This window comes from Scyliorhinus torazame, chromosome 8 (genome assembly GCF_047496885.1).
Source record: "Scyliorhinus torazame isolate Kashiwa2021f chromosome 8, sScyTor2.1, whole genome shotgun sequence".
NCBI classification, from domain to species: Eukaryota; Metazoa; Chordata; class Chondrichthyes; order Carcharhiniformes; family Scyliorhinidae; genus Scyliorhinus; species Scyliorhinus torazame.
Window position 1 is genome coordinate 181,826,638 of NC_092714.1, and position 72,089 is coordinate 181,898,726.

General features: G+C 47.0%; 1 long non-coding RNA gene across 1 annotated transcript; it reads right to left on the reverse strand.

Annotated features, from left to right (window-relative positions):
- Nucleotides 1-10,641: 10,641 nt before the first annotated feature.
- Nucleotides 10,642-16,731, reverse strand: LOC140428801 (uncharacterized). Its single transcript, XR_011948885.1, has 3 exons — nucleotides 16,607-16,731; nucleotides 12,312-12,471; nucleotides 10,642-11,722 (listed from the first exon to the last, which is right to left on the reverse strand). It is a non-coding gene; the product is annotated as an uncharacterized lncRNA (long non-coding RNA).
- Nucleotides 16,732-72,089: the final 55,358 nt, after the last annotated feature.

Sequence of the window (72,089 nt, forward strand, 5' to 3'; positions counted from 1 at the left end):
ACCTGTTGATGGTCTGACTGTAGTCTACGACCATCCTTTGCTTCTCCCCTGTCTTCACTACTTGCGAGGACTATGTCCAAGGTGGTGAAAGTCTAGGTCAAGCCGAGTTGGGGGTTGGCATTATTTGGGGTAACGGACGAGCCGGGAGTGCAGGAGGCGAAAGTGGCCGGTATCCTGGCCTTTGCGTCCCTGGCGGAGGATCTTGTTATTATGGAAGGACGCAAAGCCCCCCAGTGTGGAAGCCTGGATAAATGATATGGCAGAGTTAATTAAGCTGGAGAGGATAAAGTTTGCCTTACGAGGGTCTGTGCAGGGGTTCTTCAGGTGGTGGCAACCGTTCCTAGACTATCTTGCGGAGCGTTAGAAGGAGGTCAGCAGCAGCAGCAACCCTAGGGTGGGGGGGGGATGAAGTTGAAGTGCAATTATCAGAAATGATTTTTGATCAGATGGTTGAAAAAGAACAAGAACAGGTGGAGGATGAGGTGGATATTTTTAGTTCAGGAAAATTGGCAGAGTTTCAACAAAAAGATATAGAAATAATATGGATGGATCAGAAAGCATATACAGGAGAGGAATCTGAGTGTATACCAGAGTGTTATTGCCATAAAAGTCATGTATTGATGAGAAAATTTAGACCGTTACATATGCAGACGGATGAAAAGTGGGCAGAGGTTCATCAAGTAGTATTGCCGGTAGGGTATAGAAAGGAGGTGTTGCGAGTTGCACATGAGGTACCAGTGGGAGGTCATTTGGAAATAAGGAAAACTCAAGCTAAAATCCAGAAACATTTTTATTGGCCTGGACTACATAAAGATGTAATTACATTTTGTCAATCATGTCACACATGTCAAGTGATAGGGAAACATCAAGCGGTGATAAAACCAGCGTCCTTAATACCCATTCCAGCATTTGAGGAACCTTTCACAAGGGTCCTAATTGATTGTGTAGGACCGTTTCCTAAAACGAAAAGTGGGAATCAATATATTTTGACAATAATGGATGTGTGTACTAGATTTCCAGAGGCCATTCCAGTAAATAATATTACAGCTAAAAAGATTGTGGAGGAGTTACCTAAATTCTTTATTAGATATGGACTACCCACAGAAATACAATCGGATCAAGGATAAATTTTACCTCGAGGTTATTCAAAGAAGTTATGGATAGCTTAGGAATGAAACAATTTAAATCAACTGCGTACCATCCAGAATCGCAGTGAGCGTTAGAAAGGTGGCATCAGACATTAAAGACAATGTTGAGGGCTTATTGTCAAGATTATCCAGAGGAATTCCATTCGTACGGTTTGCAATTAGGGATGCACCTAATAAGTCAACCAAATTTAGTCCTTTTGAACTAATTTTGGTCATGAGATAAGAGGACCACTTAAATTGATGAAGGAAAAATTGGTGACTGAGAAATTGGAAATTACTTTATTGGATTTTGTGTCAAATTTTAGGGAACGATTAAATAGAGCAGTTGAATTGGCTAGACAACATTTAAAAATTAGGGTTAGGGTTAAAATGTGATGAAACGGGTAGCGGACAAGAAATCCAAAGTTCGTAGTTTTGCCAGTGGAGTTAAAGTTTTAGTATTGTTACCAGTGGTAGGTGAACCTTTAAAAGCAAGGTTTTGGGGACCGTATCAGATTGAAAGGAAATTAAGTGAGGTGAATTATGTGGTAAAAACACCAGATAGCAGAAAGACTCACTGAGTGTGTCATGTGAATATGCTTGAAGGGAAGGAGAGAAAAAGGAGGAGGTTTTAATGATTCTAACTCAAAGTGACGAACCAAATCCAGATGACTTTGAATTTGACATATCTCAAATTAAATTGGAAAACGAGGATGTTCTTAAAAATTGGGATAAATTGTTGAGTTACCTTCCAGAGGAAAAACGGACAGACCTGAAAGAGTTATTGATATCACATGGACAAGTTTGTAGAGATAAATTGGGATGTACTAAAATGGCTATGCATGATGTAGATGTGGGAAATGCTGTTCCAATCAAACAACATCCAGATAGACTTAACTGTTTAAAATTGGCCCAGGTTAACACAGAGATTGAGAGTATGCTTAAAAATGCCATAATTGGAGTAGATTGCAGCCAATGAAGCTCACCCATAGTGATGGTACCTAAACCAGATGGTACCCAACGGTTGTGTGTGGACAAAGGTTAATGAAGTTACAAGAACGGACTCTTATCCTATCCCACATTGGGAGGATTGCATTGAGAAAGTGGGACAATCAGCTTTTATTTCCAAATTGGATTTTCTTAAAGGTTACTGGCAGGTACCTTTATCCAAAAGGGCGAAGGAGATTTCAGTTTTTGTGACTCCAGATGATATATGCCAATTCAAATTTATGCCATTTGGCATGAAAAACGCTCCAGCCACATTTCAACGGTCAACTAACAAAGTTGTTTCAGGATTACCCAATTGCGCGGTATACATCGACGATCTGGTAATTTTCAGCCAGACATGGAAAGAACATATAAAACATCTGATGGAGTTATTCTATCGATTTCAGGAGGCGGGTTTGGTGATAAACCTAGCCAAAAGTGAATTTGGAAAAGCCTAAGTCACTTTCCTTGAGGAGTTTCCGATACCCTCAAGACGAAGGGAAATCATGCGAATCATGCGATTTCTTGGCATGAGTGGATTTGATCGAACATTTGTGCAAAAGGTTTGTAGTGTGATTGCTCCACTGATGGACTTGCTGAAGAAACATCAAAAATTTCAGTGGGCAGTGGACTTTCAACGGGCATTTGACTGCCTGAAATCTGTGATAACCAATGCTCTTGTGTTGGAGAATTACAAAGGACTCTGCAATCAGATTGAACTAAAGTATCTGACTTTAAAGAGAAATGCCGAGGCATAAAGAAATGGACGGATCATGCAGAGACCTTCTTGTTCAAAGAGACTGTCAATCAGGAAGGAATTCAGATGGAGGAAGAAAATCAAAAATGAACTATATTATTATACCTGTTTGCGTGTGTTGTTTTTTGAAACGAAAAAGTATATTTACTGTGCGCATTTCTTAAAGGATAGTGAAAAGGTGAAAAATGAAACCATCTTGAAGTTGATGGGGTTTTTTTTTCTTGGGGGGGGGTGTCATGTGAGAATACCTTTAAGAAATGGGTGTTGATCAGTGATGTCAGAGTGTGGGTGGAGCTGGGCTGTCTGTCAGCTTTTTACTTTTGTTTTAGGCTGTTTGCTGCAGGGTGTGTTTTAGTTTCGTTTTCAGAGCTGGATAGCTGCAGTCACAGCCAGAAGGTAGTCTCTCTGTTAGAGAGTCTCTCTGTAATCGAAAGACTGTAAATCGATCCTGGTGATTTAAAACTAATAACAGTAGTGACTTTATCCTGATGTGCTTCTGTTTAAAGGTTATTTTTCAGTTTTCTGGATATTTAAAGGACAACTTACGGATTACTTAGTGTTGTATTCTTTGGGGGTTGTATTTGAATTAATGGTTGCTAAGATGTTCACTGTATGTTTTAAAAAGTTAAGTTGAGTTCATAAAATAAACATTGTTTTGCTTGAAAAATACTTTTCCATTTCTGCTGTGCCACACCTGTAGAGTGGGCCATGTGCTCCCCATACCACAATCTATTAAAAGTTGTGTGTCAGGTGAACTCCATGCTACACTTTGGGGTTCTCTAAACCCTGGCCCATAACAATGTGCTGCTTGATAATGCTGTCAAAAACACCTTCCATCACTTCGCTGACGATTTCAAGTGGATTTGTCAGATTGGATTTCTTCTATTGTCAGTTTCCCACACTGTCGGGTATACGTCAGTGTTGTAGCTGTTCTAGAACAGCTTGGTGAGGGGAGCAGTTACTTTTGAAGCACAAGTCTTCAATATAACAGTTGTCTCGGCTGTCATGTGAGAGTACCTTTAAGAAATGGGTGTTTATCGAATAGCTGTAGTGGGTGTACCTTTAAGAAATGGGTGTTCATTACTGCAGTGATGTCAGAGTGTGGGTGGAGCTAAGCTGTCTGTCTGCTTTTACTTTGGGTTTGCAGCTATAGGTTGCGTTTAGTTTAGTTTTATAGACTTGGAGCTGCAGTCACAGCAAGAAGGTATACTAGTCTCTCTCTGCAATCTAAAGACTGTCTCCAGATCCTTTGGTGATTTAAAAATACTACCTGTTTCTGTAGAGAAGTTAAACCTGATGTTTTTTTTGTCTTATGGATGTTGCAAGGAAAGATTAAGAGTTACTTATAGAGTACTGTATTCTTTGCGGGATTTATTGGTGTTGATAGTTGTTAAGATGTTTACTGTGGGTTTATAAAGTGTTAACTGGTTTCATAAATAAACATTGTTTTAATTTAAAAGTACTGTACATCTCTGTTGCATTACATCTATAAAGTAGGCCATTGTGCTCCCCATAACCATAATCTATTAAAGGTTGCGGGTCAGGTGAACTCCATGATACACTTTGGTGTTCTCTAGACCCTGGCTCATAACATGGCCTATAGCCTTTGCAGTATTTAGTGCCTTCTGTTCTAATATGCTTTTAAAGGATGGTAGCACATGACACCATTCAAAGGGAAGTGTGTCATGCGATCTGGGTTTAATTTCACTTTTACCTGTGAACAGAACATTGCACACACAGCCCTGCTGCTAATGTCTTCAAGCTTTCGACCCATATATGTTCTCATGTGCACAGCTTAAATAAACAAACTCACAATGTGTACATAAAATCCCTTAAGACTGATTGGTACCTCCATATCATTACAAAAACACACCTTCAGCCATTTCTTGGTATCACGTGGAGTGAATCAAATTGGCTGAAAACTATCATCTTAGGAGGAAGCCAAGAATAATTGCCCGCTTGACACTTCTCTTGAAGATGGTTGCAAATTCAGCCTTGTCTTTTGCATTAAAGTGTTGAAGTCCCCCCCCACCACCCAAATCACTGAAGATGGGGATATTGGTGGAGGCCCCTCCTGTGGTTTGATGTTTGATTGGCCACTGCCATTCACATCTGGAGATGAAAGGACTGCAGAGCTTTGATTTGATCCATTGGCTGTGAGATTGATTTGTTTTATTGCTGCTCCCACTGTTTAACATGCAAATAGTCCAGAGCTTTAGCTTCACCATAGCTACACCTCATTTTTATTTCTGTGTGATGTTGCTTTTGAATTGATCTAGAAGATCAATGGCAGAGCAGGTTTGAGTGGTTGTCTGACCAACACCTGATCCTACTTCTTGTGTAGTTATCATCTTATGAACTGCCTTAATCAACCTTCTCTGACACCTCATCAAAGAATTCAATCATGCTCGTCATAAACAATTTGTCATGAATAGATCCATACTGGTTCTCCTTGATTAACCCATGCCTTTCTAAATGAAAGTTTATTTTGTGCCTGATAATGGTTCACAATTCATTTCCCACTGCTGATTTTAAGCTGACTGGCCTATTGTTTTCTATCATATCTCTCTTTAATGAGGAAGTGTACAACATTAGCAACCCTCCACTCTTCCAGTACTACTCCATATTCAATCAGGATTGAAACATTGTGATCAATACGTCTGCTATTTCAACTTCTGCTCCTATCAGCAATCTAGGGAGCATTCTGTCCCGACCACGTGACTTACCAGCTTTCAGTAATGTTGATTTTTAAATAATAATAATCTTTATTGTCACAAGTAGACTTACATTAACAGTGCAATGAAGTTACTGTGAAAAGCCCTGAGTCGCCACATTCCGCGCCTGTTCGGGTACACAGAGGGAGAATTCAGAATGTCCAAGTTACCTAACAGCACGTCTTTCGAGACTTGTGGGAGGAAACTGGAGCACCCGGAGGAAACCCATGCAGACACGGGGAGAACATGCAGACTCCACACAGACAGTGACCCAAGCTAGGAATCGAACCTGGGACCCTGGTGCTGTGAAGCAACAGTGCTAACAACTGTGCTATATACCTTCTCTCTCTATTACTCTTCTCTCTCCTGTATTAATGTAAAACTCAAATCAGCTGCTTCAAATCAGCTGAAGACAGATGCAAAATACTCATTTAATACGAAGCCATATCCTCTGTCTTTACATGAAGATTTCCTCTTGGGGCCCTTAATAGCCCCAGCTTTTATTTCCCTAGTGGACTTCTTGCACTTTAAGTTTATTTATTGCACTTGCACTTCATTCATTGATATGGTTCAGGCTCTATTGTTAGTGGCAAAGTGACATCCCTTAGCGTTGACCTCGGAGAAAGCTGTCTGGAAAAGATTTGGCGACCTCTGCGACCAGGATTTCAAGAGTACAGCGATGCCCATTAAGCAAGGTAAGCAGCCAATCACATTAAGCAGCCAATCACATTGAGAAATTCTTGCAGTCAGCAAATCATCATTAAATAAATGCACTGGCTAAGCATCACGATTTATAAATTGTACAGAGGGTGAAATAAAGATTGGGGCATATACATTAACATACTTTAACATAGAAACAAATTCTTATTATATTAGAAACTATGGAATTTTTATTATGATGGGAAAATTAATATTACATATGAACATATGAATTAAAAGCAAGAGTAGGTCACTTGGCCCATGAAGCCTGCTCTGCCATTCATTAAGATCCTGGCTGAGCCGATCACTTGTATCAAATTAGTTTTTCAGGGCCAGAGAGGTAGATCAGAATTTGGTGTTGAAAACCCAGGATGGAATTCTCCAGCCCCCTCTTCCCCCCAACACAGGTTACATTCCTCACCTATGCTGCCTTCAGAGAACCCATGGCAGCGGTTGACTTTGACGAGACTGGAAGATCCCGCCAGCGGTAAGGGCTGGAGAACTCAGTTACACCCCATTCACAAGATATAGGTTTTTCAGGGATTTTGCAGTTTTCAAGAACTGCTGTTAGTTTTGCTGTCATTATAACCACAATACCAAGGTCAACATACTTTACGGTTCAATTTTATGTTGTCTGCTGATCTTTTCTCCTGATTTCACTTTGTATCCTAGCTTTTTCAATTCCCTCCTGCATCTCCCATGTGCTCCTAGTTATTAACTGAACTCAACATTTGTCATAAGCTTTCTACTTCTACTTTATTTTAACTTTTTATTTCCTTTGCCATCCAAAGTCTATTCGCTAACTTTCCTCTTCAAAGGAATGCACCCTCTCTGTACCTGAACAATTTCTTCCTTGAATCCCTTCCATTGCTAGTTAACGTGCAATCTGCTTTTCTAATCCAACTACGTAGGTCCCTTAAATCATTGAAATTTGCTCTTCTGTAGTGGAGCGTTTTACTTTTCTAGTCTCTTTCCATTATTACCCTAAATTAAATGATGTTGTGGTCATGGTTAGTGAGTTGATTTCCTACTGTAATACAGTCCACTTGCCTTACTTCATTACCAGAATCAGCTCCAACATTGCTTCCTTCCATGTTGACCTGGAGGCATTTAGATTGAGAAAGTTTTCCTTTAAAAATACCAGAAACACCTTTCCTTCCCTAACCTTAGTTTTGTTTTTACCTACAAAGAGTAATTAATGTCTCCTTGCATTGCTATTGCACTTCTGTTTCATGCCTTTTGAATTTGGCAACTAATTTTTTCCTGCTGTTTGGAGCTTTATAGTTCTCACTCCCCATCTCTCACCACCAACCCCTGCCCCATTCACAATTTAAGAACTCCCTCTCTATTCCTCAACACATGACAAATCAACTTAGTCCTAAAAAACATCGAAATTATCTTTTCCAACTGTGACATCATCCTGAATTAATATTGCCACACCCTCTCCACTTTTTCTTCCTCTGTCTCGTCTGAATAATTGGTCAACAGGTATGTTATTAAAAACCAATTGCTGATCCTGTTTGATCCTTGTTAATTTTACCAGGTCATACTTTCACATAGTGATTTGTATCTGTAGATCGCCTATCTTATTTACATTCCAAACACTGATGTCCATACAGCTTAGCATCTCTTTTGTCACGTGTACTATTTGCCTCAATCTGGTACCTGCAATTTTTGGGATACTTAGCATTTTATTGCGCTTTATACCTCTATCCTCTGATCTTACTTCTGTTCCCTTCTGGTTCCCCAAATTAGTTTAAACCTTCCCGAATTCATTATTTAACCGCTTAGAGAAAAAAAACACTCGCATTCATACAGAAGCTTTCATGACCTCAGATTATCTCAAATGCTTTACAATCAATGTGTGCATTTGAATCGTGGGCCGGTTTAGCTCAGTGGCTAGACAGCTGGTTTGTGATGCAGAATAAGGCCAGCAGCATGGGTTCAATTCCCGTACCGGTTGAGTTTCTTCACGAAGGCCCCACTTTTTCAACCTTGCCCCTTGCCTGAGGTGATCCTCAGGTTAAATCACCACCAGTCAGCTCTCCCCCTCAAAGGGGAATTGTATTGACAACTGTAATTTGGAGATTGCAACTGCAGGAAGCAAAACTGTCAACTGCTTGCATATAGCAATCTCCACAAATGTGTTAATCTGTTCTTTCTGATGTTAATGGATGGAATTAAAACTCGCCAGGACACCAGGCTGAGCTTCCCTGCTGTTTCCTGAAATAGTGCCATGGACTCGGCTGACGGATTTCAGTTTAATGTCTCAGTAAAATCATTGGTCCTAGCTTTGTTCGGGTACAGCCCATCCATCTTGCAGAGGTAAAATAAGCAAAATGCTGGAATCTGAAACAAGATTGGAACAATCAGGTCTGGCAGCATCTATTAGGAGAGAAAGAACGGCAATTAAAAGGAGCAACTTTAAGAACAAAACACAGAAGGTCTGGCGTGAGAGAGGGTGGGGGACGGGCATGGCTTGCATTGAAAAAGGGGATTTAAGATAGAGGAGAAAAGTCAAAATCTAAAGTTGCCGAACACACTGTTGAGACCCGAGGGCTGTAACGTACCCAACTGGAAGATGAGATGCTGCCACCAGCTTGCATTGGGCTTTATTGGAGCTTTGCAGCAGACCAAGGATGGATATGTGGGCATGAGAGCAAGGTGTTGAGTTAAAATGGCATCTAGCAGTGGTGCTCCTTTCCCAGGAGTCAGAAATCCTCCCCACCTGCTCCACTTCTCCAGTCACATATATAAACCCATGCTTTTTTGCTGTTTTTATGCTCATTAGCATGTTACACTGAGAGTTATCTTGAGATTAACTGCCTTTGAGGTGCAATTTAAAAAAAATCTTTTCCTGGCTCTGGAAATTCTGCCTGAAGGTCCTCAACACTTTTTCTACCTATGCCATTGGTTCCAACATGGACCTAACAGAATGTTCTGCACCCACTCAGTAATATCATTTACCCCAGCACCAGGGCGGTAACACACCGCTCAGCAAGCGTGTTTCATTCCACGACTCGAGCTACACCTAGGCTGACATTTCAGTACAGGGCTGAGGGAGAGCTGAATTGTTTAGAGCTGCTCTCCTTTAATTTAGAGATTAAACTGAAACCTCCTTTCCACTGTTTCAGGTATACTTTAAAGATCACAAGGCAAAGCTGGTGAGGAGGTTTGCTGGTCACCTGGGCAACATTCAACCCTCAAACAACATCATCAAAAACAAACTTGTTTATTGATTTCCTTGCTGCTCTGGTATCTTGCTCTCTGCAAAATTATTGACCCAGTGTGCAAGAATGAATGAACTCCAATGTAAATAATGGTAAGTGAAGTCATGTGTCTTTCTGAAGCAGCTCAAAGTGCTACATAAAGAAAAATATTTATTTAATTTGAGAAAGCAACATCTGATTCTCCCTGTTCCTGGGTCTCGTAAGTATAAAGATCCAAGTGATTACTTACAAGAATGTTGGTCCTTCTGGGCATGTGATTGCCCGTGTCTGTACATGTAGCTGTTGCCAACTACAGCAGAAACTGGAATTGCTGTTACTTTGCAGAGTCTACTTTAATCACACTCATGTGTTGTAGTATTTGTCAGTTCTTAGTCGCGAGGTGTTAACCAGAGTCGTCATTTGTAGTAGCGATATCAGAAATAAATCTTTGTGTTTAAATTGTGGATTAATTGGTTAATCACACTGAGCAATTCATGGCTTCCTCATAATTGCAATACGGTGATGAAAGCAGCAAGGGTCCACATCAGCTGCATGCAATACGGACAATTGTAATCAAGCAACTCACCAACTATACTGGTCGCTACCAGAGCTAAGTATTGAGATGAATATACAACTATGGCAAGCTAACCAAATATTACTGTGTTTAAAGGAGCTATTAATCCTCAAATTAAGCACAAAGATTGACTTTGCATAAAAATAGCACAAATTTCTACTGAGGTTAACAATAACCACAGCAGCCTATGACAGTACTGAAGATACGCTTCAAATGCCTGGCTAGATGTGGGCACCCCCTTCTGTGCACAGCAACGGGGCATCTAGAATGGTCATGGTGTTCTGCACTCTGCATAAAATTGTGGAGAGGCCCGGTTTGGACCTGTAGGACGAACATGGCACAAAGCACAGGACCCTCTGTAGGCGATTCTGAAGAAGGAGAGGAGGGCGCTGAGGAGAATGGAGGTGATGAGGGCAATGAACCCCCAACTGTTGACACTGCTGCCAAGATTTCCCTTAATAATGTATGGTTCACTGAGCTTGCACCAGTAGATCCATGACATAAGTATGTGCGATCACCACCCCCTCCCCCCTCCAATCCCAATGAAACAAAGCAGCTCTACAAAAATCACCGCTTGCATATTCTGATCATTGGTCCACGTCAATCCATTTTTTCCTATTTACCATCAAGCAGGTTGGCAGATGATAAATTAAGAAGTGGGTAAGATTGGGCAAGAAGAGAAAGTGATGCAAAGGAATAAAATTTGAATGCTTTAACTAAACAACAGAAAGTTAACATTACATATTCTTTGATACCCTTATGCAACCGCAGAACTTTGTTTTTTGTCTTGCTAGTGCATCCATCTGCTGCAACCACCTTGAACAGCGGTGGAGATGGACTGCGCGCATCCCTATCTGGATGATCAGGTGCTCTTGGCCTGCAACCACAGGAGTTTGGAGCCTGTGAGGCTCCTGCCAAAGATTGTTCCACCTGCACCTGTTCCATCAGGACACACAAGGTGACATGTCTGACGGAGGGTGGGAGGAGTTGCGGTGACATGTGGGCAACATATGAGAATTGGAGACAAAAGCAAGATACTGCAGATTTTGGAAATCCGAAATAAAAACAGGAAATGCTGGAAGCAATCTGTGGGTCAGGCAACATCTGGAGGGAGACGGAGTTAACATTTTCGGCCAATTACCTTTCAATTGGAAGCGGAAGTACTTTGAGCGGAGTCCCACTTCCCTGAACCCTTTCACCATCATTCCTCACATAGCCCAGCTGCACTTCAGTGCTAACACTCCGGTGAAGAGAACATTGGTGCAGATCGTTTTGGGGTAGGAAGGTAATGTTTATGGTACATGTCGTCCCATTTAAAGTAGCAGATATGTTATCATCCAGAGACCTCGTGGTTATGGCCAAGGCCTGCTCTATGATTTGATTTGGGTATTTGTTGTCCCTCCAGAGTGAAGCATCTGTGTTCAGCTGGACTGAGCTTGGTGGGGGCTGCTGTCTCCGACAGGGATTCTTCATGTTCACTCCTGTGACCACCGCCTGCTCTTGCCCACTTCTGAAATGTGATTGTCTGTCCACCTGGTCCCAATGAAGAGTGAGTGGTGGCTTGTCTGCATGAATCCTGTGACGTTACAACCTCAGAGAATCCAGTTCATCCGAGGAACCATCTATCAGCGACCTCTGCTGCATGTCTGAAGGCCCTATGGAAACAAAAGGCAGGCATTTGTCCAGTTCATGAAGATGATGATTACATTCTGCCTGCTATTAAAATCCAGTCAACATGAATGCCATATGACCTATTAGCTTCCCATTCTCCATCGCTGATGGCCAGTACTACTGAAACTCCATTGATATTCATCGCCTCCTGTCCTGCACTTAATTGCTCTGAAAGGGACCTCCAGTTCTCCACCTCTGCCTCATGTTCTGTGCTACCCTACCCTGCAATGAGGGAAAGAACAAACCTAAGAGTGAATATATTGTGTTTACTGATTGTTGGAGTGTATTTGGTAGAGCGAGCATGAGGCAGATGCATAAAGTTGTATAAGGATGAGGGTGGGGGCAGTGTTGGATGAATGCCAATGTGAGGAAGTGCACTGAAAGAGAAGGATGCATGGGTGCGCAAGGTAAGTGGGCATGAGGAATGATGTGAGAGTGTAGGTTTACAAAATAGAGTGAAAGGCCAGGTTTTTGTACAGCAGGATACAGGTGAATGTGCTCACATTTCCCAATCTGCTTGGGTCATTAAAGTCTTTATTGCATTGAATCTGTTAGCGTGGCGTAATAGCCTACCTGCTCCCCTCCTGGGCCACCTTCACCTTCATGCCTTCTTGGTGGCAACAGATGGTTTCTTCCTCATGTTACTGAGGTCCATTCAAGAAAGGAGGGAGACAGAAAGCAGAAAGCTGTTGGTCGGATAACCTAACATCCAGCGTCGTGAAAATGCTCAAATCTGATTTTAAAGAGGCAATAGCAGACATGTAGAAAATCATAATACCATCAGCAAGAGTTAACATGGTTTTGTGAAAGGGAAATCATGTTTGATTAATTTATTAGAGTCCTATGAGGAAGTAACAAAGTGGAAAAAAGGAGTACTAGTGAATTTAATGTATTTGGATTTCCAAAAGGCATTCAATGAGGTGACACTTGGTTACTACACAAGATTAGAGCTCTTGGTGTTAGGGGTGTTATATTCACATGGGTAGAGGATTGGCTAACTAACAGGAATCAGTTAGGATAAATGAGTCACTTTCAACCAATAAATGTAGAGTACTTGGAATTCCAAAAGGCATTTGATAAGGTGCCACATGGCTGCACAAGATAACCGCTCATGCTGTTAGGGGTAATATATTAGCATAGAATAGAACTTTATTGTCCATGCAAAAAGTGGAAATTTGTCTTTAGCTTCATCTCCAATTTAACATATAATCAGACAGTCATATCAGAGTAAATATTTAATGTATAACTACATTCATACATTGGTACGAATTGGCATATATAATATATATCCATCCCATGCAAACTTAACACATTGCACCCTACCATGGAAGCACTTACTGCAGTTAAAATAAATAAAAACAGCAAGTTAAATTTACACTATGATATTTAGTAAGCTTAAGGCACTGGAAACAAAAGGCGCCTTTAACAGATGTTTTCTAGCAGTAGGCATTCTAAAGCGCTGATTTGAATGGAGCCTTTCAAATTAATGATATAGAGGATTGGTGGATAGAGGATTGGTTAACTAACAGGAAGCAGAGAGTTAGGCTCAATGGGTCCTTTTTGGGTTGGTGAACAGTGGAATGTCACAGTGACCAATGCTGGGATTCAACCATTTACAACGCATGTTTTTAAAAAAAAATACAGAGTACCCAATTCTTTTTTGTTTCTGATTAAGGGGCAATTTCAGCATGGCCAATCTACCTACCCTGCACATCTTTGGGTTTGTGGAGGTGAGACCCACGTAGACACGGGGAGAATATGTAATCTCCACATGGACAGTGACCTGGGGCCAGGATCGGACCCTGGTCCTCGGCACCGTGAGACTTACAATATATGTTAACGACTTGGATGATTGGAGTGAATTTATGACAGGTACATTTGCTGATGATACAAAGGTAGTAATAATAATATTTATTGTCACAAGTAGGCTTACATAACACTGCAAATTAAGTTACTGTGAAAAGTCCCTAGTCGCCACATTCCGCCGCCTGTTCGGGTACACGGAGGGAGAATTCAGAATGTCCAAATTACCTAACAGCACGTCTTTCGGGACTTGTGGGAGGAAACCGGAGCACCCGGAGAAAACCCACGTAGACACGGGGAGACTCCTCATTAAGGGAGAATTCAGAATTCACGGAGCACCCAGAGGAAACCCCGCAGACACAGGGAGAAGGTGTAGACTCCGCACAGACAGTGACCCAAGCCGGGAATCGAACCTGGGACCCTGGTGCTGTGAAGTAACAGTGCTAACCACTGTACTACTGTAGTTGGAAAGCAAGTTGTGAAGAGGACTCAAAGAGCTGGCAAAAGGGATCTGGATAGTTGAGTGGGCAAAGGTATGGCAGATGGAGTATAATATATCAAAATGTGAGGCTATCCATTTTGGCAGAGAGAATAGCAAAACATGTTATTTAAATGGAGAGGAAATCTGTGGTACAGAGGAATCTGAGTGTCCTGGTACATGAATCACAAGAAGTTACAGCAAATAATTGGGAAGGCAAATGGTTTGGTGGCTTTTATTTCAAGGGGAATAGAGTGTTTAAGTAGGCAAATGTTGCTGACAGATGTAAAGCTTCTTCCCCACAGCTACAAGACTCCTCAATGACTCCCCCTCGTACTGATCTGTTCCCTGTAAGAACATTATTCATGATACCCTATGCTGCTCTTGCTCATGTATTTGCTTTGTTTGGACCCTTGTTCCGCACTGTAACCAATCACTGTTTGTCGATGTACCATTTGTCAATGTTCTCTGTTGATTATTCTTTTGTCTACTATGTATGTACTGTGTACAATCCCTCGGCTGCAGAAAAGTACTTTTCACTGTACTTCGGTACATGTGACAATAAACCAAATCAAATCAAAAATCAAATCAAATGAAGGGCCTTAGTGAGACCTAATTTGGAGTACAGTTTACAGTTTTAGTCCCCTTACTTATGGAAGGCTATTATTGCAAAAGAAGCATTTCAGAGAAGGTTAAGTCGACTCATTCCTGAGATGAAAGGGTTGTGTTATGAGGAAAGGTTGAGTAGATTAGGTTACTCATTGAAATTTGGAAGACTGAGAGGTGATCTTATTGAAATATATAAGATTCTGACGGGGCATGAAAGGGTGGATGCTGGGTGGATGCTTCCACTTGTGGGGGAGTCTAGAACTCTGAAAAAACTCAGGTTAAATGGAGACAAGAGGATTCTTTTTCTCTCAGAGTATCATTAGACTTTGGAATTCTTTTTCTCAAAAAGCAGTGGAGGCTGGATCATTGAATATAATTAAAGCTGAGTTAAACAGATTTTTCAATTGACAAGACGTCAATGGTTGGCGGGGGGAGGGGGAGGGTGCCGGGGGACAAGCAGGAGAGTGGAGTTAAGGCCACAATCAGATAAGCCATAATCTCACTGAATGACAGAGCAGACTTGAGGGGCCGAATGCCGACTCCTAATTCTTCTGACCTCGAAGAGTGTCTTTCTGCGGCTCTTCAGAGCTTTTGTGTCTTGTGTCCAGGGTTGAGATGGGGTTTGTCTTTCTAAGAAAGCTACTTAAGACTACTGTGGCTCATACAAACCATTATTGTTTTATCCATCTCTATGTACATCTCAGTAACTCCACATGAGGTCAGGCTCCTCTTTCCCTCCAGATCTCTGTCATTTAATCAGAGTTTCATCAGCACATGCACTTCTGATGGTCACCCTTTGCTTTACATCTCCCTCCAAGTCTTTATCCCAACGACATGTCCCCCCCAAAGCCCCAGCCATCACAGTGTTAGGCTCTGGGTCATCTTGACCAATCTCCCTGATCTGATTCTGATCTCATTCGGAGCTTGAAGACTGTCTGCACTTTCTCTTCATTTGATGAGTCTTTCTCCTGGGTGGCTGTAGGACTTTGTCTTCTTTCTTGTTCCTTTACTCCCTCTGGATATGAATTGTAACTCCAAGTTTCTTTTGGCCTTCTTTTCACAGGTATCAAGGTACTTTGGTTTGTCCTTATACTATCCTAGTCCATCTCAATCCACTTTCTATTAATTACTATTCCTTCCTTCTGTTGCTCTCATATCTACATGAACTCCCCTGGATGTAGCAGTGTTAAATCTTGTCATCTGTCCCTGAAGTGCAGCTATGAGCCTGCTTCTGACCCTGTTATGATTTTGGCATCACCAATGGAGAATCCCGCCCATTGTTCTTTCTGAAGGACTACAGGTTTAAAGTGGACTGACTTGGCCCCATCTCAGTGCTGGGGTAAAGGATTGACTTGCCGAATGTGCTTCTATCTTCCGGGGAGCTGGTGGTGCACTACTGTACTGTACATCCTACTGCAATGGTCGTTGCCCCTTGAACACATCCCGCAGCCAACTGCATCACAATGCCAGGTGGCACCTCCCCTGGTGGAGGCCGCTGAAGGGATCGGCTCACTTCTGGAGGAACAGGCCCATTTCCAGGATATAAATGGGTCTCACACAAACATACACTAACTCACTCGCTCACTCCCACACACACAGCAGGTAGTACTCACCTTTTTCTACTGGCGGACGGAAAGTGAATGGTGGGGGGGGGGGGGGGGGGTTGGCAGGGTGAAGGTTGGGGGTGATGGTGGGGGTGAAGGAGGTGGATGGGGGTGAAGAAGGGAGGAATGGGGGGGGTTAACAGACGGAGGGAATGGTGGGTGAAGGAAGGCTATTTGGTTGATCACCAAGGAGTATTTGCAAGTTTGTAATATTCCTGGATTGTGGGGCCTCTGTAGTTTTCTGTGGGACGGCTGCTATTCTTGAAGCTTTCTCAGTATGCCCTGGAACTTTAATCATTGGCTTTGCAAATTCATATTTCTCATTCAATGTCAAACCAACTCCCTGTAGAATTTTAAGGACTGCATTCACTCACCAGTAATTTTATTCCCGTGTGGAATTACGTCTGAGCATGTCATCTGTATGGCATATTATTCCCTCCATGCTTTCCAGAGTCTGAGATATAGATCTCCGGAATACTTGTGGTGCAGATGCAATTCTGGATGGTAATCTATCAAAACAATAATGATCGAGTGTTGTTATAAATGTGGTCATCAGTCTGGATTATTTGTCCAAAGGCAACTAACAAAATCTGCTGCTTGCATCCAATTTGGTGAACAGAATGTACTGTTGGTTAGTCTGGCAAGACTCTCACCCACTGAGGTCAACGGATGGATCTCATGTCCCACTGATTTGTTATGTTGAGCCAAGTCGACACAGCTTCAAATTGAGCCATTAAGCTTTGGGATAGAACATCACTTTGTCTGTGTAGTTACTGACGATTTAAGCCCATACTGTCCTCCATTTCACTCTTGACTTTGTCCAAGAGTGGGTGAGGAACGTTTCTCGTGAAAAAGCAAGTTGGATTAGCATCAGCACTTTGGGCTATATGGGCGGCACGGTAGCACAGTGGTTAGCACTGTTGCTTCACAGCCGCAGGGTCCCGGGTTCATAGAATCATCGAATTATAGAATCATAGAATTTATAGTGAAGAAGGAGGCCATTAGGCCCATCGAGTCTGTATCGACCCTTGGAAAGAGCAGCCTACTTAAGCTCACACCTCTACCCTATCCCTGTAACCCAGTAACCCCACCTAACCTTTTATTTGGACACTAAGGGAAATTTAGCATGACCAATCCTCCCTACCTGCACATCTTTGGACTGTATGAGCAAACTGGAATACCCGGAGGAAACCCATGCAGACACGGAGAGAACATGCAGACTCCGCACAGAGAGTGACCCAAGCCGGGTTCGATTCCCACGTGGGTCACTGTCTGTGTAGAGTCTGCACGTTCTCCCTGTGTCTGCATGGGTTTCCTCTAGGTGCTCCAGTTTCCTCCCACAAGTCCCGAAAGACGTGCTGTTAGGTGAATTGGACATTCTGAATTCTCCCTCAGTGTACCCGAACAGGCGCCAGAATGTGGCGACTAGGGGATTTTCACAGTAACTTCATTGCAGTGTTAACGTAAGCCTACTTATGACAATAATAAAGATGATTATTTATTTATGGTATGATGCACGATCAATTGTACAAAGACTTGAGTTGGATACAACTGAGGCTTTATTGCTCTAAGATGTGTGGCCTCCCACAGCAGCTAGCTAAATGGCTGAAGCATGGAGGACACACATATTTATACTCTGCCTACTGGGCAGAGCCAGCAGGCAGGGACTACTAACGAACCTGTAGTACAGGGGAAGGATGGATGGTCCTGGGGGGGGATTGCTGCTGGGAGCACCGGGGGAGGGTAGATTGGCACCGGGCCCGGGGGGGGGGGGGGGGGGGGGGGGGGGAGGGGGGGGGGGTGGAACCTGCTGGTGCCAGGTCCCTGAGGGAGACAATATCCTGGCGGCCGTTGGGGTATGCCATGTAGGCATACTGGGGGTTTGCATGGAGCAATTGCACCCTTTCCACCAACGGGTCCGCCTTGTGGAGTCGGACGTGCCTGCGGAGCAGGACGGGTCCTGGGCTGCAAGCCAAGTCGGGAGCGACACCCCGGATGTGGACTTTCTGGGGAAGGCAAAAAGACGTTCATGGGGTGTGTTAGTGCTCGTGCACAGTAGTGACCGAATGGAGTGTAGTTCAACAGGGAGGAAATCCTGCCAGCGGGAGGCCGGAGGTTCCTGGACCGTAGGGCCAGTTGGACGGCCCTCCATACCATCCCGTTCTCCCTCTCTACCTGTCTGTTTCCCCGGGGGTTGTAGCTTGTCGTTCTGCTGGAGGCGACACCCCTGCTGAGCAGGAACTGACGCAGCTCATCACTCATAAAGGAGGATCCCCTGTCACTGTGGATGTAGGCTAAACCGAACAGAGCGAAGATTGCGTTGAGGGCTTTGATGACGGTGGCAGACGTCATATCGGGGCATGGGATGGTGAAGGGGAATCTGGAGTACTCATCGACCACACTGAGAAAATACGTGTTACGGTCGGTGGACGGGAGGGTCCCTTTGAAATCCACGCTGAGGCATTCAAAGGGGTGGGAGGCCTTCACCAGGCGCGCACGGTCCGGCTGGTAGAAGTGCGGCTTGCACTCTGCACAGACCTGCCAGTCCCTGGTGATTGTCCGTACTTCCTCGACCGAGTAGGGCAGATTGCGAGCCTTTATGAAATGGTACAACTATGTGACTCCCGGGTGACAAAGGCTGTCGTGCAGGGCCCGGAGTCGGTCTACTTGTGCGCTGGCACATGTACCTCGGGATAGGGCGCCTGGGGGCTCGTTGAGCTTACCGGGGCGATACAAAATCTCGTAATTATAGGTGGAGAGCTTGATCCTCCTCCACCTTAAGATTTTATCATTCTTGATCTTGCCCCGCTGTTTGTTATTGAACATGAAGGCTACCGACCGTTGGTCAGTGAGGAGAGTGAATCTCCTGCCGGCCAGGTAATGCCTCCAATGCCGCACAGCTTGGGCCTCTTTCTCGACGGATGAGTGCCGAATTTCTGAGGCATGAAGGGTGCGGGAGAAGAATGCCACGGGTCTGCCTGCCTGATTGAGGGTGGCGGCAAGGGCGACGTCTGATGCATCGCTCTCTACTTGAAAGGGAAGCGTCTCGTTTCACAGTAACTTCATTGCAGTGTTAACGTAAGCCTACTTGTGACAATAATAAAGATTATTATTTATTTATGGTATGATGCACGATCAATTGTACAAAGACTTGAGTTGGATACAACTGAGGCTTTATTGCTCTAAGATGTGTGGCCTCCCACAGCAGTTGGCGAAATGGCTGCAGCATGGAGGACACACATATTTATACTCCGCCTACTGGGCGGAGGCAGCAGGCAGGGACTACTAACGAACCTGTAGTACAGGTCCTACCATCCATCACCTAATAGAGGTGCAACATTGGTTTACCACATGATATTCAGTCTTCAGTTTACCTGAGCCTGTAAAACATTCCGGAATGTAGATCAGTTTTAATTGTAAGCATGCCCTCCTGCTTAATGCTGATGACCCTTGGTTCTGTTTGAGATACAGAGGTTCAATGATTTTTCTAACCTCGTATTTTAATCTTGCCAAGTGTTGACTTTCGATTTAGTCCCAACTGGACCTTGTAACTGGAAGAATGATGGCTATTGTGTAATGTTTTTACAGAATCACAGGATTGTTATCGTGCAGGAGGCCATTTGGCCCATCACATCTGCACATGCTCTCTGAATGAACATTTCACACAGTGCCATTCTCCCGCTAAGCTAATTGTTTCTTTACAAATAATCATCTAATTTCTTCTTGAAAGCCTTGATTAAACTTACCTCCACCACACTCTCAGGCAGTGCCGGCCAATTCCAGACCCAAACCAGACCAGACCAGAGGGCTGGTGTAGCTCAGTGGGCTAGACAGCTGGTTTGTGATGCAGAACAAGGCCAGCAGCGTGGGTTCAATTCCTGTACCAGCTGAGAATTTTGAATTCTCCTTCTGTGTACCCAAAAAGGTGCCGGATTGTGGTGACTAGGGGTTTCTCACAGTAACTTCATTGCAGTGTTAATGTAAGCCTACTTGTGACAATAAAGGTTATTTAAAAAAAACATAGAACATACAGTGCAGAAGGAGGTCATTCGGCTCATCGAGTCTGCACCGACCCACTTATACCCTCACTTCCACCCTATCCCCGTAACCCAATAACCCCTCCTAAGCTTTTTTTTTAGGACACTAAGGGTAATTTAGCATGGCCAATCCACCTAACCTACACATCTTTGGACTGTGGGAGGAAACCGGAGCACCCGGAGGAAACCCACGCACACACGGGGAGATCCAGCGGGAAATCAAACCTGGGACCCTGGCGCTGTGAAGCCACAGTGCTATCCACTTGTGCGACAGTGCTGCAACTCACCTCGTGAAAAAAAAATTCTAATATCACCTTTGCTTCTTGCACAAATTACTTTAAATCCACGCTCTCTCATTTGTGATCGTTTCATGAGCGAGATCCGTTTCTCCCTATCTACTCTGTCCAACCCCCTCACCATTTTGAATACTTCATCAAATCTTCCCTCAGTCTCCTTTTCTCAAAGGAGAACAGTCCCAACCTCTCCAATCTGTCCTCATAACTGAAATGTCTCATCCCTGGAACCATTCTGGTAAACCTCTTCTGCACTCTCTCCAATGTGTTCAATCCTTCCTGTAGTGTGGTGCCCAGAACTGTGCACAATACTCCAGCTGAGGTCTAACTAGTATTGTATAAGTTCAGCATAACCTCCTTGCTCAGGGGGGGGCGGCATGATGGCGCAGTGGTTAGCATTGCTGCCTCATGGCACCGAGGACCTAGGTTCGATCCCAGCCCCCGGTCACTGTCCGTGTGGAGTTTGCACATTCTCCCCGTGTCTGTGTGGGTCTCACCCCCACAATCCAAAGATGTGACGGATAGGTCAATTGGCCACACTAAATTTCCCCTCAATTGGAAAAAATGAATTGGATACTCTAAATTTATTATTTAAAAACCTCCATGCTTGTGCAGTCTATGCCACTATTAATGAAGCCCAGGATATGGCATGTATTATTAACATGCTCTTGCCACCTTTCCTGCCATCTTTAGTGACTTACGCACAGATACATATAGGTCCCATTATTTCTGCACCCCCTTTAAAGTAGTACCCTTCATTTTTTACTCTCTCCATGTTCTTCCGACTAAAATGTTTCACCTTACATTTCTCGGCATTGAACTTCATCTGTCACCTATCTGCCCATTTCACCAAATTGTCTCTTTCCTTTAGAAACTTTGCAGTGTCCTCTTCGCAGTTTACAAAACTTCTAAGTTTTGTAGCATCTACAAATTTTGAATTTGTTCCCAGTACATCAAGGTCTAGAGCATTATTATATATCAGGAAAAGCCCAAAACTGACTGCTGGGGAACAGCACGACAAGTCTTCCTCCAGCTTGAAAAACATCAATTAACTACTACTCTCTGTTTCCTGTCACTCAGTCAATGTTGCATCCATGGTGCGCCTTTTATTCCATGAGCTATAACTTTTCTCAAAAAGTCTGTCGTGCGGCACCATATCAAATGTCTTTTGGAATGCCACAGACATCACATTCACAGCATTGCCCTCATCCACCTTCTCCAATTCCAGCATTTCCTGGCCGTTCATGCTGGCGCGATCTTACAGTCCTGCTGGCGGCACACCCTCTTCATGGGTTTCGTGGCGGTGAGGGGTGCGTTCAATAGGAATCCCGCTGACAATGGCAGGACCAGAAGATCCCACTGCCGGCCACTGGTGAGCTGCCCCCAACCACTGTAGAACACGCCATGGAGGGGGAGGAAAATGCCGCTCAATATGTCTGGAAGTTTCCCCACCACTGACATTAAACTGACTAATCTGTTGTTGCTCGTTGATTTTTGAACAAGAGCATACTGTTTGAAAATTTCCAGTCCTCTGGTACCACCCGTGAGTCGAAGGAAGACTGAAAGATTATGACCAGTGCCTCTGCAATTTCCACTCCCACTTCCCTCAGTATCTTTGGATGAAGCTCCATCTGGTCCCGATGTTTTGTCAAATTTAAACACAGACAGCCCATCCAATCTCCTCCCTATCAATATTGAAATCGTCTAGTGAGAGAGTTTCTTCCTCTGTCACGATGGCCTGAGTAGCATCTTCTTCCTTGGTAAAGAGAGATGCAAAGTATTCATTTAACACCTCAGGCATGCTCCCTGCCTTCATGTGTAAATCCTCATTTCAGTCCCTAATCGACCCTACTCTTCCTATTATATGTCTACAGAAGGCTTTGAGATTCCTTTTGTTAGCTGCCAGTGTCTTTTCATACTTCCTCGTTGCTTCTCTTATTTGCTTTTTCACTTCCCCTTTGAAACCTCTGTATTCAGCCTGGTTCTTAGTTTTATTTTCTACCTGACACTTGCCATAGGCACACTTTCTCTTCTTTATCTTAATTTCCACCTCCGTTGTCATCCAGCGAGCTCTGGGTTTGTTTACCCTACCTTTCTCTTTTGAATAAATGTACCTTGACTGTGCTCGAACCATCACTACTTTGAAGGTAGCCCATTGTTCAGTGACTGTTTTTCCTGCCAACCTTTGGCTCCAATTTATTCAACTCAGAACCATTCATACCCCATTGAAGTTGGCTGTCCCCCATTTAATTATCCTTACTCTGAATGTTCGCTATACTTTACCATCGTCATCCTAAACCTTATGATACAATGATCACTCTCCCCTAAATTTTCTCCCACTGATACTTGATCTACTTGGCCCTCCTCACACCCAAAAAACAGGACTTGCAGAGCCTCCTTTTGCTTTGGACTGTAAACTTACTGCTGAAGAACATTCTCCTGATCGCACTCTAGGAACCCTTGCCCCTCTCTGCCCTTTAGACTACCATTATCCCAGTCTCATTCAGATAACTAAAGACCACAAATGTAACAAATGTATAACCTTTGCACCTTTCTGCAATTTCCTTGAAGGGTTGTTTCTCTAAATTCTTCCTGCTATTCGGAGGTTTATTGTCTATGCCAAGCAATGTAATTGCACCTAATTTGTCCCTTGATCTGGCTGAATTGATTCTGTCCTTGAACCCTCTGGGACATCCTTCCCCTCCAGCACTGCAATGTTCTCCTTAATCTCCTTAATCAATACTGCCATCCCTCTCCCTTTTCTTCCTGTCCTATCTTTCCTGAACTCCTTAAGCCACTTCATGCCACTTTATTTTGCCAGATAAGACTGAGACATTTGCCACTATGTCTAATTTAGACTCTGTGTGGTGTCTGTCCATTTCTTGTTTGGTGCTCCAGCATTTATTTTCTGTTTCACTTGCTTCCTCTGGGATCCTTTTCCTTTTACTGTGGTTCCTCCATTCTTGTATATGGTTTGGCCTTGCTATTTTCTTTTTCTTTTTTGTAGGCTATTTGTGTTTAGATTGGCTGACAACTTTAAAACGTCTTAGTTTCCCACAGTTGTGGCAATCTGCTCTCCCTGTTGGGTATTCTTCCTACTCGTGCAGGTTTTTCCTGCCACACCATGAGCATTTCAAGATGGCGGTTGGCACACTTTTCCCAATTTTGCGGGCGTCGGTTTAAGTGTGCTTTTTCTCTTCTGACTGACATATTGAATGGCCTATCTCATTCGTTTCAATGAGACACCACTTTACCCATGAATAAGCATTCTATTTTGCATCATATGCTTGGTCCGTCATGAAATTCAGTGAGATTCAGTGAGCTTAGACTTCTTGCATTTAGAAGGGATCAGTTGAAATTAATCGACGACCTCAACTACTCTGCGATTAAGCTACTCATCCCTCAATATTCTACAGTTGCAATTTTCTGCTAACCTGTACAGTCGCTGATGAATGAATCCATGCCTTCATTAAGTTTCCACTTAAATTTCGATTGTTCAATTCTTAATTTATTTTTGAACACTGAAGTGTGAATTGAATGCCTGGAGGACTTAATCCAAAGAGTTTGAAGCCTCATTCACTCCATCTCTTGCCATTATGTCATCTGAGGAGGTCGGTGCGACCAACGTTGTCTACCTCATACGCTGCAGGAAAGGATGTCCCGAAGCGTGGTACATTGGCGAGACCATGCAGACGCTGCGACCACGAATGAATGGACATCGCGCAACAATCACCAGGCAGGAATGTTCCCTTCCAGTCGGGGAACACTTCAGCAGTCAAGGGCATTCAGCCTCTGATCTCCGGGTAAGCGTTCTCCAAGGCGGCCTTCAGGACGCGCGACAACGCAGAATCGCCAAGCAGAAACTTATAGCCAAGTTCCGCACACATGAGTGCGGCCTCAACCGGGACCTGGGATTCATGTCACATTACATTCATCCCCCACCATCTGGCCTGCGAAATCCTACCAACTGTCCTGGCTTGATACAATTCACACCTCTTTAACCTGGGGTTACCCCATCTCTGGATCTGTAAAGATTTAATCACCTGCTAATGGTCGCATTCCAAGCATTGTTTGGCACCTTTGAATTTGTCTATATATGTGTTTCTGGAACATACCTCTTCATTCACCTGAGGAAGGAGCAGTGCTCCGAAAGCTAGTGACATTGAAACAAACCTGTTGGATTTTAACCTGGTGTTGTAAGACTTCGTATTGTTAAGAAAGACACAAGTATACTAGATTAATTGCAGTGTTGTCACTAAGGGAGGGAAACACAACTGGTGTTCATCTTTCCAAATTCATGTGAACATTACACAATTGACAAGGTGTAAGTCATTTAATAATTTCAGTTTTCATTCTTCAAATGGAAAATTTCTCAACTGAATCTTAATTCTACCCAACAATATGTATAACATAAATCAAAATATCCTTTGATTTGATTTTGATTATATTGTCACATGTACCGAAGTACAGTGAAAAGTATTTTTCTGTGGCCAAGGGAAGGTACACAGTACGAACAAAGTGGACAAAAAGAATAATCAACAGAGAACATTGACAAATGGAACATCAACAAATAGTGATTGGGAAATGTATCTCAGTGTGGGGCTAATGAAGAGTGCGGAATATACCCTCAGTATGGGGATTAATGCAGAGTGGGGAATATATCATCAGTGTGGGTATTAATATAGAAAGAGGAATATATCTTCAGTGTGGGGATTCATACAGAGTGTGGAATGTATCCTCAATGTGGGGATTCATACAGAAAGAGGAATATATCCTCGGTGTGGGGATTCATACAGAGTGGGGAATGTATCCTCAGTGTGGGGATTCATACAGAGTGGGGAATGTATCTTCAGTGTGGGGATTAATACAGAGTGGGGAATGTATCCTCAGTGTGGGGATTCATACAGAGTGGGGAATGTATCCTCAGTGTGGGGATTCATACAGAGTGGGGAATGTATCCTCAGTGTCTATGGATTAATACAGAGTGTGGAATGTATCCTCAGTTTGGGGATTAAAACAGAGTGGGGAATGTATCCACAGCATCTATGGATTAATACAGAGTGGGGAATGTATCCTCAGTGTGGGGATTAATAGAGTGCGGAATATATCCTCAGTGTGGGGATTAATACAGAGTGGGGAATATATCCTCAGTGTGGGGATTAATACAGAGTGGAGAATGTATCCTCAGTGTGGGGATTAATACATAGTGGGAAATGTATCCTCGGTGTGGGGATTAATACAGAGTGGGGAATGTATCCTCAGTGTGGAGATTCATACAGAGTGGGGAATGTATCCTCAGTGTGGAGATTCATACAGAGTGGGGAATGTATCCTCAGTGTGGGGATTAATACAGAGTGGGAAATGTATCCTCAGTGTCTATGGATCAATACAGAGTGGAAAATGTATCCTCAGTGTGGGGATTCATACAGAGTGGGGAATGTATCCTCAGTGGGGAGATTCATACAGAGTGGGGAATGTATCCTCAGTGTGGAGATTCATACAGAGTGGGGAATGTATCCTCAGTGTCTATGGATCAATACAGAGTGGGGAATGTATCCTCAGTGTGAGGATTCATACAGAGTGGGGAATGTATCCTCAGTGTGGGGATTAAAACAGAGTGAGGAATGTATCCTCAGTGGGGAGATTCATAAAGAGTGGCGAATGTATCCTCAGTGTGGGGATTAAAACAGAGTGGGGAATGTATCCTTCAGTCCCCCCCCCCCCCCCCCCCCCCCGCCCCCAACCCACACACACAATTTGAAAAGGTAATAAAAGTAAAAATGAATACAAATCACTTACTCACCTTCCGAGGGTCTCAGATGCTCTCTGGTTCTCTCCCTGCAAATTAAAAGTTACAGGCCAGAAGAAAGTGAGAGAACAAAACAGTTGGGAAAAAGCACCTTCTCCCACTCTGCACCAAATTACCTCACTGCACCAAATTACCAAGTTCCAAATTCCCACTCTGAATGTGTCTCACTCCGGCTGTGTCTCCTTGACTTGCGCAAAGTGTGTATCCTCAGTGTGGGGATTAAAACAGAGTGGGGAATTTATCTTCCGTGTCTATAGATGAATACAGAGTGGGGAATACACCCTCAGTGTGGGGATTAATACACTGTGGCGAATGTATCCTCAGTGTCTATGGATCAATACAGAGTGGGGAATGTATCCTCAGTGTGGGGATTATTACAGAGTGGGGAATGTATCCTCAGTGTGGGGATTAAAACAGAGTGGGGAATGTATCCTCTGTGTCTATGGATTAATACAGAGTGTGGAATGTATCCTCAGTGTGGGGATTATTACAGAGTGGGGAATGTATCCTCAGTTTGGGGATTAAAACAGAGTGGGGAATGTATCCTCAGTGTGGGGATTAATACAGAGTGGGGAATGTATCCTCAGTGTGGAGATTAATACAGAGTGGGGAATGTATCCTCAGTGTGGGGATTAATACAGAGTGAGGAATGTATCCTCAGTGTGGGGATTCATACAGAGTGGGGAATGTATCTCAGTGTGGGGATTCATACAGCGTGGGGAATGTATCCTCAGTGTCTATGGATTAATACAGAGTGGGGAATGTATCCTCAGTGTGGGGATTAATACAGAGTGGGGAATGTATCCTCAGTGTGGGAATTCATACAGAGTGGGGAATGTATCTTCAGTGTGGGGATTCATACAGAGTGGGGAATGTATCCTCAGTGTGGGAATTCATACAGGGTGGGGAATGTATCCTCAGTGTGGGGATTCATACAGAGTGGGGAATGTATCCTCAGCGTCTATGGATTAATACATAGTGCAGAATGGATCCTCAGTATTGGGATTCATACAGAGTGGGGAATGTATCCTCAGTGTGGGGATTAATACAGAGTGGGGAATGTATCCTCAGTGTCTATGGATCAATACAGAGTGGGGAATGTATCCTCAGTGTGGGGATTATTACAGAGTGGGGAATGTATCCTCAGTGTGGGGATTAAAACAGAGTGGGGAATGTATCCTTCAGTTCCCCCCCCCCCCCCGCCCCCCCCCCCACACACAATTTGAAAAGGTAATAAAAGTAAAAATGAATACAAATCACTTACTTACCTTCCGAGGGTCTCAGATGCTCTCTGGTTCTCTCCCTGCAAATTAAAAGTTACAGGCCAGAAGAAAGTGAGAGAACAAAACAGTCGGGAAAAAGCACCTTCTCCCACTCTGCACCAAATTACCTCACTGCACCAAATTACCAAGTTCCAAATTCCCACTCTGATTGTGTCTCACTCCGGCTGTGTCTCCTTGACTTGCGCAAAGTGTGTATCCTCAGTGTGGGGATTAAAACAGAGTGGGGAATTTATCTTCCGTGTCTATAGATGAATACAGAGTGGGGAATACAGCCTCAGTGTGGGGATTAATACACTGTGGCGAATGTATCCTCAGTGTCTATGGATCAATACAGAGTGGGGAATGTATCCTCAGTGTGGGGATTATTACAGAGTGGGAAATGTATCCTCAGTGTGGGGATTAAAACAGAGTGGGGAATGTATCCTCTGTGTCTATGGATTAATACAGAGTGTGGAATGTATCCTCAGTGTGGGGATTATTACAGAGTGGGGAATGTATCCTCAGTTTGGGGATTAAAACAGAGTGGGGAATGTATCCTCAGTGTGGGGATTAGCACAGAGTGGGGAATGTGTCCTCTGTATCCTTTTTATCCTACTATTTGAACCACAATTTAACATTTCCCATTTAATAATGACAGCCCTCACTAAGGCCAAGATAATGGGTGGGTTGCTCTGCCCCGCCACACCACATTTCTGCCTCAACATGCCGCTGGGATGCTCTGTTACGCCAACCGGTCAATGTGCTTTCCCATTGTGGGGCAGCCCCACGCCGTCGGGAAACCCCCGGGCTGCCGGCAAAACGGAGCATCCCGCCCATTCTTCCCGAAGGTGTGGTGCCCAGAACGGAACACAGATGATGTCTGAACAAGGCTCTGGCTAGCTGAAGCAGGACTTCCACCCCTATGTATCCCAGCCTCCTCAAGGCATTGCCTAACACAGTGGCAATTGTTGCATTTGAGTCTCCACACAGTGATGTTGTGGCAATACATGACTTGTGTAGTACCCTTCTTTCATTAACTCAAGGGAGGTGGTGGCATAGTAATATTGTCACTGGACTAGTATTCCAGAGCCCCAGGGTAATAGTTTTGGGGACCTGCGTTCAAATCCCACCCCAGCAGATGGTTTGAATCCAATATAAATCTGGATTTTAAAGTCTAATAATGAGCTTGAATTCATTGTTGTAAAAACCCTTTAGGGAAGGACATTTGCTGTGACACCAGGTCCACAGAAACATGGATCCCTCCTAAATGCCCAGCAAGCCACTCAGCCAACATCCAATAAAACAAATTACCCATGCCATAGTCATCAATATGACAGACATGTACCCAGCAGCACATCACCCTGTTGTGCAGCTCAAAGCTCACCCTCCAGGTATAAGTAAAATTTGGAATAGAAGAATATTCTGCAGTTCATTTGGACACAGTCCAATGCCTAGCATTAACTTCTAATATAATGTTATGGTGCCCGGGTATAGATTAGAATGCATAGAGTAGGTTAGTCAACCCCAGCTATGCTGAAAGTGATAGAGACTACAGGACTTTAAATTGATTTTACATCATTCTTTTGTACAAAAGAAACTCAGGTATCTGCTCTCCCTATTATCAGTATTCTTAAGTCATTCTCCCCGTGTCTGCGTGGGTCTCACCCTCACAACCCAAAGATGTGCAGGGGAGGTGGATTGGCCACGCTAAATTGCCCTTAATTGGAAAAATAAAAATAATTGTGTATTCTATATTTATATTTTAAAAAATCAGTATACTTCAGTGTCCACGGCCAGAGCAGCAAGAACTGGAGCTTTTGAGGCAGGCACTGTGAGAACCCACCTGATCAATGGTACAATGGGATTTTCTACCCCTAACTAAGCAGTAAAACAGATCCTCAATACAATGGGCCAAAGCTTTCAGAAAAATAATGGTTTGCTAAAGATACATGTCGTTATTTATCTGCAAATTGCTCAGCACGTTCAGGGGATTAAGAGATACACTTGAATTGCGAATCTCCAGATCTCGCTGCTTGATTTATATTGCTCTGCTATTTACTCAATACAAGACAACATCTCGCCCTTCGCCTCCCCATTACTTTTAAGAACTTGCTGGATTTGTACATTAATTGCCCATTAAACTTGGCTCAGAAAATTAGAACAGCTAATTAATTGTATAAGTACCCCTTTAACAATGTGTTAATTGCTAATGCAATGTCCATCAATCACTGGACCAAAACAGGGACAACCTAAACTGTCCAGAGAGTTCCCTGCATGCAGTGAATTCTTTTTTTAGAGTTTGTTTAAATTTCCCATTTTAAATTGTCAAATTTGGCTTTCAGTGTCCATTTGGTCTCCTTTCTAAACTTCTTTTCACTCTCTTTATTTCAATTTCCGTGTCTGATTTGACTCCACCACAATGGGCTGGATTCTCCGATTTTGAGGCTATCTCCGGGCATGTGTCTAGTCTTATGACCAAAACGTTGGCACCACCACCGCAGTGATGCCCAGCCCGGTGGGGGGGGCGAACAGCCACTCCATGTAAAGCCCCCAGCTTTACCTGCAGATACGGACGGGGAATTGCCGGGTCCACGGCCGCGTATGCCCACCTGCCAGATATTGTCCCCCTGTAACTCCCCTCGCCACCCCCAGACAACCCTTCACCAGTTCCCCCAGCACCCACCGAAGGTCCCCGGCCAGTAGAACGGCTCACCCCCCGACTGTGGCGTCGCTGGACACAGTGAGATGAATATTACGTTCGCCGCAGAATTCGGTTTGAAATAAGGCAACAGAAAATAATACAAACAGCACTTCAGCTAAAGGTCAGGTAGAGGTTACCACCTGCTGGGAGAAACTCTGAGCTGGTTTCAAAGGAGCATTAATACAAACAATTACAGGATAAGAAAGACCTTTCTTTGACAGACCATAAATTCTTTGGGATCACTCCCTACACCTATAAATATTCAAAACATGAGGACAGGAAATTCTTCAGATAAATAATACACAAATCCTTCCTTAACTATATAACTCTTGACATTTAGAATAACACTCACAAAAAGTGTCTGTTTTGGTATCTAAAGAACTTGACAACACTGAAAAAAGACAGGCCTCTATACGAGTCCCCTTTGCCAATATATCTTGAGACACCTGACATTTACACAGACACGACGGTCATTAAAATATGTATTGATGATAATACATCCAATTAGCCATTTGGCTATAGGTAATTAACCAACAATATGTGACAAGATAACAGAAGCAGTCCTTGACTGATAAGAGAATTTTATGCACATAAAAAGAGGGGCATTTTAGCAGAGAGGTACCTTCTCACTCCCCTGCAGGAGTGTGGGTCAAAGCTGTTCTTCAAGCTTGCCTCATCAGACAAAACCTCAGGTTTTGTAAGTATGTTTTTGTTTAACTTCTTAGAAATGTATTAAGAAATTGATAGGAGATACTTTAGGATTTTCCATGTTTCAGATATCTCATTCTGTTGAGAGAAGGTTAGTGTGTTAGCAGATAATATAGGACTGTTCACAATTTTGTATTAATAACAGATAACTAAAAAGACTGTTCGTCAACTTATATTTTTTAACTCTGCAATTCTGTATGGATCTATTGGGAGTATTTTCACAATAAAAATACTTTAATTAAAATTATACTGTGTAAGAATTACTCTCAAAGTTTAAACTCCTAGACACTCATTTAGGAAGGCTTAAATGACTTAGGACCCACGACAATAGAGGTAAAGATTTAGTTATGAGTGACGCATCTGAACTTTCACCATAAAAAGTAACTGAAATCCTGTTTAACTGTCTGAGACCCGGAAAAGCATTCTCCCTTCGTGAGATCTATTCTGAGTCTTGGAGGAAAACAGGTTTCTCTCTTTTGGTGGGTTAACCTAGAGCATAAGTTATTAATAAAGTATTATCAGGTCCGGAATAACCTAAATCCTTCACAGTTGGTGCCCAAACGTGAGGCAAGATTAATATCCTCATAAAAATATTAAATATTAAAAAATAATTTAAAAGAAAAATTAAAGCAGAGACAAAACGATGCAATCCCTAAAAATAGAAAGTACTTTCGAACCTGTAAACATGGCAAATACTCCAAATGCAGGGAGAATATATAAAGTTGCCCGAGAAATAAATGAACTAATAAATGGAACTGCCCTATTCCAAGTTGCAGACAATTAATTGTTTACCCTGAAAATTTTAAAACAAGGACGCATCCATAGAATTTGATGTTGCATGGTAGTTAAAGCAGAAGTCCCTCAACAGGTTAACAGCAGCCAAATGTTTTAGACTGCAGATCAGTGCTTATCAGACAGGCTTTGAGATAACAGCTCCAGCAGCCTGCGCTGCAACCCAATACATTTCTTTCAAGTCAGAGAAATTCCAGCGAAGTTAAGTTTGAAATTACATAAAGGAAACCAGTGGATTACTGAGTTCTCCACTTTTCTGATAAAAGTTAGTTATTTAGCATTGATTGGAATTGCCAGAATCTTAAGTTTGAATTCCTTGAAATAATGTTTATTTGTGGATTGATAGAAACTTAATGATACCAGTTAAAAAAGTGTAAATCTGGAGATGACAGTTTACTTTGCTACGGTATAAATCACCGCAGCTAACTGCTTCCTCCCAAAAGCAGCCAACATTTTTGTGAATGTTAGAAAAATTGTTAAGATAAAAAAATTAAGTTGTAAAAGTTATACAAGCTCTTGTTAAGCAAATATTAAATTCAGTTCTGACTTAAGATCAGAACTAAGCTTGCAGTTTGCCAGTAATTCAATTTGAATTTTCAAACATTTTAAGTTTTAAAAGAAAACTGTTCAAACTTTTTTCAAACTTTGCTCAGTAACAAAAAATTGTCTTTGGTTATAAATAGATAAATAAATAAATACAAAGAGAGATAAAGATAGTGGACTCATAGCAGCAAACGATTTAAAACACAATCTCCTAAAAGTGATAACTGTAAATCACAGAGACCTCAGTCACATAAATTACAATTATTCTCAGGAAAATTCCCTTGATAACAAACACCTAGACATCAGCAGATCCCAGACTAAAATGGTAAAAATTAAACACCCAGAGAATTCCCAGCATCAGATTCAACAACAAAAAATTGACACACCCAGCCCAAGGCACAGAAATCATTAACCTTACGTAGACATTACAATCAGGGATTTATTTGGAACAGCATTAATTGACACAGGGTCAGACATTTCAATTGTAGATCCTCAAGTAAATTCCAAGTGTCAGCTGAAGGACCTTCTAGAACAAATTGAAATTGTAGGAATAACGGGACAATCACAGTCAACTCGGGTTTTTGACTGCCCAGTAGAATTAAATGGAATTCAGCACAACTTAAAAACTGCAATGTTAGACATCCATCAGACATCGTCTTCTGGTCAAAAGGTTTTGTTACTAATTGGAGGTAAAGATTCAGGACTATGGTTTAACACATTCCCCGTTAATTCTGACGTGGATGAAAGAGCTGAGCATGTTGTGAAACAGCTCGAATATCACACAGACAGCACAGTGCGGGCTAAATTGAAACACCTTTTAAATCGCCACTGGGAATCTTTATAGCAGCACACAAATCATTGCGGCAAGTTGCAGATTGAACCAACCCCACTAGGGGTTAACCCATTCCCTGTCCAAAAGCAGTGGCACATTCCAGAGCACCGGGGGCAGGCCAGTCTCATCAAAACAATTGACTCACTTGAACAACAATGAGTTTTAATTAAAAGGCCTTCACGTTACAATTCGCCAATGTTCGGTGTAGCTAAAGCCGATAACAAATGGCATCTTGTGATTGATTGTACAAAATTAAACAGACACACTGAGCCAAACTCAGCTCAGCAGGCAAATGTCCAAAAGATGGTAAGCCAATTAGTTAGGAAAAAGTACAAGTCTTGCGTAGACTTGGCAAACGGCTTTTGGTCTCATCCCATTAAGGAAACAGATCAGCAGTGTACTGCGTTCACTGCGCCTAATGGGTATCAATACGTGTGGACTTGCCCCCCACAGGGTTTTAGAAATTCCCCACAAATCTTTTCAGCTAGAGTAATGGAAATATTGTCAGACTTACCACAAGTGGCTAATTATGTAGATGACATCTACCGAACAACAGACGATTTAGACGAACACTTTGAACTTTTGAATGAAGTTTTTAAACGACTCATTGACAATGGCTATTTAATCAATCTAAAAAAAATCTCAACTCTGCAGACAGACAGTAAATTTCCTCGGCCTGAGTGTCGCAGATGCGCACTAAACTCAAAGAACTTAAGTCAATTTTAGGATTACTAAATTATGCTAAGGCATTCATCCCCAATTATTCTGCATTAGCTAAACCCCTTTATGACTGATGTTCACCAAAAAACAATCGATTCCTTTTCACCCATAAGGATTATCAATCCCTCGGGAAACTAATGGATGACGTGCAAAAAGCGATTGATTTAAATACCAGAAACAGTCTGTTACAACTGGTCCTTCGTATTAAAATTGGATCAAAAACAGGGGTAGCAATAGCCTACAACAAGGATGAAAGTATCCCAGTCGCTTTTTATTCCTACAATTTTACTGCTACTGAACAGCGATACAATGCTACTGAATGGACTCTAACCTTTATTTTACAAGTCCTAATTAAAGTCAGGCCTTGGCAAGAACAGCCCCCAATTCTGATACAGACTGCTTGTCACGCTTTGAAAGATTTAAACAGGCCGCCAGAGAATGAAAGAAAGCAAAGCAGTTAGATATGTTAGATAACATTACTTCAGGACCGCACACTTGAGTGGGAAGTTATTCCTGAACAATTTGATTTGCAATCCCTTCCTCAAATGGAGGATGGGGACCCAGAAAGAGAGAGAGAAAATAAACCCCAACACAATCTCACAGACTACAAAGAAGTCTGGTATTGTGATGGCTCTTCAATGAAAATACTTCAACCAGATGGATTAATGAAATCTTCTGCAGGGAAGAGGGCAATTTCAGGAGTCCAGATAAATCCCAGAACAAACCATTGCAATCCCTTTGGGACCCCGCACTGCACAATATGCAGAAGCAATGACATTAAAAGAAGCAATGCAACGGGCAGATTCTAAAAATGCAGTACTAATATGTACTGATTCAGCATATGCAAGAAACGCATATGGGAGAGACCTCCCCATATGGGAAAGAACTAAATGGAAGACAAACAGAAATAAGATTATCAATCATAAATCCATATCGCAAACAGTAGCTATGTTGAGAACAGACAAGCCAAACATACAGGTTTACACATCCCTGGACACACCAAAGGAGGTTCCAGGACAGGTGTCCATATATTTCTGTCGGGAATGGAACATTTTGTATAGTCCAATTTATGAGGTGCGGACTATACAAAATGTTCCATTCCCGACAGAAATATATGGACACCTGTCCTGGAACCAACCTGTCTTTCCCCAGGAAAGGTTCTCATTCCACTAACGTAATTGTCAATTGAGGAAAATTGATAGATATTCACCAAATAATTTCCCATGACGGCCAAATTTTCCTAATGAAGGAATTAGAGGAAACCATGAAGTTTCTAAAAGAATCTTCTCCAGAAATATCCTATGATATGATAGATCCATCTCTCACAGATCCCCAGCAACACCTTTTGGATCAGTATAGACATTGCTATTTCATGGAGTGGACAGGAATCAAAAAGATAGAGCCATCTCTCGGCTCTCATTTTAAATTCTCTCATTGTACACCTGTACTAGGTGACTATAAAGGCTATGTCATAGGACATGATTACCCCATTGTGGCGCACAAAGACTCCGTGAGACGAATAGAGTGAAGTCGATGAGGCTTTATTAAGCGTGTCTGTTCCCCAGCAGCCCGATAGTAAACTGGCCTGCGGGGGAAGGCACCGGCTTCTTATACTTCGCCTTCAGGGCGGAGTATGAGGTCAACGGCCAACCAGGACCCGGGATCTGTCAGCCAATGACATTAGGGCTTCTAGTCCCACATGACCTCCAATACATACTACCACACCCATCAATCTCTATTATCACAACTTAGTATATGATTGGCCAATTCCAGCCTGGAAACGGGTAATGTTTGGAGTAATACCGTCAGAATTTAAATTAAAAAAACCAAATGTATTCGAAAATCCTGGCAATGTCACGATAGTTTGTTCATCTTTACTATATGACAGCTGGTACTATCAATCGGGAGACCCCGATAAAAAAATGGGAGAAAAAATTTCCCAATGCCTAGATCAAGATGGTCAAGAAACAAATGACACTAATTTTACAGGAAAACATAAAAGAGAGTGTTATTCCTCCTGGCTCACAGATCCAGTTGAGACGCGTCAAAAGAATGATGATCACAGCAATCAGCAGAATGAAACTGACCTCATGTCTCTGTTCCGCATCCTGGGACCGAAACAGACATGTGCCTTATATGATATAGTATTTGGAGTAAACAAAACTATTTATGAGAGTCATTGTTACACTAATGATTCTAACCCGACTAGACCCTCTAATCGATATTCAATATTCTGTAAACCACACTATCGAGGCACACTCCAGAAATGTCACTGTGACAAACCTGGATGGCTGACTAGCGAAGATGCTCGACGCATGGCGTGGGTATCTAATAACTTCTCCATTTATGATTGGAAACCTGCTAATCATTCTAGTCACGCCATTCAAGCCGTCTACTCCATAGGATGGTATTTTAAACAGAATCTCTCAGTCAAAAGGACAGATTTGTTTAAAAATCTTCTTGTATTACCCCCTGAACTAATCCATCGAAATCTGAAAGTAAATTACACTGATAGACTGCGAAGATGTTTACGCAGCTTTCCTAACTGTGGAAATAGTACTTCACCGATCAATAGTAAGCAGGAATCATCTCTGATTTTTCTACTTGAGGCTCCACCACCTTTTAGGGTCATAATGAAGAATGACACTTGGCAGAATTTTGTCACCCCTAAGTCAAAGACGGAGGCTGATGAGTGTACAATTGAAAAACACTAAACTTCTAACCTCAGCTACCTCTTCAGTCGTACAAGCCTTAGAAATGTTCTCGCAGTGGTTAAGTGAGACCACTTCGAATCTAAAAAACGTATCTTCATATGTCACTATAATGGCGAGTCTGACTACAGACTCACTGGTAGTACTTCGAGATCAAACATTGGCAAATAATGATCTTGTTAAAGCTAACGATATGGCCGAAGCAATCAAAAATACCCTACATCAAATAGTTAGAAGAGCTTCCAGATCCTCTTGTTTCCGCCTCATTTAAATATCTCTCAGCTATTCGGCAGTTGAAGGCATTGCAGAAATCCACTTCTAGAGTCGTGTTACTCAGAGTGAGTGAAATTGAACAGCATAAACCTGACAGAGTTGATACTCTGTGGTGGTTTAAATACAGAGTATGGAGAATTTCTTATATAGTGTTCGTGCCAAGTATACAACCGGACAAATGTTATTTTTGGATTTATGACCGTGTCCAACTCGGACAGATTGTTTCCACAGGAAGTTTAAAAGCACAGGTACGAGTTCACACTCCGTACACTTTAATTGGCCAGGCTGGATTTAATAGAACTTCCTACAGCCATTAGAATATTTTTCCGCTGACATGTGTATAGGGACAACCCTACGCTTCTGCTTTGATTGGCAAAAACACCATGATTGTAGGAATGCATCCTGTTCAGTGGTTGCAACCCCTATCTTTGAAATACTATCTAGAATTCACATTCTGGGAAATGGATCGGTAGCGATACTCACCTCTGAGTATTGTGATGACTGTCAACTTGCTCCAGGAGCATGGATGTTGACGCCACATGAAAATGGAACTTGCTGTGGCTATGGCCTTAAAAAGGACCACAGACATGCAGCAGCAATCTCCATATCCCCAGAAAATCACTTCCCATCCACCATTAGGATTTCTAAATTGACCGCTCTCCTAGCACATATGTATCATGCTTACCTTACGGCCACTTTCACTAATTACAATGTAACTGAGCATATTAGGCATGCCAAACATTTATTATCACAAATTCAGATTTTCGATCTTGTCCATGCCCCGGACTGGATACTCACCCTTGGTTTGGCTGCTGAAGATGTTTTTCCCAAAATGGGTTCCATCTTTCAAGGAATTACTCACGCTGCTAGTGATGTTATTTCCTATTTTTCAGGATGTGGTAGTATGCATTAGGGGTCATGTGGGACTGTGAAGCCATGGTGCCATTGGCTGACAGATCCCGGGTCCCGGTTGGCTGTTGATCTCTAGCTCCGCCCTGAAGGCGGAGTATAAGAACCAGGAGTTCTCCCCGCAGCTCCAGTCTGTTGTTGAACTGCCGGGAACAAGTCACGCTTAATAAAGCCTCATCGACTTCATCTCTATTCGTCTCTCGTAAGTCATTGTGCGCTACAATTTATTAAGCGTGCTTAAAGGACTATGGAGCTCAGGATCGCCCCGGAATGCCTGCGGATCAGCCCCCACACAGTGAACTCAGCAGCAGTTTTTAAACACTGGCAAGCCTGTTTCGAAGGCTACCTCCGAACGGCCCCCGGCCGGATCACAGAAGACCAGAAACTGCAGGTCCTGCATTCGAGGGTAAGCCCGGAAATTTACCCTCTCATAGAAGACGCAGAGGATTTCCAGACGGCGTTCGCAGCACTAAAGAGCATCTACGTTCACCCAGCAAAGTCCCGGAGAATCGATAGACAAATTCTACGCCGCGCTGCTAATTTTGGGACGGGCCTGCAGCTGCCCGCCGGTAAACACGGCTGAACACACGGACATGTTAATTCGTGATGCGTTTGTGGCAGGTATGAACTCTCCCCAAATCCGCCAAAGACTGTTAGAAAAAGAGTCGCTAGGACTCTCAGAGGCACGGGCCCTTGCAGCTTCCCTAGATGTGGCCGCGCAAAACGCCCGCGCGTACGGCCCCGACCGCGCGGCAGCCCCTTGGGCTCCGTGGACCCCCGTCGCGACAAACCCCCCCCCCTCACAGGCTTGCGCGGTTCAGATGCCAGGTCATCCCGGGGGGGCCCGCTGCTATTTCTGCGGGCAGGCGAAACACCCCCGGCAGCGCTGCCCGGCCCGCGCAGCGATTTGCAAGAGCTGCGGCAAAAAGGGCCATTTCGCGGCTGTGTGCCGGTCCCGGGGGGTCGCCGCTGTCCCCGGAGAAGAAAGAGTCCAGCGCATCCCAAACGCTCCCCAACCCCCCCCCCAGCGCCCCATGTGCGACCCGCAGGCGCCACCATTTTGGGTCCCGGCCACCACGAGGGGAGGATGGGCGCCACCATCTTGGGGCCCCCCAGCCATGTGCGATGCATGGGGGCGGCCATTTTTTCCACCCCCACCGCCATCTTGGGACCCCCCAGCCATGTGCGATGCATGGTGTGGCCATTTTGTCCACCCCCGCCGCCATCTTGGACGACAACAAAGGACCCCAGCATCGACGGCTCCACGGGGTTCGAAGAAGACGCTGAGACACTGCGACCACATCTGACCTCGGTGACGCTGGACCAAGCACGGCCCCGGACGCTCCAGACGACGACAACAACGGTGCTGATCAACGGACACGAGACACCATGCCTGATCGACTCCGGGAGCACCGAAAGTTTCATCCACCCCGACACGGTAAGACGCTGTTTCTTGACCATCCGCCCAAGTATGCAAAAGATTTCCCTAGCTGCAGGATCCCACTCCGTACAGATCAAAGGGTTCTGCATAGTGACCCTAACGGTGCAAGGGAGGGAGTTTAAAAACTACAGGCTCTACGTCCTTCCCCAACTCTGCGCGCCCACATTACTGGGATTAGACTTCCAGTGCAACCTGCAGAGCCTAACATTCCAATTCGGCGGCCCAATACCCCCACTCACTATCTGCGGCCTCGCAACCCTCAAAGTTGAACCCCCATCCTTGTTTGCAAACCTCACCCCACATTGCAAACCCGTCGCCACTAGGAGCAGACGGTACAGCGCCCAGGACCGGACATTTATTCGGTCCGAAGTCCAGCGGTTGCTGAAGGAAGGCATAATCCAGGCCAGCAATAGTCCCTGGAGAGCACAGGTGGTAGTAGTAAAGACAGGGGAGAAGCAAAGGATGATCATAGACTATAGCCAGACCATCAACAGGTACACACAGCTAGATGCGTACCCTCTCCCCCGCATATCCGACATGGTCAATCGGATTGCCCAATATAAGGTCTTCTCCACCATGGACCTCAGGTCCGCCTACCACCAGCTCCCCATCCGCCCAAGTGACCGCAAGTACACAGCCTTCGAGGCAGACGGGCGACTATACCACTTCCTAAGGGTCCCATTTGGCGTCACAAACGGGGTCTCGGTCTTCCAATGGGAGATGGACCGAATGGTTGATCACCACGGGTTGCAGGCCACGTTCCCGTATCTCGACAACGTAACCATCTGCGGCCACGATCAGCAGGACCATGACGCCAACCTCCAAAAATTCCTCCAGACCGCTAAAGCCTTGAACCTCACATACAACGAGGACAAGTGCGTGTTTAGCACAAACCGGCTAGCCATCTTGGGATATGTAGTGCGCAATGGGATAATAGGCCCCGACCCCGAACGCATGCGCCCCCTCATGGAATTTCCCCTCCCCCACTGCTCCAAAGCCCTGAAACGCTGCCTGGGGTTCTTTTCATATTACGCCCAGTGGGTCCCCCAGTACGCAGACAAGGCCCGCCCCCTAATACAGACCACTAACTTCCCCCTGTCGACAGAGGCTCGCCAGGCCTTCAGCCGCATCAAAGCGGATATCGCAAAGGCCACGATGCACGCCATCGACGAGTCCCTCCCCTTCCAGGTCGAGAGCGACGCCTCCGATGTAGCTCTAGCGGCCACCCTTAACCAAGCGGGCAGACCCATGGCCTTTTTCTCCCGAACCCTCCACGCCTCAGAAATCCGCCACTCCTCAGTGGAAAAGGAAGCCCAAGCCATAGTGGAAGCTGTGCGACATTGGAGGCATTACCTGGCTGGCAGGAGATTCACTCTCCTCACTGACCAACGGTCAGTAGCTTTCATGTTCGATAATGCACAGCGGGGCAAAATTAAAAATGACAAGATCTTAAGGTGGAGGATCGAGCTCTCCACCTTCAACTACGAGATCTTGTACCATCCCGGAAAGCTGAACGAGCCGTCCGATGCCAACGCACAAATAGACCGTCTCCAAACCCTCCACGAGGACCTCTGCCACCCGGGGGTCACTCGGTTCTACCATTTTATAAAGTCCCGCAACCTCCCCTACTCCGTGGAGGAGGTCGGTACAGTCACCAGGAACTGCCACATCTGCGCAGAGTGCAAACCGCACTTTTTCAGGCCGGATAGAGCGCACCTGATCAAGGCTTCCCGTCCCTTTGAACGCCTCAGTCTGGATTTCAAAGGGCCCCTCCCCTCCACCGACCGCAACACATACTTCCTGAACGTGGTGGACGAGTACTCTCATTTCCCTTTCGCCATCCCCTGCCCCGACATGACAGCGGCCACAGTTATTAAAGCCCTTAGCACCATATTCACACTGTTCGGTTGCCCCGCATATATCCATAGCGACAGGGGGTCCTCCTTCATGAGTGACGAGCTGCGCCAGTTCCTGCTCAGCAAGGGTATAGCCTCGAGCAGGACGACCAGCTACAACCCCCGGGGGAACGGGCAAGTAAAGAGGGAGAACGGCACGGTCTGGAAGACCGTCCTACTGGCCCTACGGTCCAGGGATCTCCCAGTTTCACGGTGGCAGGAGGTCCTCCCGGACGCTCTCCACTCCATCCGGTCGCTGCTGTGTACCACCACTAACCAAACGCCTCATGAGCGCCTCCTTGTCTTCCCCAGGAAGTCCTCCTCCGGAACGTCGCTGCCGACCTGGCTGGCGGCCCCAGGGCCCATCTTGCTCCGGAAACATGTGCGGGCGCACAAGTCGGACCCGTTGGTCGAGAGGGTTCACCTCCTCCACGCGAACCCGCAGTACGCCGACGTGGCGTACCCCGACGGCCGACAGGACACGGTCTCCCTGCGGGATCTGGCGCCCGCCGGCAACACCCACACCCCCCCGACACCTATCACCCCCTCCCTGCCACCGGTGTACCCCGCGACCGCCCCCTTCCCGGGTGGATCGGTCCTCCTCCCATGCCCGACCAGGAGTGAAGCAGAAGCAGACACCGTAAAGCTCCCGGAGACGACAACGCTGGAACAAGCACCTGCACCACCACCGGGGCTGAGGCGATCGACAAGGAAGACCAGACCGCCCGCTCGACTCGTGGCATCGGTTGTGGGACTAAGAGTGTTGTGGGACTATAACGAGAAGGTTCTGTTCCTCTTACGAATATTGTAAATAGTTCACAAACCCTGTACATAGCCCAGTGTAGGGCAAAGTGTAGGGCACTGTAATGACATGCAAAAAGTTTTTTTCCTCCCACGACCAGCCTTGTATACCCCTACCACCATGCGAAGCACCACCCCGCCGGGTTCATTTTTAACAAGGGGTGAATGTGGTAGTATGCATTAGGGGTCATGTGGGACTGTGAAGCCGTGATGCCATTGGCTGACAGATCCCGGGTCCCGGTTGGCTGTTGATCTCTAGCTCCGCCCTGAAGGCGGAGTATAAGAACCAGGAGTTCTCCCCGCAGCTCCAGTCTGTTGCTGAACTGCCGGGAACAAGTCACGCTTAATAAAGCCTCATCGACTTCATCTCTATTCGTCTCTCGTAAGTCATTGTGCGCTACACAGGATTCTTTGGATCCTTTAGTAATGTTCTACATTATGCACTGCCTATCGGTGGCACAATTTGTTTGATTTTATTCATTTCCTGTCTCCGCAGATAGATTCTCATCATGTCCTCAGTGTTTACAGTCCACCTGAAGGATTGGGCCGAGCACATGCAATTTCTATTGATACAGGAAGGGGCACTGATCATCAATGGGAATCATTTTTTTTGCGTAATTGGCTAGACAGTTGGTTTGTAGTACAGAACAAGGCCAGCAGCGCGGGTTCAATTCCCGTACCAGCTTACCCAAACAGACGCCAGAATGTGGCGACGAGAGACTTTTCACAATAGCGTCATACTTGTGACAATGGAAGATTATTATTTTTATTATTATTAATGTCCTTCTGGACATAAGGATGTGGATACGAAATGTCAATCAACCGACTCTCCCAACCCGGCGATCCTTCCGTGCTTTCGTTTTCGTACAGCCCCAATAACGTATGACCTTTTCCAAATGATGCCTCATCAACGTATTGATAGAAATCCCTATAAAATTATTAACCTTCATGAAGAAGGATCCCTTTGTGCCTCTATGGTGATTGCGGAGTGTCCTCGTTGTACTCAACGAGGTCTCTTACATCCTACTGTTACTACACCCAGGAGATATGGCACTCCTTTTAACATTCATGGACCACAAACGTACTGTCATCAGCAGTATGTTGCCATGACACAATCCCCAACGGGACTCAAATATTGTCACGGTTATCTTCTACCAGATTTAAGTCCGTGCAGCTACGCTTCCTGGCGACCACATCAGTTTGCATCTGCTGTGGCCCCCGCCTTTTCTGATCAATTCATGCATTATCTTTTTCATCCTTTCCCGCCACGAACACCTATTGTTATCCCTCCTTCCAGCCTTAATGATAAAAATGGCCTCATACTAGAAAATCTCTGACATCATCATTAAACTCCTCACTCCCTTACCTGGAGATGAGGTTGGATGTGGAAGGTGAGCCCGCCGCCGCCGGTTCATCTTCTCCACCCGTATCTGTATTGTTTCACAGCCAGGCAGATGATCTCACAACAGTCGAACATCATATCAAGGATTAGCGAGACCTTAACGAGGTACCTTCAGATTTCGCACCTCTTACGTACAAAGAAGCCATAGCAATCATCAATGATATTGAAATTCCCGGCCTTTATAGAGGGGGATCTGACACCAATGTCACCAATGCCGTAACAACTGTTGCTAACTTTGGTTGGCTCTTAATTCGTTGCTCGTTGTAGCTTTACTTAATTTGCTCTGTTTCTATAACCTTTGCTCTAGAGTCGGCAGGTATCTTTATGATACCGCCACGAGGTTCAAGTTCAAGTACTGATCAATAACTCGACACACCAATTAGTAAGATTCAAATCAAAACACATTTATTATACACAGTAATTTACTATTCATGCATAAAACTCTACTTACTAGACTATCTCTATCACTAAAAGGCCTATACTTAGCTTCGGAACTGGCCCATCAGGTCAGGGGAACAAATGGCCTTTCGTTCGATTCTGAGTCTGCAGGATTCAAAGCTGGTATGGACTGGTAGCTAGGAGCGCCTATCTCGTAGCGTGTGTTGACTGGAGACTTACTTGGTTGATGCGGCAGCTAGGCAGTTCACTGTCAAGGGTTGATTCGAGTTGCTGAGTGACCCTGCCAAGGAGGACGAATTGAACTTGGGGACTCTGCTTTCTAGTGCCCAGGTGCTTCGCGCCAGTCGGGGCGGACCCCGGATCTGGTTCCAAGTGATTGGACTACGTTCCGATCACTTGGACCGATTTCTCCAATGCTGGAGCCGTTCCCTGATTGCTGGGCGATCCCTGTGTGTCCGTTGGCCTTCCTTTGTCTTGGCTCCTGCTGGCGCCGAGGAGTCTGGCTTGGCTTTATTCACCTTACATGTTTCAATTGTTCCTGGGGATCGCTCATTAGTATGCAGATGGCTGTGAGTTTCAGTGCTGTCTGGGTTTCTGCAAGTTCTAATACACAGGAGACTTCGCACCTGCTAGTTTATCCTGGCTTGGCTGAATTTCCCTGCATTCTTTGCGGACCTCCATTTTAAGTCAGGAAGTGGCCAACCCAGGTGGCTACACAAGCCTCACTTCATTTGCCACGCATCTTACAGATTCTGAAACTGCAAACCTCACTTCACTTATCGAATACCTCGCTGAACCTGAAACTGATATAAACCCCGAGAATTTCACAATCAATTCCATCATCGAACGTTTCCTGGAAATTGAGAACTAATTATAATGATCCTATTACTTATACATAGACTTATCTTGAATTAAGTACTGATACCTGAATCGATGCTAGAACCTGTATAACATTATCTTCATGTGATAAAACAGTTTATCCCAACCTCATCGGAAAGATGGAGAACGCTTTGTTCCTGTATCGACCAATCTCATCGCCAAACGGAGTGTTTAGAAGCAATCAGAACTCTTTTTATTCTAACATCATCCAGCTATCGAGATGCCCAACATTATTGGAACCAACAGTACTTAATCGACGATCTGTTCCCATTAACAAGGAGGAACCAGGAACAGTTATTATCCCTTCTGTTCATTTAATTAAAGGAAACCCAGAAATCTCAACCCTTTCTCCAGGGATTGAGACAATTTGTTCCCAGTATCTTGAATATGGGATTGTTTGAACAAAAACTTTGAATTATGGGCGGTATTCTCCACCCCACGCCGTGTGGGAGAATCACCGGGGCGCGGCGCGAATCGCACCACGCCGCCCCGACCCCCGCACGCGATTCTCCCACCCCCCCGAAACCAGCGCCGCGTGAATCACGCCGGGCCGCTCGGAGAATCGCTGCAAACGGCGAGCGCCGAATCTCCAGCCCGGATGGGCCGAGCGGCCGCTCCGACATGACAAGGTCCCGCCTGCGCCATCCACCCCTGGTCGCTGTCGGCGGGAACGCTCGGGGGCGGCCTGTGGGGGGGAGAGGGGGGATTCCTTCACTGGGGGGGGGTCTCTGAAGGGGTCTGACCCGCGATCGGATCCACTGATCGGCGGCCCGGCCTCTCACCCCTCCCGGGCTTACATTCCGCCGTGGCTGGTCCTTGAACACTCACGCCATATTGTGTCGGGGCCGGCGCGCGTACGAAGTTCCCCGCGCATGCGCAGGATGGCGCGGCACAACTGTGCATGCGTGGGTTGGCGCGCCGCCCATTTGGCGCCGCGTACAGAGGCTGGAGCGGTGTGAACCGCTCCAGTGCCGTGCTGGCCCCTGTGGGGGCCAGAATAGGACGTGCCCGGGGCCTGTGGGGGTCTGCCGATAGCTGTGAGTGTCTCTCTCCAACAAGCCTCGGAATTTCGAAGGCCGGGGAATGCCGCACTGGGTCAACTCCGCAGGAGAGAACGCTGAACCAGGATCACCGTTTATATCTAACCGGTACCCTAATACTTATATCACACAGCTATCCCAGAACCACCACCAATGCCTGGGTGATTCTCTCTCTTGTCAGCGGGACAAACTGCCACCCTGTACCTACTCCACTCGAGTAGTTCCCCAAGAGAGAGAAAAAGAGAGATCACACTGTTTATGCCTAACCAGTAGTCTCTCTTGAGTGAGCGTTCCGAAGCGCCCAGATCACCCTCGGTTCTCGACTCCGGAATTATGGTCGAGGATAAAAGCTGTGACTTTGACAGAGCGTCAGTGAGAGGGGAAAAAAAGGAACAAGACCGACTCCAAACGAGTTTCAAACTTACAATTTACTGAACAACACCAAAATCAACCTCTCCAATATCACATCACGCATGAATAAAACTTATGCTTTATCTTATTACTACGGGAGAAAAATACGAACGGACACAACGAAAATCTTCCTTTTCACAATTTTACAGATGAGCAAAAGATTACCGGAGTTTAAAACGCTACCCCCCTCCCTTGCCTCTACTCCTATCTTAGTTTGGGAACTTCAACAAGTTGGCTGAGGATACTTACAATCCTAGGGGGCTCTGTCGTCTCCGGGTGCTCCCTCCCTTGGGTTGAAAATGGGGTGTAGGCTGGTCTTCCCTCGTGTCACGATTCTACAAAACTAAAAAGCTCCTCCTTTCCCCCCCCCCCAGCATGTCTCTTTTAAAAGTCAATTTCAAAAGGCTGCCTCCGCCCCCTAAGCAATTTCAAGGACAATGGATTTCTGGACACTGGCAGTTTCGGTTTTGGCTGAAACTGCCTTACCCTGTTGCTTGTCGATTTCAATGTCCTGTTTAATGCTTGTCGGCCAATTTTAACCAACTGTTAATGTTTTTCCGGAGCTTCCTGAACGATATCCCATTAACAGGTTGGGTCTTTTGTTTTCTGTTATGGGGCCGATTTGCATGGCCATTGTGTCCCTGCTGGGCTGTTTTCTTCTCGTCTGCTGATCTCCATCTCCCTTTGTTCTTCTGGTGATTAGTCTGTGTCTTTGCTGCACCTGGATTCCTGTTGCTCGCACCTTTCCTGAGCCCAATCCACAGGCAGGTTAGGTTAGTCCTGCCGAGCCTTTTGGGAGGTTTTGTCAGCTAGCAGCCAGAGTTGGCCACTTTAAAATGTCAGGTTTCTCCTGAGTCCTTTAAAAAATATGGAGGATTGCCCTGAAACTTACAAATGTCATCACCGCCGCTATTGCAGCGAGAGACAGAATAAAAAATACATTGATTAGAATTATAGAAGAATAATTTCTGCAATGGGCAGGGAAGCAAATGTTACCATCATTCCTACAGAAAATGGAAACATTACCCCTTATAGACCAACAACGTTTGAAGGATCAAATCCATGGAATCCTCAATAAATGTGGTGATGTCCTTGGAAGCGATTATCTTCCATTATAAAATGGAACTGAGAATGAATTCCAAGATAGTCTGCCAAACAAATGCACATTATACTGTTCCTTCCGCCTAAAGGTTTTCCTTTGGTAGGGAAGGAAGAAGTCAGTAATTGTGCAAATGAAAGGACAGACTTGAGTAAGAGAAACTCAGTGAATAATAAGAATTTAGGTCTATCAAGAGGGGGATGTAATGAATATCACGTTCGCCGCAGAATTCGGTTTGAAATAAGGCAACAGAAATTAATACAAACAGCATTTTAATTCAAAGTGGAATAAAACCACTTCAGCTAAAGGTCAGGTAGAGGTTACCACCTGCTGGGAGAAACTCCGAGCTGGTTTCAAAGGAGCATTAATACAAACAATTACAGGATAAGAAAGACCTTTCTTTGATAGACCATAAATTCTTTGGGATCACTCTCTACACCTATAAATATTCAAAACATGAGGACAGGAAATTCTTCAGATAAATAATACACAAATCCTTCCTTAACTATATAACACTTGACACTTAGAATAACACCCTCACAAAAAGTGTCTCTTTTGGTATCTAAAGAACATGACAACACTGAAAAAAGACAGGCCTCTATACGAGCCCTCTTTGCCAATATATCTTAAGACACCTGACATTTACACAGAAACTATGATCATTAAAATATGTGTTGATGATAATACATCCAATTAGCCATTTGGCTGTAGATAATTAACCAACAGTAAGTGACAGGATAACAGATTCCGTCCTTGACTGATAAGAGAATTTTATGTACATAAAAAGAGGGGCATTTTAGCAGAGAGGTACCTTCTCACTCCCCTGCAGGAGTATGGGTCAACGCTCTGTTCTTCAAGCTTGCCTCGTCAGACAAAACCTCAGGTTTTGGAAGTATGTTTTTGTTTAACTTCTTAGAAATGTATTAAGAAATTGATAGGAGATACTTTAGCATTTCCCAGTTTCAGATATCTCATTCTGTTGAGAGACGGTTAGTGTGTTAGAAGATAATATAGGACTGTTAATGATTTTGTATTAATAACAGATAACTAAAAAGACTGTTAGCCAACTTATATTTTTAACTCTGCAATGCTGTATGTATCTATTGGGAGTATTTTCACAATAAAACTACTTTAATTAAAATTATACGGTGTAAGAATTATTCTCAAAGTTTAAACTCCTAGACACTCATTTAGGAAGTCTTAAATGACTTAGGACCCACAACAATAGAGGTAAAGATTTAGTTATGAGTGACGCATCTGAACTTTCCCCATAAAAAGTAACTGAAATCCTGTTTAACTGTCTGAGACCCGGAAAAGCATTCTCCCTTCGTGAGATCCATTCTGAGTCTTGGCCGGAAAACAGGTTTCCCTCTTTTGGTGGGTTAACCTAGAGCATAGGTTATTAATAAAGTATTATCAGGTCCGGAATAACCTAAATCCTTCACAACAGTCCGCAGCCGCCACGTGAGGTCCGGGAAAACTGTGAGCACATGTGTCTCATGCCATCGGGAAGTCAGCCCATCAGGGGCGGAGCACCGGGCGTGGGTTTTCAGGTGATGTCCTGAGGCCGTCCTAAAGGCGTGAGGCATGCTCAGCGATGACTCCATTTTTGAGGGACGGAGCATCCGAAAAAAGGCACCGTCCCGATTTTGACGTCAAACGGATTCTCCGGCCAATCAGCGAGTGCGATTTCGGAGTCGGCAATCGGAGAATCCAAGACAACATCTTTCCCCACTGGTCCTCTGTTTCACTCACAATCATTAGGGGCACGATCCTGTTGGCCACACTGCGCCAGAAAAGCAGCTCGCCACAGTGCAGTAGGGCCGTTGAAAGCCGGGAGACCCTGCTCCCGCAATCTACCAAGCTCGCAAAGCCTCGCGAGATTCAACGCTATCTCGTGAGACGTTCCAAGGGGAACCTCGCCCACAATGGGCCGGATAACCGTTTGGCAAATCTGCAGAGGTTCATCCCAAAGAAAAGAAAGGTTATCAGAGGGGGGATTAGGCAGCCATGGCTGACAAAGGAAGTCAGGGAATGCATCAAAGCAAAAGAGAAAGCCTATAATGTGGCAAAGAGTGGTGGGAAGTCAGAAGATTGGGAAGGCTACAAAAACAAACAGAGGATAACAAAGGGAGAAATAAGGAAGGAGAGGATCAAATATGAAGGTAGGCTCGCCAGTAACATTAGGAATGATAGTAAAAGTTTATTTAATTACATTAAAAACGAACGGGAGGCAAAAGTAGACATTGGGCCGCTCCAAAATGATGCTGGTAATCTAGTGATGGGAGACAAGGAAATAGCTGAGGAACTAAATAAGTACTTTGCGTCAGTCTTCACAGTAGAAGACATGAGTAATATCCCAACAATTCAGGAGAGCCAGGGGGCAGAGTTGAATATGGGAGCCATCACAAAGGAGAAAGTGCCAGCGAAACTAAGAGGTCTAAAAATTGATAAATCTCCGGGCCCAGATGGGCTACATCCTAGAGTTCTAAAGGAGATAGCTGAAGAAATAGTGGAGGCGTTAGTTATGATCTTTCAAAAGTCACTGGAGTCAGGGAAAGTCCCAGAGGATTGGAAAATCGCTGTTGTAACCCCCCTGTTCAAGAAGGGAACAAGAAAAAAGATGGAAAATTATAGGCCAATTAGCCTAACCTCGGTTGTTGGCAAGATTCTAGAATCCATCGTTAAGGATGAGATTTCTAAATTCTTGGAAGTGCAGGGTCGGATTAGGACAAGTCAGCATGGATTTAGTAAGGGGAGGTCGTGCCTGACAAACCTGTTAGAGTTCTTTGAAGAGATAACAAACAGGTTGGACCAAGGAGAGCCAATGGATGTTATCTATCTTGACTTCCAAAAGGCCTTTGATAAGGTGCCTCACGGGAGACTGCTGAGTAAAATAAGGGCCCATGGTATTCGAGGCAAGGTACTAACATGGATTGACAATTGGCTGTCAGGCAGAAGGCAGAGAGTTGGGATAAAAGGTTATTTTTCGGAATGGCAACCGGTGACGAGTGGTGTCCCGCAGGGTTCAGTGTTGGGGCCACAGCTGTTCTCTTTATATATTAACGATCTAGATGATGGGACTGGGGCATTCTGGCTAAGTTTGCCGATGATACAAAGATAGATGGAGGGGCAGGTAGTATTGAGGAGGTGGGGAGGCTGCAGAAAGATTTAGACAGTTTAGGAGAATGGTCCAAGAAATGGCTGATGAAATTCAACGTGGGCAAGTGCGAGGTCTTGCACTTTGGAAAAAAGAATAGAGGCATGGACTATTTTCTAAATGGTGACAAAATTCATAATGCTGAAGTGCAAAGGGACTTGGGAGTCCTAGTCCAGGATTCTCTAAAGGTAAACTTGCAGGTTGAGTCCATAATTAAGAAAGCAAATGCAATGTTGTCATTTATCTCAAGAGGCTTGGAATATAAAAGCAGGGATGTACTTCTGAAGCTTTATAAAGCACTAGTTAGGCCCCATTTAGAATACTGTGAGCAACTTTGGGCCCCACACCTCAGGAAGGATATACTGGCCCTGGAGCGGGTCCAGCGGAGATTCACACGGATGATCCCAGGAATGGTAGGCCTAACATACAATGAACATCTGAGGATCCTGGGATTATATTCATTGGAGTTTAGGAGGTTGAGGGGAGATCTAATAGAAACTTACAAGATAATGAATGGTTTAGATGGGGTGGACGTAGGGAAGTTGTTTCCATTAGCAGGGGAGACTAGGACCCGGGGGCACAGCCTTAGAATAAAAGGGATTCACTTTAGAACAGCGATGAGGAGAAATTTCTTCAGCCACAGAGTGGTGGTTCTGTGGAATTCATTGCCACAGAGGGCGGTGGAGGCAGGGACGTTGAGTGTCTTTAAGACAGAAGTTGATAAATTCTTGATTTCTCGAGGAATTAAAGGCTTTGGAGAGAGAGCGGGTAAATGGAGTTGAAATCAGCCATGATTGAATGGTGGAGTGGACTCGATGGGCCGAATGGCCTTACTTCCGCTCCTATGTCTTATGGTCTAGAGCGAGGCAGTAAGCCTCACTCAAATGTGAAGATTCCCGAGGTATCTGAGGCATTGGGATTCAACCAGTTGGCCTCAGAGAACTCGGGCTAGAGCTGTTTGGTACTGGTCCCCACAAACGGGGACCAGACAGAACGGCACTCATGGGGGTCTCCAAGGGGATGCCCCGATATCTCGCTACAATGGGGAGTTCCAGCAAGCAGAGCTCCCATTGTAAAAAAATGGGGCTATGTGCGGCTTCAGCCGTGTGTTACCCATTCAGGCCCCTTATTCAACATGAGTCACGTTGAATAGTCATGTGTTTCTCGGCACTATGAGTGCCGGGAAACACGTGGTTAAACGCGCTCGCTTGGGATTTTTGTTCCCCTTTGGGAAGATGGCGCCCGAGATATCATTCCTCAAATTCACAGAGTTGCCAGGCGCACCGCTTCTCTCACTGTGCTCTGAGCAGCTTCACACTTCCAGCAAGTTATGGTGTAAAAACATTGAGGCACGATCAATTGAACAAAGACTAGAATTGGATACAACTGAGGCTTTATTGCTCTAAGATGTGTGGCCTCCCACAGCAGCTGGCGAAATGGCTGCTGAATGGAGGACACGCATATTTATACTCCGCCTACTGGGCAGAGCCAGTAGGCAGGGACTACCGGCGAACCTGTAGTACAGGTCCTACCTTACCTACATCACCTAATACAGGTGTAACAGTGGTTTACCACATTCACCCCCTGTTAAAATTGAGTCAGGGGGTAGTGGAAAACTATATACAGCTATGAATCTATATTTACAGTATATGAGCAGAAAATAAATGTCTTTTGAAGTCCGGCGGACCAGTTAGAGGTTTAACCGATCAGCTGCCTTGATGTTCTGCTGGGAGCGATGTAGCGGTGGCGGCGATGTCGATGCTGGCCCGATGTTCGGTGATTCCCGGAGCGTGCCAAAATCCTCTTCATCCTCGGGCGTGGGCAGAGGACGGACGGATGGTCCTGGTGGGGTTAATGCTGGGAGCGCCGGGGGAGGGGAGGGTGGCACCGGGCCAGAGGGGTGTGTGTGTGTGGAACCTGCTGGTGCCAGGTCCCTGAGGGAGACAGTATCCTGGCGGCCGTCGGGGTACGCCACGTAGGCATACTGGGGATTTGCATGGAGCAATTGTACCCTCTCCGCCTTGTGGAGTCAGACATGCCTACAGAGCAGAACTGGTCCTGGAGCTGCGAGCCAAGTCGGGAGCGACACCCCGGCTGTGGAGTTCCTGGGGAAGGCAAAAAGATGTTCATGGGGTGTGTTGTTAGTGGCGGTGCACAGCAGTGACTGAATGGAGTGGAGTGCATCAGGGAGGACCTCTTGCCAGTGAGAGGCTGGGAGGTTCCTGGACCGTAGGGCCAGTTGGATGGCCCACCATACCGTCCCGTTCTCCCTCTCTACCGGTCCGTTTCCCTGGGGGTTATAGCTAGTCGTCCTGCTGAGCAGGAACTGACGCAGCTCATCGCTCATGAATGAGGATCCCCTGTCACTGTGGATGTAGGCGGGGAAACCGAACAGAGCGAAAATTGTGTTTAGGGCTTTGATGTCGGTGGCAGACATCATATCGGGGCATGGGATGGCGACGGGGAATCTGGAGTACTCATTGACCACACTGAGAATATATGTGTTTTGGTCGGTGGAGGTGAGGGGCCCTTTGAAATCCACGCTGAGGCGTTCAAAGGGACGAGAGGCCTTCACCAGGCACGCACGGTCCGGCCGGTAGAAGTGCGGCTTGCACTCCGCACAGACCTGGCAGTCCCTGGTTATTGTCCGTACTTCCTCGACGGAGTAGGGCAGATTGCGAGCCTTGACAAAATGGTACAACCATGTGACTCCCGGGTGACATAGGCTGTCGTGCAGGGCTCGGAGTTGGTCTACTTGTGCGCTGGCACACGTGCCTTGGGATAGGGCATCTGTGGGCTCGTTGAATTTGCCGGGGCGATACAAAATCTTGTAATTATAGGTGGAGAGTTCGATCCTCCACCTCAAGATTTTATCGTTTTTGATCTTGCCCCACTGTGTGTTATTGAACATGAAGACTATCGACCGTTGGTCAGTGATGAAGGTGACTCTCCTGCCGGCCAGATAATGCCTCCAATGCCGCACAGCCTCAACAAAAGCTTGGGCCTCTTTTTCGACGGATGAGTGCCGAATTTCTGAGGCATGAAGTGTGCGAGAGAAGAATGCCACGGGTCTGCCTGCCTGATTGAGGGTGGCGGCTAGGGCGATGTCCGATGTGTCGCTCTCTACTTGAAAGGGCAGTGTCTCGTCTACTGTGTGCATCCCGGCCTTGGCGATATCGGCTCTGATACGGGCGAAGGCCTGTTGTGCCTCGGCCGCCAGGGGAAAGTGTGTGGACTGTATGAGTGGGCGGGCCTTGTCTGCATAGTTTGGGACCCACTGGGCGTAGTATGAGAAGAACCCCAGGCAGCGTTTGAGGGCCTTGGGGCAGTGGGGAAGGGGGAGCTCCATGAGGGGGCGCATGCGGTCGGGAACGGGCCCCAGAACTCCGTTCTGGACCACATAGCCAAGCATGGCTAAGCGGGTCATGCTAAACACGCTCTTCTCCTTGTTGTAAGTGAGGTTGAGGAGGTGTGGAGAAATTTGGCAAGGTTGGCATTGTGGTCCTGCTGGTCATGGCCGCAGATGGTGACGTTGTCTAGGTACGGGAAGGTGGCCCGCAAACCGTACCGGTCGACCATTCGGTCCACCTCCCTTTGGAAGACCGAGACCCCGTTAGTGACGCCGAAGGGAAACCTGAGGAAGTGATAGAGCCGACCGTCTGCCTTGAAAGCAGTATACGGACGGTCTGATTTACGAATGGGAGCTAGTGGTAGGCGGAGTTGAGGTCTACCGTTGAGAAGACCCGGTACTGTGCAATCTGATTGACCATATCAGATAGGCGTGGGAGGGGGTACGCTTCGAGCTGCGTGTACCGATTGATGGTCTGGCTGTAGTGCATGACCATTCTGTGTTTCTCCCCAGTTTTAACGACTACCACTTGGGCTCTCCAGGGGCTGTTGCTGGCCTCGATGATGCCTTCCCGAAGCAGCCGCTGGACCTCGGACCTGATGAAGGTCCTGTCCTGGGTGCTGTACCGTCTGCTCCTGGGGGCGATGGGTTTGCAATCCGTGGTAGATTTGCGAAGAGAAAAGGCGGATCACCTTTAGGGTCGCGAGGCCGCACACAGTGCGGGGTGGTAGGGGCCCGCCGAATTTGAGGGTTAGGCTCTGGAGGTTGCACTGGAAGTTCAGGCCTAGTAGTAGAGCAGCGCAGAGGTTAGGGAGGACGGAGAGGCAGAAGCCGCTGAATTCTATGCCCTGGACCGTGAGTGTGACCGTACAGCACCCCCGGATCGCAACGGAATGGGATCCGGAGGCCAGGGAGATTCTTTGGTTGGCGGGGTGTACCGCGAGGGAGCAGCGCCTTACCGTATCTGGGTGTATGAAGCTTTCGGTGCTCCTGGAGTCCAGCAGGCAAGAGGTCACGTGGCCGTTGATTTTCACGCTGGTCGATGCTGTGGCCAGGTTGTACGAACGAGACTGGTCGATGGTCACTGAGACGAGTCGTGGTCAGTCGTCGCTGGCATCAGATGATGGGGAGCCTTGGGGGTCCAGGTGCTGGAATGCTGTCGGTGTCCAATCCCCGTGGGTAGACAAGATGGCGGCACCTGAAGAATCTGCGGGAGACAAAATGGCGGCACCCATGGGCCACACGTTCCGGGGGTTGGACAAGATGGCGGCACCCATGGGCCGCACGTGGACTGAGGGGGAGAAGATGATGGCGCCCATCGGCCGCGCGTGGTCCGGGGAGATGAAGATGGCGGCGCCCATTGTGTGTAGACTAGTGGAGTGGGGCAATAGCGGCGCCGAGCGGGCCTGGCACACCGTGGTGAAGTGCCCCTTTTTGCCGCAAGCCTTGCAAAGGGCCGCGCGGGCCGGGCAGCGTTGGCAAGGGTGTTTCTGCTGGCTGCAGAAGTAACATCGGGGACCCCTGGGGTGTGCGGGCTGGTGAGTGGCACAGGAGTACTGGCTGGGTAAGGTGCCCGCTGGGGCGGCCGTCTGTGGGGTCCACGATGCATAGGAGGGGTGGGCTGCGCGGCTGGGGTGGTAGGCCTGACTGTTGCGCGAGGCGACCGTCATAGAGAGCGCTAGCTTCTTTGTCGCAGCTAGATCGAGCGTGGCCCCTTCTAACAGTCTTTGGCGTATGAGGTCCGACCCAATCCCCGTAATGAACGTGTCCCACATAAGGAGGTTCGAATGTAATGGCCTGACAGTAACAGTCCCGGACGAGTGGGATTAAGGCCCGCTAGAAGACTTCTATGGACTCACCAGGGAGTTGAGAACGAGTGGCGAGTATGTGCCTGGCGAAGAGCGTGTTCGTTTTCTGTGCGTAGTTTTCTTTGAGAAGCGCCATAGCGTCAGCATAGTTCGGGGCGTCCTGGATCAGCGGAAACACGTTGGAGCTCAACCTTGAGTACAGGATCTGTATCTTCTGAGCCTCCAGAACAGGGGTGGTCGCTGAGTTGAAGTATGCCTCGAAGCAAGCTAGCCAGTGAATAAAGTCCTTTTTGGCGTTGCTTGATTGCGGAACCAGCTGCAGGCGATCCCGTTTGATACGGAGGTCCATCTTTTAGAAAATCTTAGAGCAATAAATTGAGGCTCGATCAATTGGACAAAGACTAGAGTTGGATACAACTGAGGCTTTATTGCTCTAAGATGTGTGGCCACCCACAGCAGCTGGCAAAATGGCTGCTGAATGGAGGACATGCATATTTATACCCCTCCCGGCGAACCTGTAGTACAGGTCCTACCTTACATCACCTAATGCAGGTGTAACAGTGGTTTACCACAAACAATTCAGGAAAATGACTAATGGTGCATGTCGCAAGATGCCCTGGCAGGGTTTGGCCTGATGTCTCATCCAAATACCAGCACTTCCGACAGTGTTGGACTCTGTTAGCGCTACGGAAAACTTTCGGTTTAGAGTCTAGGTTCAAGTCTCTGGAATCAGGCTTGAATGCATTACTTTCCGACTCAGGAAACGGTACGAAAAAGGAAATGCTGGAAAATCTCAGCACGCCTGGCAGCATGTGTCAGGAGAGTAAAGAGCTAACGTTTCGAGTCCAATGGACTCTTTGTCAGGAAATGATGTTATCACTAAGCCAAGGTTTTTCGTTCTAACAAACCTACTTCCCCGGCAGCAAATCTGTTATTGCTTCTTAAGAAAAGAACCTCCAAATAATACTAAGTCGAAATGCTGATGAGAAAAATAGTTCCATTAGCTCCTGGGAGTTTGCACCGAAGCTTTGCTGTGGCAAAGGCCTGTGACGAAAGGTCTAAACTGTGACAAATGGCGAACTGCTGGTCAACTGTCAAATGAACAGTGCGATGGAGGCTTTATGTTTGCAGTGTTCACTCGCGGCAGACATGGATCTGCTGCATTGTTGATGTCTTGACAGAATCAATTTGCTCTCACAAAATTTTTATACTGTGTGCCTGGTTGTGTCCATTGCGACCAAGGTCATGTTGAACAGATAGCGACCTCAGTTTTAGCGGTGAGTCAACTAAAATGTAGAAACCCTAAACTAAGTTGTTAAAATAATCGGCGCAGTTGCAGCCAGCATGTAAAAATTACTTTCTCAATTATTTTTAAACTTGATCACATTATGGGCAGGATATAATGGCCCCCGTTGCGCTTAAGGGAGAGCACGTTGAGGCTGTTAAATAGCTGGAGAGGCCAAAAACAAGAACTGGGCCAGGCTCTCTTGCTGGCCCGTTCGCCTTGGCGAAATTTGGATCTCGTTTTAGCATGACGAGAAACCAATAATCACCACTTAAGCCCCATATCCATACAATTAACGACAACAATCCCCGATATAATGGCGTCCGAGATCTCCTGACCTCCCCAGCAAATTAACACCTGGACGCCGATTAGTACTCCTTTTCAAAAATGTGAAACTGATGGAGGAGCTGCTGAGGGGACCCGAGGAGATGAGTAGCCATCTTTGCTCACAGGAAAGAGATTGGGGGACTGGAGTATCCACCCCAATGCTCAGAGTGGGTGGGGTAGCAACCGGGATGGGCCGCCATGGGGAGCACGGAGCAGGCGGTGGTAGCTGCCCATGGGCTCAGCGGTGGGGTGAGGGGTGGATCTCATTGCTCCTGTGCCTGCCATGGCTCCCCTGCAACATGTGTACCCATTCCTGGGACAACACTAGCCCCTGTCTGTCTGCCCCCCTCCACCCATGACTGCGGAGGCCTTAGGCTGTGTGGCTGAAAGCGATTGCTAATTGGGAATTGGCAATCATAGTTAAGCGAGTGCCTCACATTTCCCAAGTGGATTCCCATGGGTAAGGTGCCGTATAGCATGCAAGGTTTATAACCTAAACTGCGATGCCTGCACACCTGAACACTGCAAGAAGCAACACCACGGATGCAGCATCCAACATCCGAACACCCAGGGGCTGGGTCCCTAAGGCAGGGACATTATGGTGGCCAGAGGGTGGGTGTTTGCACCAGGGAGGGGACCTGCGCCCGGTCCAGGTTACGTTAATTGAGGATATGTAGGATCCAGTGAGCAGGGGGCTCGCCGCGGCCTGGGGTAAGAGGATAGGGTGTGCTGGGGGGAGGGAGCAATTGGAGGACTGGAGGATCCCGGGTTGGAGGACATCGCTGGTTGTCAATTTCACACCGTCTCCCAATTCCTTCTAGATATTGAACGGTATGGATGATATTTTGGACCCTGTGGAACTTGCCCTAGTGGTGCTGCTAGCAGCCAGGAGGCCAGACACCTGAGAATGTGGCGGCAGCTGCAGCGTCAACTGAGGCTCAAGGTGGTGACCCATATGCTGGGCCCAGCCCCACACCCTGAGGACCCGGCAGCCCAACAGGCAAGGGAGGGATCCAGAGGGGGATGCCAGCGACATCCCAAGGTGTTCAGACATCACTGTCCTTCAAACAGATGATGGACAGTGTGTGCACCAGGAGGCTCCGTCCCAACAAGGAGACGGTGCGGCCCTTGTGCCATGTCCTTGCGGAAAATGCACCATGTGGAGGAGGAGGATACCCGCTCCCAGAGGCAGTCAAGGTCACCACAGTCTGAAGTTTTACTTCTCAGGATCATTGTGTGGCATATCCCAACCAGCAGCCTACAAGTGCATCCATGAGGCTATGGATGCCGTTTGCCCGGGCAGCGAACTATACAAACTTTGACCTGGACCAAGCCCAGCAAGATGTCCGGGCAGCAGGATTCGCAGCCATAGATGGGATACCCGAGGTGCAGGGGCTAATAGATGGCATGCATGTCACCTTGCGTTCACTGAGCCGTATGGGAATGTCCTACATCAACAAGAAGGGGTTCCCCTCCCTGAACCACTAACCTGTGTGCGATCAACAGATGAGGATCATGCACAGGGTGCATGCTTCCCAGGGAGTGTGCAAGACAACTACACCCTGAGGCAGTCGGACATCCCTGGCCTCTTCGAGGACCACCCCAATAGAACATTACAGCGCAGTACAGGCCCTTCGGCCCTCGATGTTGCGCCGACCTGTGAAACCACTCTAAAGCCCATCTATACTATTCCCTTATCGTCCATATGTCTATCCAATGACCATTTGAATGCCCTTAACGTTGGCGAGTCCACTACTGTTGTAGGCAGGGCATTCCACGCTCTTACTACTCTATGAATAACGAACCTACCTTTGACATCTGTCCTATATCTATCTCCCCTCAGTTTAAAGCTATGTCCCCTTGTGCTAGCCATCACCATCCAAGGAAAAAGGCTCTCACTGTCCACCCTATCGAATCCTCTGATCATCTTGTATGCCTCTATTAAGTCACCTCTTAAGCTTCTTCTCTCTAACGAAAACAGCCTCAAGTCCCTCAGCCTTTCCTCATAAGATCTTCCCTCCATACCAGGCAACATCCTGGTAAATCTCCTCTGCAGCCTTGCCAATGCTTCCATATCCTTCCTATAATGCGACGACCAGAACTGCACGCAATACTCCAAATGCAGCTGCACCAGAGTTTTGTACAGCTGCAACATGACCTCATGGCTCCGAAACTCAATCTCTCCACCAATAAAAGCTAACACACCGTACGCCTTCTTAACAACCCTCTCAACCTGGGTGGCAACTTTCAGGGATATATGTACATGGACAGCAAGACCTCTCTACTCATCCACACTGGGGGGAGGGGGAGCAGCCCCAAGTCGTGGTCCACATTGGCACTAACGACATAGGTAGGAAAGGGGGCAAGGATGTCAGGCAGGCTTTCAGGGAGCTAGGATGGAAGCTCAGAACTAGAACAAACAGGGTTGTTATCTCTGGGTTGTTGCCCGTGCCACGTGATAGTGAGATGAGGAATAGGGAGAGAGAGCAATTAAACACGTGGCTACAGGGATGGTGCAGGCGGGAGAGATTCAGATTTCTGGATAACTGGGGCTCTTTCTGGGGAAGGTGGGACCTCTACAGACAGGATGGTCTACATCTGAACCTGAGGGGCACAAATATCCTGGGGGGGAGATTTGTTAGTGCTCTTTGGGGGGGGTTTAAATTAATGCAGCAGGGGCATGGGAACCTGGATTGTAGTTTTAGGGTAAGGGAGAATGAGAGTATAGAGGTCAGGAGCACAGATTTGATGTCGCAGGAGGGGGCCAGTGTGCAGGTAGGTGGTTTGAAGTGTGTCTACTTCAATGCCAGGAGTATACAAAATAAGATAGGGGAACTGGCAGCATGGGTTGGTACCTGGGACTTCGGTGTTGTGGCCATTTCGGAGACATGGATAGAGCAGGGACAGGAATGGATGTTGCAGGTTCCGGGGTTTAGGTGTTTTAGTAAGCTCAGAGAAGGAGGCAAAAGAGGGGGAGGTGTGGCGCTGCTAGTCAAGAGCAGTATTACGGTGGCGGAGAGGATGCTAGATGGGGACTCATCTTCCGAGGTAGGATGGGCTGAGGTTAGAAACATGAAAGGAGAGGTCACCCTGTTGGGAGTCTTCTATAGGCCTCCAAATAGTTCTAGGGATGTAGAGGAAAGGATGGCGAGGATGATCCTGGATAAGAGCGAAAGTAACAGGGTAGTTATTATGGGAGACTTTAACTTTCCAAATATTGACTGGAAAAGATATAGTCGAGTACATTAGATGGGTCGTTTTTTGTACAGTGTGTGCAGGAGGGTTTCCTGACACAATATGTTGACAGGCCAACAAGAGGCGAGGCCACGTTGGATTTGGTTTTGGGTAATGAACCAGGCCAGGTGTTGGATTTGGAGGCAGGAGAGCACTTTGGGGACAGTGACCACAATTCGGTGACGTTTACGTTAATGATGGAAAGGTATAAGTATACACCGCAGGGCAAGAGTTATAGCTGGGGGAAGGGCAATTATGATGCCATTAGACGTGACTTGGGGGGGGATAAGGTAGAGAAGTAGGCTGCAAGTGTTGGGCACACTGGATAAGTGGAGCTTGTTCAAGGATCAGCTACTGCGTGTTCTTGATAAGTATGTACCGGTCAGGCAGGGAGGAAGGCGCGAGCGAGGGAACCGTGGTTTACCAAAGAAGTGGAATCTCTTGTTAAGAGGAAGAAGGAGGCCTATGTGAAGATGAGGTGTGAAGTTTCAGTTGGGGCGATGGATAGTTACAAGGTAGCGAGGAAGGATCTAAAGAGAGAGCTAAGACGAGCAAGGAGGGGACATGAGAAGTATTTGGCAGGTAGGATCAAGGAAAACCCAAAAGCTTTCTATAGGTATGTCAGGAATAAGCGAATGACTAGGGAAAGAGTAGGACCAGTCAAGGACAGGGATGGGAAGTTGTGTGTGGAGTCTGAGGAGATATGCGAGATACTAAATGAATATTTTTCGTCAGTATTCACTCAGGAAAAAGATAATGTTGTGGAGGAGAATGCTGAGACCCAGGCTAATAGAATAGATGGCATTGAGGTACGTAGGGAAGAGGTGTTGGCAATTCTGGACAGGCTGAAAATAGATAAGTCCCCGGGTCCTGATGGGATTTATCCTAGGATTCTCTGGGAGGCCAGGGAAGAGATTGCTGGGCCTTTGGCTTTGATTTTTATGTCATCATTGGCTACAGGAATACTGCCAGAGGACTGGAGGATAGCAAATGTAGTCCCTTTGTTCAAAAAGGGGAGCAGAGACAACCCCGGCAACTATAGACCGGTGAGCCTCACGTCTGTAGTGGGTAAAGTCTTGGAGGGGATTATAAGAGACAAGATTTATAATCATCTAGATAGGAATAATATGATCAGGGATAGTCAGCATGGCTTTGTGAAGGGTAGGTCATGCCTCACAAACCTTATCGAGTTCTTTGAGAAGGTGACTGAACAGGTAGACGAGGGTAGAGCAGTTGATGTGGTGTAAATGGATTTCAGCAAAGCGTTTGATAAGGTTCCCCACGGTAGGCTATTGCAGAAAATACGGAGGCTGGGGATTGAGGGTGATTTAGAGATGTGGATCAGAAATTGGCTAGCTGAAAGAAGACAGAGGGTGGTGATGGATGGGAAATGTTCAGAATGGAGTTCAGTTACAAGTGGCGTACCACAAGGATCTGTTCTGGGGCCGTTGCTGTTTGTCATTTTTATCAATGACCTAGAGGAAGGCGCAGAAGGGTGGGTGAGTAAATTTGCAGACGATACTAAAGTCGGTGGTGTTGTCGATAGTGTGGAAGGATGTAGCAGGTTACAGAGGGATATAGATAAGCTGCAGAGCTGGGCTGAGAGGTGGCAAATGGAGTTTAATGTAGAGAAGTGTGAGGTGATTCACTTTGGAAGGAATAACAGGAATGCGGAATATTTGGCTAATGGTAAAGTTCTTGGAAGTGTGGATGAGCAGAAGGATCTAGGTGTCCATGTACATAGATCCCTGAGAGTTGCCACCCAGGTTGATAGGGTTGTGAAGAAGGCCTATGGAGCGTTGGCCTTTATTGGTAGAGGGATTGAGTTCCGGAGTCAGGAGGTCATGTTGCAGCTGTACAGAACTCTGGTACGGCCGCATTTAGAGTATTGCGTACAGTTCTGGTCACCGCATTATAGGAAGGACGTGGAGGCTTTGGAGCGGGTGCAGAGGAGATTTACCAGGATGTTGCCTGGTATGGAGGGAAAATCTTATGAGGAAAGGCTGATGGACTTGAGGTTGTTTTCGTTGGAGAGAAGAAGGGTAAGAGGAGACTTAATAGAGGCATACAAAATGATCAGGGGGTTAGATAGGGTGGACAGTGAGAGCCTTCCCCCGCAGATGGAAATGGCTGGCACGAGGGGACATAGCTTTAAACTGAGGGGTAATAGATATAGGACAGAGGTCAGAGGTAGGTTCTTTACGCAAAGAGTAGTGAGGCCGTGGAATGCCCTACCTGCTACAGTAGTGAACTCGCCAACATTGAGGGCATTTAAAAGTTTATTGGATAAACATATGGATGATAATGGCATAGTGTAGGTTAGATGGCTTTTGTATCGGTGCAACATCGTGGGCCGAAGGGCCTGTACTGCGCTGTATCGTTCTATGTTCTATGTACCAAGAATCTTACCATTAGCCCAGTACTCTCTCTTCCTGTTACTCCTTCCAAAATGAATCACCTCACACTTTTCTGCATTAAACTCCATTTTCCACTTCTCAGCCCAGCTCTGCAGCTTATCTATGTCCCTCTGTAACCTGCAACATCCTTCCGCGCTGTCCACAACTCCACCGACTTTAGTGTCATCCGCAAATTTACTCACCCATCCTTCTATGCCCTCCTCCAGGTCATTTATAAAAATAACAAACAACAGTGGCCCCAAAACAGATCCGTGTGGTACATCACTGGTAACTGAACTCCAGGCTGAACATTTCCCATCAACCACCACCCTCTGTCTTCCTCCAGCTAGCCAATTTCTGATCCAAATTGCTAAACACCCTCATTCCCATGCCACCATATTTTCTGCAATAGCCTGCCATGGGGAAACTTATCAAACGCTTTACTGAAATCCATATACACCACATCAACTGCTTTACCCTCGTCCACCTGTTTGGTCACCTTCTCAAAGAACTCAATAAGGTTTGTGAGGCACGACCTATCCTTCACAAAACTGTGTTGACTATCCCTAATCAAATTATTCTTTTCTAGATGATCATAAATCCTATCTCTAATAATCCTTTCCAAGATTTTGCCCACAACAGAAGGAAGGTTCACTGGTCTATAGTTACCGGGGTTGTCTCTACTCCCCTTCTTGAACAAGGGGACAACATTTGCTATCCTCCAGACTTCTGGCACTATTCCTGTAGACAATGACGACATAAAGATCAAAGCCAAAAGCTCTACAATCTCCTCCCTAGCTTCCAAGGTCAGTTGGCTTTTGGAGGGTAAGGGGTACACGCTTAGGACCGGCTAATGGTGCCAGTACAGGGGCTGGTGACCAAAGAGGACACCGGGTGCAACTTGGCCCATGAGGCCACCCGGGTTGAGCGGTGCATTGGACTCCTCAAAATGCGATTCCAATGCCTCCACTGCTTTGGTGGTGGAGAGGGTCGCTTGCTTTGTGGTGGTCTGCTGTGCCCTCGACAGCCTGGCACAGCAGTGGGGTGACGTGTGGAGATGGAGGAGGAGGAACATGTGACCACCTCCTAGGACGAGCATGACGACGAGGCGACGGACCAGGTGGGGCTGGAGGATGAGCCAGGGCAGGACCCGCAGGATCAGTTGGAGGACAGAAACCGGGTGCTCCGGTTTCCTCCCACAGTCCAAAGATGTGCAGATTAGGTGGATTGGCCATGCTAAAATTGCCTTTGGTGTACAAAAATGTGAGGTGGGGTTGCTGGGTTACGGGGATAGGGTGGAGGTGCGGGCTTAAGTAGGGTGCTCTTTGCAGGGGCCGATGCATATTCGATGGGCTGAATTGCCTCCTTCTGCACTGTAAATTTGATGATTCTATGAGGTGGTTGCAGTGAGGATCTGGCAAGCCCACAGGGCCAGGGAGGAGCTCTTCCTCACTGCTTCACATAGGACGTGGTCTGGTATGTCATTACTCCCCTCCCCCTTTTTAATGCTATACATGTGTATTCCCATCTACCCCAATCCCCCGATGATGTCACCCCACCCCGAACCTCTCTCCCCCATGCCCTCTCAGCCATCCTCGACCTGCTTAACCTTGCGCGTGCTACCTCTGCACCTAGGTGTTTTCCCTGAATGCATATCAGAGGTGGAGACAGCCTGCTGGCTACTGCATCCCCTGGACTTGGATGCCCCAGGTGGGGCCCCAGCCTACTCGCTGGTGGCACATGCCCTGCCATGCCACCCTGTTCTGGGTGCTGACTCCAATACGTGTCATTGTCAGGGGGATGGGTCTCAGGGGAGCTGGTGGCCACCGTAGCCACTCCAGAGGGTTGTTTCCACTCATGGTTGGTGCCCATATGGCCCTAGGGTTTAGCTCGGGGTGGATGGGCAGCTGGACTGAGCCCCGGCTGCACCTGCGTCATCTGGCTCTGCCAGCCCTGGCGGCTCCTCAATGTCTGCAGCACAGTGTCGATGTCCTCGGTGATGCTCCTCAGTGGCTGGGACATGTTCGGCAATGCCCACCTGTGACTGGGATATGCTCTGCAGCGCCTTGACTATGCCCAACTGACACTGGGACATGCTCCGCAGCACCTCAGTTATGCCCACCTGAGACTGGGACATATTCACCCTGAAATACAGGCCGGTGAGCCTTACTTCAGTGGTAGGGAAATTTCTGGAGAGAATTCTTCGAGACAGGATCTACTCCCATTTGGAAGCAAATGGACGTATTAGTGAGAGGCAGCACGGTTTTGTGAAGGGGAGGTCGTGTCTCACTAACTTGATAGAGTTTTTCGAGGAGGTCACTAAGATGATTGATGCAGATAGGGCAGTAGATGTTGTCTATATGGACTTCAGTAAGGCCTTTGACAAGGTCCCTCATGGTAAACTAGTACAAAAGGTAAAGTCACACGGGATCAGGGGTGAGCTGGCAAGGTGGATAAAGAACTGGCTAGGCCATAGAAGGCAGAGAGTAGCAATGGAGGGATGCTTTTCTAATTGGAGGGCTGTGACCAGTGGTGTTCCACAGGGATCAGTGCTGGGACCTTTGCTGTTTGTAGTATATATAAATGATTTGGAGGAAACTGTAACTGGTCTGATTAGTAAGTTTGCAGACGACACAAGGGTTGGTGGAATTGCGGATAGCGATGAGGACTGTCTGAGGATACAGCAGGATTTAGATTGTCTGGAGACTTGGGCGGAGAGATGGCAGATGGAGTTTAATCCGGACAAATGTGAGGTAATGCATTTTGGAAGGTCTAATGCAGGTAGGGAATATACAGTGAATGGTAGAACCCTCAAGAGTATTGAAAGTCAAAGAGATCTAGGAGTACAGGTCCACAGGTCATTGAAAGGGGCAACACAGGTGGAGAAGGTAGTCAAGAAGGCATACGGCATGCTTGCCTTCATTGGCCGGGGCATTGAGTATAAGAATTGGCAAGTCATGTTGCAGCTGTATAGAACCTTAGTTAGGCCACACTTGGAGTATAGTGTTCAATTCTGGTCGCCACACTACCAGAAGGATGTGGAGGCTTTAGAGAGGGTGCAGAAGAGATTTACCAGAATGTTGCCTGGTATGGAGGGCATAAGCTATGAGGAGCGATTGAATAAACTCGGTTTGTTCTCACTGGAACGAAGGAGGTTGAGGGGCGACCTGATAGAGGTATACAAAATTATGAGGGGCATAGACAGAGTGGATAGTCAGAGGCTTTTCCCCAGGGTAGAGGGGTCAATTACTAGGGGGCATTGGTTTAAGGTGAGAGGGGCAAGGTTTAGAGTAGATGTACGAGGCAAGTTTTTTACGCAGAGGGTAGTGGGTGCCTGGAACTCGCTACCGGAGGAGGTAGTGGAAGCAGGGACGATAGGGACATTTAAGGGGCATCTTGACAAATATATGAATAGGATGGGAATAGAAGGATACGGACCCAGGAAGTGTAGAAGATTGTAGTTTAGTCGGGCAGCATGGTCGGCACGGGCTTGGAGGGCCGAAGGGCCTGTTCCTGTGCTGTACATTTCTTTGTCCTTTCTTTGTTTTGAAATGAAAAATGAAAATGAAAATCACTTATTGTCACAAGTAGACTTCAAATGAAGTTACTGTGAAAAGCCCCTCGTCGCCACATTCCGGCGCCTGTTCAGGGAGGCTGGTACGGGAATTGAACCGTGCTGCTGGCCTGCCTTAGTCTGCTGTAAAAGCCAGCGATTTAGCCCAGTGTGCTAAACCAGCCCCTACGACTGGGACATGCTCTTGAGGCACTCAGCTATGGCCGCCACCGGCTGAGCCACTCCTGGGACACTTTCACTCATGCTGCCGATATTGCGCACCAAGCTCTCCACTGATGTCGTCACCCTAGCAGTGTTGGCCCATGTGCCACGCATTGCCGGCGATATCTCTTGTGTCCGTAGTTTCTGAGACTCCTCCAATCAGCTATGGACCTGCTGGAGTGTTGCTGACATCCTCCTTTACTGCAGCAGCTCTGGGTAAACCTGTTCCAGAGGCTTAGCATCTGACTGGAACCCAGCTGGGTTCTGGGATCCAGCAGACCGCCGACTGCTGTCTCGCCTGGGGGTTCCTGCCTCCACCTGAAGTGTATTGGCAGCTGTGTGGTGCTCACCAGAATGTGCCCCTGAAGCCTGTCCACTAGGTTCACCCACCGAGGTGTGCGTCTCTGCACTTTGGAGGGTGGAGACGTCAGCTGTGCCAGGGGGTGGGGAGGCAAAGTACCCCAGATAGGCTTGCACCATCGGATGAGGATCCTGTGGGAGAATGGACATGTGGTTAGTGGGAAGAATGGGTCACTAACAACGCACGTGACAGGTCACCTGGGTGGCGGCCGATGAATCCTCACCTCTGCGCCGTACACCCACCTCTACATTGGTGAAATATCTGCCATTGGCCACCCTCGCGACCTCCAGAGCCAGTCCTTCGTAAAGGGTGAGAACTCTGATGTCTGGCACCACGCCGCCCGCCTGGGCCCTCTCCCGACTGCTGTGACCAACTTCTCCTATGGTACAGTGACACAGAGGGGTCATCGCGAGCCCCACGCATCACTAATCGCTGGAGGTGAGGTTTCGGTGGGATTGGCAATGGTGAGTATTGGGGGGAATGGGAGTATGGGGGTGAGGTACCCTCAATAACGACGCTTAGAGTGTAAACGGTAAAGAAGGCTTTATTAGACGAAGAACTATGCTAGAGCTGAGACATGTGCTGACTGCTGCACAGCCCATGAGGCAGCCCTTTATATATGGCTCACAGATGGGCGGAGACAGAGGCGGAGTCCCCAGGGTTGCAAGCCCGGTCTTAAAGGGGACATCACCTTACATGATGATAAGGCAGTAACCGTTCATCACATTCACCCCCTGTTTAAAAAGAGTCCGGCGGGGGTGAAGTGCCATCATAGGTCCATCCTTCTCGGTGGCCGGATCGTCCTCATCGACCTCCTCAACTCGGGCGGTTGTGCAGCGGGCACGGACGTCCCGGTTGAGGGCACATCCGGGAGCACAGCGGTCGGAGCTTCGGTCTGGGTCGGGGCGCAAGGAGGGGCGCGCGGTAGGTGCTCACCAACGGGGGATAGGGCCGGAAGAGGGGGGTGTTGTAGGGGGCACTGGGTCCTGCAGGGGAGCGGCGCGGGAAGGGGCGTCTGTGGTGGCGGATCCAGCGGGTGCCAGATCCCGGAGGGAAACCGATTCTTGCCTGCCATCGGGGTACTCAACGTAGGTGTAATTGGGGTTGGCGTGGACCAGTCGGACCTTTTCGACCAGGGGGTCTGTTTTATGCCTCCTCGCGTGCCTCCGGAGAAGAACAGGTACCGGAGCCATCAGCCAAGGTGGAAGCGAGACCCCGGAGGTAGACTTCCTGGGGAAGACAAACAATCGGTTGTGAGGGGTCTCATTCGTGGCCGTGCAGAGGAGTGACCTAATGGAGTGTAGGGCATCGGGTAGGACCTCCTGCCAGCGGGTGGTTGGGAGACTTCTCGACCGCAGGGCCAGAAGGACAGCCTTCCACACTGTCGCATTCTCCCTCTCCACCTGCCTGTTTCCCCGCGGGTTATAACTGGTCGTTCTGCTCGAGGCGATGCCTTTGCTGAGCAGATACTGACGCAGTTCTTCGCTCATGAACGATGTACCCCGGTCGCTGTGGATATAAGCGGGGAAACCGAACAGGGTGAAGATGCTGTGCAGTGCCTTAATCACAATGGCTGAGGTCATGTCAGGGCAGGGAATGGTGAATGGGAAACGGGAGAACTCATCGATCACGGTGAGGAAATAGGCATAACGATTGGTGGACGGGAGTGGCCCATTGAAGTCCACGATCAGTCGCTCAAAGGGACCCGAGGCCTTCACGAGCCGAAGCTTGTCTGGCCGATAGAAGTGCGGTTTGCACTCCGCACAGACTTGGCAGGCCCTGACCATGGCCTTGACCTCCTTTGTTGAGTAGGGTAGGTTGCGGGACTTGATAAAATGGACAATCCGGGTAACCCCCGGGTGGCAGAGGTCATTGTGGATGGCTTGCAGGAGGTCCTCCTGCGCGTTGGCGCATGTGCCGCGGGACAGGGCATCTGGGGGCTCGTTGAGCTCCCCTGGACGATACCGGATATCGTACGTGTTGGTGGAGAGTTCGATCCTCCACCTCAAAATTTAATTGTTTTTTATTTTGCCCCGTTGCGTGTTATCGAACATATAGGCGACTGACCGTTGGTCGGTGACGAGGGTAAACCTCCTACCGGCGAGGTAGTGTCTCCAGCGCCGCACAGCCTCCACAATGGCTTGTGCCTCCTTTTCGACTGCAGAGTGTCGAACCTCGGAGGCGGTGAGGGTTCGGGAGAAGAATGCTACTGGTCTGCCTTCCTGATTGAGGGTAGCAGCCAGGGCGATGTCTGATGCATCGCTCTTTACCTGGAAAGGGATGGTTTTGTCCACCGCGTGCATAGCGGCCTTGATGATGTCGGCCTTGATGCGGTTGAAGGCCAATTGAGCCTCAGCCGAGAGGGAAAAGTGGTGGTCTTTATGCGTGGGCGGGCTTTGTCCACATACTTGGGGACCCACTGGGCGTAATAAGAGAAAAGCCCCAAGCACCGTTTGAGGGCCTTGAGGCTGCGGGGGAGAGGGAGTTCCTTAAGGGGGCACATGCGGTCGAGGTCGGGACCTAGGACCCCGTCTTCCACGACACAGCCGAGGATGGCTAGCCGGGTGGTGTGGAAAACGCATTTGCCCTCGTTATAGGTCAGGTTAAGGGCTCGGGCGGTCTGGAGGAACTTTTCAAGGTTAGCGTCATGGTCCTGCTGATCATGGCCGCAGATGGTGACATTGTCCAAGTACGGGTATGTAGTCCGCAAACCGTACTGGTCCACCATTTGGTCCATCGCCCTTTGAAAGACGGAGACCCCATTTGTGACACCGAAGGGGACCGTGAGGAAGTGGAAGAGTCAGCCGGCTGCTTCGAAGGCAGTATAAGGGTGGTCTTTTGGTCGGATGGGGAGCTGGTGGTAGGTGGATTTGAGGTCGACCGTGGAAAAGACTTGGTACTGGGCGATCCGATTTACCATTTCCGCGATGTGAGGAAGGGGGTACGCATCAAGCTGCGTGAATCGGTTTATGGTCTGGATATAATCCACGACCATCCGTTTCTTCTCCCCGGTCCGGACTACCACCACTTGCGCTCTCAAAGGACTGTTGATAGCCTCGATGACCCCCTCTCCCAGTAAACGCTGGACCTCTGACTTGATAAAAGCCATGTCTTGGGCAGTGTAGCGCCGGTTCCTGGTGGCGACGGGCTTACAGTCGGGAGTGAGGTTCGTGAATAGCGAGGGGTGTGCGACTTTCAGTGTCGCAAGGCAGCATACTATAAGGGGGAGGCAAGGGTCCGCCGAACTTCAGTGTCAGGCTTCGGTGGCTGCACTGGAAATCCAGTCCGAGCAGCAGGGGGGCACAGAGGTGAGGGAGGATATAAAATTTGAAACGGGTGTATTTGGCGCCCTGGATCGAGAGATCCGCAATACAGTACCCCTTGATTTGTACCGAGTGGGACCCAGATGCGAGGGCTATGGTTTGGGATGCGGGATGGGTGCATAGGGAGCAGCGCATTAACATTTCAGGATGGATAAAACTCCCCGTGCTCCCGGAGTCGAAGAGGCATGCAGTGTCGCGCCCGTTGATCTGGATCTGCATCATAGATTTCTGCAGGTGTTTTGGCCGAGTTTGGTCGAGGGTGATCGCACCCACTTGCGGGTAGTCGGAGTCCTCAGCTGAGTCGGACTCGTAAAATGGCCGCCGCCATCGGTCGCATGTGTTGGGTCGAGAAGATGGCCGCCGACAAGATGGCAGCTCCCATGATTCGCACGAGGCTGATGACGCGTCAGAAGGGGGCGTGTCGGGTCGGTGTGCAGCCGCATTGCGAGGCCTGCGGGCCTGAGAGCCTGATTTTCGGGCCGGCTGCTCTTTGTTTTTCTGGCCCCTGGGCCTGGCCAGGCAGACCCTCGCAAAATGCCCTTCCTTCCTGCAGTCGCTGCAGATCGGGGAGCGGCCTGGGCAGCGTGGGCGTGGGTGCAGGCCCTGCCCTCGGAAGTAGCACGGGTCACCGCGTGGCGCAGGCCTGTAATATGGCTGAGTCTGAGGAAGTCCAGGGGGGGCTCGCAGAGTCCGCGGGGTACGTACCCAAGTTATGTCGGGCCACCTCCAGCGAGGAGGCGAGCGTTAGCGTGTCTTGGAGGTCTTTTGCCCCATTTTCGGGCAGCCGCTGCCGGATGTAGGTCGAGCGGATGCCAGACACGAAAGCGTCTCTGATGTGCAGATTCATATGTACTTCCCCTGTCACATCCTGATGGTGACAGTTCCTGGCAAGCGCGGTGAGTTTCTCGACGAATTCGCCTAGCGATTCCCCCGAGCGCTGCCGGCAGGTAGAGAGCAGATGCCTGGCGTGTACCTCGTTGATGGGTTTGACAAACCGCTTGCGGAATAGCTCGACCGCCTCTTCATAAGTCGTCGCCCTTTCGAGCGTGGCGGAGATTCTGTGACTCACCCAGGCGTGGAATAGGCTCAGCTTGCGTGGCCCCAGGATGGGAATCTCTGCGGAGTCCAGGTAGGCCTCGAAGCACCGCAGCCAGTATTAAAAAATTTCCTTCGCCTCCGGAGTCCGTGCTTCCAGATTGAGCTTCTCTGGTTTTAGGCCTGCGTCCATCCTGAATCTAGTTTAGTCTAATAAATTGAGGTACCCTCAATAACGACGCTTAGAGTGTAAATGGTAAAGAAGGCTTTATTAGACTAAGAACTATGCTAGAGCTGAGACATGTGCTGACTGCTGCACAGCCCATGAGGCAGCCCTTTATATATGGCTCACAGATGGGCGGAGCCAGAGGCGGAGTCCCCAGGGTTCCAAGCCCGGTCTGAAAGGGGACATCACCTTACATGATGATAAGGCAGTAACCGTTCATCACAGGAGGGGGGGGGTCGGAGAATCCCTGGGGGGAGGCGCGAATCACGGTGGGGGTGGTGCGGCACTGCTGGACTGTAACCACACTTAGAAACTTTTCCATTAAATCATGCCCGTTGTTTTTTAAAAATCTTTGTGTGGTCCGTTTGCTTAAACTGCACTTTACAAAAGAAAGTTGAGCATGCAAGTTAACCTGACAATTGTAGCCGCATTTGCGTTACCGAACAATGCTCCTTCTGCCCCTTTTCAGATCTTAATTTTTTGTTCTGTCATATTTTATAATCAAGGTTGCACCTAAGTGCGTGAAATGGGTTCTAATGAGACAAAAGCTCTGCAGGGTTAAATCCCTGTGGCTAACTATCAAGGCTTGGGGCTCCCCAGTGTTTGGGCCTGGTGTGACAT